The 72089-nt window shown below is 44.6% G+C and overlaps 1 protein-coding gene and 1 pseudogene across 3 annotated transcripts; one reads left to right on the forward strand and one right to left on the reverse strand.

Annotated features, from left to right (window-relative positions):
* The first annotated feature begins 29589 nt into the window (after positions 1-29589).
* On the forward strand, positions 29590-30277 carry LOC147985621 (putative B3 domain-containing protein Os03g0621600; annotated as a pseudogene).
* Positions 30278-31195: 918 nt separating this feature from the next.
* LOC125538196 (uncharacterized) lies at positions 31196-39976 on the reverse strand. 3 transcript variants are annotated; one of them, XM_048701478.2, is made up of 8 exons: positions 39830-39976; positions 33292-34458; positions 33014-33104; positions 32657-32814; positions 32530-32581; positions 32345-32424; positions 32161-32254; positions 31196-32041 (listed from the first exon to the last, which is right to left on the reverse strand). In XM_048701478.2, the coding sequence occupies exons 2-8, from the start codon at positions 34366-34368 to the stop codon at positions 31539-31541; spliced, it is 2055 nt and encodes a 684-aa protein (XP_048557435.1). In that variant the 5' UTR covers positions 34369-34458; positions 39830-39976; the 3' UTR covers positions 31196-31538. The 3 variants fall into 3 exon arrangements, with proteins under 3 accessions (XP_048557435.1, XP_048557433.1, XP_048557436.1); XM_048701476.2 differs by lacking the exon at positions 39830-39976 and adding an exon at positions 36359-36654; XM_048701479.2 differs by lacking the exon at positions 39830-39976 and adding an exon at positions 35390-36331.
* Positions 39977-72089: the final 32113 nt, after the last annotated feature.

A 72089-nucleotide genomic window follows, 5' to 3' on the forward strand; every position in this document is an offset into this window, starting at 1 on the left:
AGTGATTAGTTGTTTCATCTGTGCAAATGATTTTTGCTAGTAATCCGACTAGGGTTAGTGTTCGTGCTAATAATTGCTACCCAGGGCTTGACAATTGATTTTCAAATACCTACATATGTGTGTGCCATTATTTTCTTCTAGATTGGTCTGTACATAGACGACTGTGCTTAAAAATCGAACCATAATCTCTGGATATGTATAAATAAATAGCCATAAATTCCTAATCCTACTTCACGACATGTCATCATTGATTTGATGCCAAATTTGTTTTACTATTTGTATGGGCGTTGTCTGACGATGTGGACAACGAGGATGAAGATGTCTAGAGAAGGTACAACAAGCAAATCCTGAGGGAGCTTTATGCGAGAATGCATAACAGGCGTATTAGGACCTGGAACGGCGGCTATGGATGCCCATTTTGCAACCAGAAGCTTCATGACGCGTATCTAAGTGTTCTGGCGCATGCAAGAGAATGGGTCGTTGGCTCCTTCAAGCAGAAGTATTCTCGAGGGTTGTGCATGGTGCGTACGCCGAGTACCTGGAGAAGCTTCAGGATCGTGCCGTCCTATGAGATGAGATGTGGGATGGATCGAACTATATATGTACTATATATGTACGCTTGAGTATGCTTAATGCGGTTGATCTATGTACTACTTATGGTTGAACTATGCTTATGTACGTGTACGCTTATTATCTATGTTTGAGTATGTTAAATATTTCACCAAATTTTGGTAAAAATTACAACGGGGGACCAATAAACCAGGACGGAGGTAGTACGTCAATCACACACGGTTCCCAAAATTGGAACCGTGTGCAATGACTTTCATTTTGCCTGCCGCGTCGATCACACACGGTTCTCTCTAGCAAACCGTCGCCCCCCAAAATTCTTTGTGGGACAGAAAACCCTCACCACTCAATTCAAAAAACAAAAAAGAAAACTCTCACCATCTCCACGTCACAAAAACACTCACCCCGCCCGCCACCCCCTCGGCCCCTCCGGTACTCCTCCGCGTCTATGCCATGGCACCACATATCACGGCGGTAAACACTTAGCTCGACGCCTGCCGCCGCCGTCAGGCTGCCGGCAAAGCCCATCGCATTCCGCCACTTCTGCTTGCCGCCGCCTATCGCCATTGACTTTCTCGACGCTGCTCGCGGTCGACCCAGCTCCGCTCGGTTGGGGAATCTGTCGTACTGAGGGTTCTTTCTCATGGATGACAAGTAACTAATTTAATGAGATATTATCTCATCTCTTATCCTAGTTCATCTGCCTCCTTTAATCACCTGGCAGAAATCACCGTGAATTCATTTTTATTTGAGCTGATTCGAGGGTTTTCTTTCATTCATATAATGTACAGTGCGCCGACACTTCAGGACTTTGCAACCTTCGTCGGAGATTCCATCTCACCGTACTAGATAACTTGAGGACGAGCGCGGTATGTTCAATCTCACCCTAAATCGGTTGCCATGGCCTACTTTCCTGTACATATTCTAAATATTGCTACATTTGGATAAAAGGTGCCACATGCACCATATACGTCAAAGGGGATTTCCCCCCTCTTCTTTCTATGTTAGGAAAATTAATGATGTATTATTCTTTCGATTACTCTCATATTTCCATGACATCGTGTTTACCCTATCTGTTTAATTATAGATTTTTGTCTTTCGATTTCAACTGTTGTACAGTTTTTTCAATTTGGGCCCATATTTACATGTTACCATATTTTCTTTAACAATCCTACCATTTTCTGTAGAACATCCCTTGCTATGCAACAGATTATGTAGTGCACAATTTTTCCCTTTACATAGATGAAGGCTCCACGGATGTCATACTGCACACAAACCATGGATTTACAATCGTTGCTACGGTAAGACTTGATGAACATGGTGACTCCTACTTTGGCACTGGCTTTTGGAAAGAAATTGCAAAGTTTTATGTACTGAAAGCTAGCACTAAAATTGCACTGCACATAAAAGGGCCTGGTCATGAGATATATGCTAACTTCCCTGACAAAATCATCCGTGCAGACTTGATTCGAAGTAAGTTTTCTTTTCAACTATCTGCATGTTGACTTACCCAGCAATGTCAAATGAATTGTGTAGTATTTAAGCAACCAATTGTTATTCCCTTTTCTTACTATATTCCTACCTAATAACTTCTAGTTACCAATACACTTTTCTATTGCCCTGTTTTAACTAAATATTCCATGTACTCCCATTTCTATCAGAAAGCGCCGCTAACAAGGAGACTCCGGAGGTGGAGAACGGGGCTGCCAACAAGCGGAGGCGGGGCGAGCTAGAACCGCAAGCGACTCCAGCAGGCCTAGACTTCATCAGCAGTCTCCCCAATGATATGTTGAGAGTCATCATTTCCCTCCTCCCAATAAAATATGGCGCGAGAACAACCGTCCTTTCCCGGCGGTGGCGCCCCCTATGGAACTCCAGCCCTCTCGACCTCATCGACACCCACGAGCTCTGCCATGGCTATCGCAAAAGCTTGGATGCGTTCTCTGATACGTCTCCAACGTATCTATAATTTTTTATTGTTCCATGCTATTATATTACCCGTTTTGGATGTTTATGGGCTTTATTATACACTTTTATATTATTTTTGGGACTAACCTATTAACCGGAGGCCTAGCCCAAATTGTTGTTTTCTTGCCTATTTCAGTGTTTCGAAGAAAAGGAATATCAAACGGAGTCCAAACGGAATTAAACCTTCGGGAGAGTTATTTTTGGAACGGAAGCAATCCAGGAGACTTGGAGTAGACATCAGGGAAGCTTCGAGGAAGCCACGAGGCAGGGAGGCGTGCCCTACCCCCCGAGGCGCGCCCCCCACCCTCGTGGGCCCCTCGTGGCTCCCCTGACCGACTTCTTTTGCCTATATATATCCATATACCCAAAAAACATCAGGGAGCAGAATAGATCGGGAGTTCCGCTGCCAGAAGCCTCCGTAGCCACCGAAAACCAATCTAGACCCGTTCCGACACCCTGCCGGAGGGGGGAATCCCTCTCCAGTGGCCATCTTCATCATCATGGCGCTCTCCATGACGAGGAGGGAGTAGTCCACCCTCGGGGCTGAGGGTATGTACCAGTAGCTAGGTGTTTGATCTCTCTCTCTCTCTCGTGTTCTTGAGGTGGTACGATCTTGATGTATCGCGAGCTTTGCTATTATAGTTGGATCTTATGATGTTTCTCCCCCTCTACTCTCTTGTGATGAATTGAGTTTTCCCTTTGAAGTTATCTTATCAGATTGAGTCTTTAAGGATTTGAGAACACTTGATGTATGTCTTGCATGTGCTTATCTGTGGTGACAATGGGACATCACATGATCCACTTGATGTATGTTTTGGTGATCAACTTGCGAGTTCCGTGACCTCGTGAACTTATGCATAGGAGTTGGCACACGTTTTCATCTTGACTCTCTGGTAGAAAGTTTGGGGCACTCTTTGAAGTACTTTGTGTTGGTTAAATAGATGAATCTGAGATTGTTTGATGCATATCGTATAATCATACCCACGGATACTTGAGGTGACATTGGAGTATCTAGGTGAGATTAGGGTTTTCGTTGATATGTGTCTTAAGGTGTTATTCTAGTACGAACTCTTGAATAGATCGATCCGAAAGAATAACTTTGAGGTGGTTTCGTACCCTACAATAATCTCTTCGTTTGTTCTCCGCTATTAGTGACTTTGGAGTGACTCTTTGTTGCATGTTGAGGGATAGTTATATGATCCAATTATGTTATTATTGCTGAGAGAACTTGCACTAGTGAAAGTATGAACCCTAGGCCTTGTTTCCTAGCATTGCAATACTGTTTTCGCTCCCTTTTATCATTAGTTACCTTGCTGTTTTTATATTTTCAGATTACAAATACTCATATCTATCATCCATATTGCACTTGTATCACCATCTCTTCGCCGAACTAGTGCACCTATACAATTTACCATTGTATTGGGTGTGTTGGGGACACAAGAGACTCTGTTATTTGGTTGCAGGATTGTTTGAGAGAGACCATCTTCAACCTACGCCTCGCACGGATTGATAAACCTTAGGTCATCTACTTGAGGGAAATTTGCTACTGTCCTACAAACCTCTGCACTTGGAGGCCCAACAACGTCTACAAGAAGAAGGTTGCGTAGTAGACATCAAGCTCTTTTCTGGCGCCGTTGCCGGGGAGGTGAGTGCTTGAAGGTATATCTTTAGATCTTGCAATCGAATCTTTTTGTTTCTTGTTTTATCACTAGTTTATTTTATAAAAGAAAAAATGGAATTGAGTTTGCCTCATACGCTTCATCTTTTTAATATCTTTCATGAGAATGATGGAAAGGAAAATTGTGCTTAAGTGCTAGAAGAATAAGTCTCTAAAATGTTTGGCACTAAATCTTTGAATGATGAGCATGATTTCAATGTTGTTAGTATGAACTCCTTGAATATCCATAGTACTAATGATGATTCCACTAGTCATGATGAAAATGTCTCTTATAAGCATGTCAACTTTTGTGGAGTGCATAGAGTTTGCAACTACACACCAAATAGGGAAGATAGATTTTGCAAGAGGCATAAGTATTTAGAAACCAAATGGTGGCAAGAGAGGCTAGATGTTTGTGCTGAAAATTTAAAATTTCTTCGCCATACTTGTGAACTTTGCAATGAACATGGTCATTTAAATCTCCAATGCAAATTGTTTCATGATCGTAATGTCCAAAAATTGTGATGATTTGATTTCCCTTGCACATCATAATGAACTTAGTTTGCTTTGGGGTTATGAAGAAATGAAACGTATAACTAAGCATATTCCAGAATATAACCTTGAGAAATTCCTCAATATTAATCTAGAAGTTTCATTGAAAATCCTTATATTGCCAATTACATAAAGAAAATAAAACAAATAGAGGATGAAGAGAATACTAATGAAAGGGATGAGGCTTCCCAATATCCTCCTATTATTTCTTATGATGAATTAGGTAACGAGGAGGAGCTTTCTATTCAACCAATCTCATCAATAAGGAGCTCCAAAAAGAGGATTGAACCCACACATAATGTGAAGAAGAAAAAGAAAAGACGGAGAAGTAAAGGTGAAAAGGTATCCCTCCCAAATGATGTTGCCCCTATTACTCATTGTGATGATCATAATTGCTATACTATTGGTGCTATCCATACTATTAATGATGAGAGTGATTATGCTTATGATATGAAAAGGCCCAAGCTTGGGGATGCTATGTTTGATGAGAATGACATGTTTGAGAATGTATTTGATGCAATTAATGTTTGTCCCAAGCTTGGTGATGCTATGTTTCATGAAGATAATATTTTTAACCTCCCAGGTTTTGATATGCAAATTTATTATGATGATAGCGTGCCTCCTATTTATGATGATTATATTGATGTAAGTGGGTTTGGAAGAGTGTCAACTTTAGGAATTAATGATCCCACTATTTTGGAGGATGTTGAATCTTATTGTGAAAATTATGAAAGTGGATTTAGAGAGGTCATGACTTTATTTAGTAATGATTCCACTATCTTGGAAGAGGTTTCAATCGATTATGATGAGAACAAAGTTGCTACTTATGATAATTATTGTGACGATACATATGCTATAAAAAGTAGTGATGATTATATTAAAACTTGTCATGATTATGATTACCCTTTTTCTGAACATTACCCTTTTAATGTGGAAGCAATTTATAGTATTCGAGTTTCTTATGATACTCCCACTATTTCGAATGAGAAGAATCGTGCTTATGTGGAGAGTAATAAAAATTCTATTCTTGTAGATCATGGAAATAATGCTTTATGTGATGGTTATATTGTTGAATTCATTCATGATTCTACTGAAATTTATTATGAGGGAGGAATATATGCTTATAGGAATTGCAATAATATCAAGTTTTCTCTCTATGTGCTTAAAGTTTTAAAGTTATCCTTGTTTTACCTTCCTATGCAAGTTGATTCTTGTTCCCACAAGTTGTTTGCTCAAAAAATCCCTATGCATAGGAAGTGGGTTAGACTTAAATGTGCTAGTCATATTCTTCATGATTCTCTCTTTATATTTCAATTCTTATCTTTTATGTGAGCATCATTGAAATCATCATGCCTAGCTAGGGGCGTTAAACGATAGCGCTTGTTGGGAGGAAACCCAACTTCATTTTTGTTCCTTGATTTTTGTTCCCGTTTAGTAATAAATAATTCATATAGCCTCTGTTTATATGTGGTTTTATGTTTTAATTAGTGCTTGTGCCAAGTAGAACCTTTGGGAAGACTTGGGTGAAGTCTTTGCGATCTTTCTGTAAAAAACAGAAACTTTAGCGCTCACGAGATTTGCTGCCATTGTGTACTGGAGAGTGCGATTAGGTTGATTATTTTTGAAGATGATTAATAGACAAATTCCTCACGTCCAACAATTTATTTCAGAATTTTATGAGTTCCAGAAGTATATGTTTGATACAGATTACTACAGACTGTTCTGTTTTTGACAGATTCTGTTTTCTATGTGTTGTTTGCTTATTTCGATGAATCTATGAGTAGTATCGGAGGGTATGAACCATATAGAAGTTGGAATACAGTATATATTACACCAATATGAATTTATAATGAGTTCACAACAGTACCTAAGTGGTGATTTATTTTCTTATACTAACGGAGCTTATGAGTTTTCGGTTGAGTTTTGTGTTGTGAAGTTTTCAAGTTTTGGGTAAAGATTCGATGGACTATGGAATAAGGAGTGGAAAGAGCCTAATATTGGGGATTCCCAAGTCACCCCAAGGTAATATTGAAAGACAACCAAGAGCCTAAGCTTGGGGATGCCCCGAATGGCATCCCCTCTTTCGTCTTTGTTCATCGGTAACTTTACTTGGAGCTATATTTTTATTCACCACATGATATGTGTTTTGCTTGGAGCGTCATTTTATTTTATTTTATTTTGCTTACTATTTGAATAAAATACCAAGATCTAAAATTATTAAATGTTAGAGAGTCTTCATATAGTTACATAATTATTCGACTACTCATTGATCTTCACTTATATCTTTTGGAGTAGTTTGTCATTTGCTCTAGTGCTTCACGTATATCGTTTTAGAGCACGGCGGTGGTTTTATTTTGAAGAAATAGATGAACTCTCGTGCTTCACCTATATTATTTTGAGAGTCTTTATAACATCATGGTAATTTGCTTTGGTTATGAAACTAGTCCTAATATGATGGGCATCCAAGATGGGTATAATAAAAACTTTCATATAAAGTGCATTGAATACTATGAGAAGTTTGATACTTGATAATTGTTTTGAGATATGAAGATGGTGATATTAGAGTTATGCTAGTTTAGTAGTTGTGAATTTGAGAAATACTTGTGTTAAAGTTTGTGATTCCCGTAGCATGCACGTATGGTGAACCGTTATGTGATGAAGTCGGAGCATGATTTATTTACTGATTGTCTTCCTTATGAGTGGCGGTCGGGGACAAGCGATGGTCTTTTCCTACCAATCTATCCCCCTAGGAGCATGCATGTAGTACTTTGTTTCGATAACTAATAGATTTTTGCAATAAGTATGTGAGTTCTTTATGACTAATGTTGAGTCCATGGATTATACGCACTCTCACCCTTCCACCATTGCTAGCCTCTCTAGTACCGCGCAACTTTCGCCGGTACCATAAACACACCATTTACCTTCCTCCAAACAGCCACCATACCTACCTATTATGACATTTCCATAGCCATTCCGAGATATATTGCCATGCAACTTTCCAGCATTCCGTTTATTATGACACGCTTCATCATTGTCATATTGCTTTGCATGATCATGTAGTTGACATCGTATTTGTGGCAAAGCCACCATTCATAATCCTTTCATACATGTCACTCTTGATTCATTGCACATCCCGGTACACCGCCGGAGGCATTCACATAGAGCCATATTTTGTTCTAAGTATCGAGTTGTAAGTAAATAAAAGTGTGATGATCATCATTATTAGAGTATTGTCCTAGTGAGGAAAGGATGATGGAGACTATGATTCCCCCACAAGTCAAAATGAGACTCCAGACGAAAAAAAGAGGCCATAAAAAAGAGAAGGCCCAAAAAAACAAAGAAAAAATGAGAGAAAAAGAGAGAAGGGGCAATGCTACTATCCTTTTACCACACTTGTGCTTCAAAGTAGCACCATGATCTTCATGATTGAGAGTCTCCTATGTTGTCACTTCCATATACTAGTGGGAATCTTGCATTATATAACTTGGCTTGTATATTCCAATGATGGGCTTCCTCAGAATGCCTTAGGTCTTCGTGAGCAAGCGAGTTGGATGCACACCCACTTAGTTTCTTTTTGAGCTTTCATACACTTATAGCTCTAGTGCATCCGTTGCATGGAAATCCCTACTCACTCACATTGATATCTATTGATGGGCATCTCCATAGCATGTTGATACGCCTAGTTGATGTGAGACTATCTTCTCCTTTTTGTGTTCTCCACAACCACCATTCTATTCCACCTATAGTGCTATGTCCATGGCTCACGCTCATGTATTGCATGAAAGTTGAAAAGTTTGAGAACATCAAAAGTATGAAACAATTGCTTGGATTGTCATCGGGGTTGTGCATGATTTAAATATTTTGTGTGATGAAGATAGAGCATAGCCAGACTATATGATTTTGTAGGGATAGCTTTCTTTGGACATGTTATTTTGAGAAGACATAATTACTTTGTTAGTATGCTTGAAGTATTATTATTTTTATGTCAATATTAAACTTTTGTCTTGAATCTTATGGATCTGAATATTTTTGCCACAATAAAGAAGAATACATTGATAAAGAAGAAGACATGTTATTTTGATTGTTCCATACTATTATATTACCCGTTTTGGATGTTTATGGGCTTTATTATACACTTCTATATTATTTTTGGGACAAACCTATTAACCAGAGGCCCAGCCCAAATTGATGTTTTCTTGCCTATTTCAGTGTTTGGAAGAAAAGGAATATCGAACGGACTCCAAACGGAATGAAACCTTCGGGAGAGTTATTTTTGGAACAGAAGCAATCCAGAAGACTTGGAGTAGACGGCAGGGAAGCTTGGAGGAAGCCACGAGGCAGGGAGGCGCGCCCCCCACCCTCGTGGGCCCCTCGTGGCTCCCCTGGCCGACTTCTTTCGCCTATATATATCCATATACCCAAAAAACATCTGGGAGCATAATAGATCGGGAGTTCCATCGCCAGAAGCCTCCGTAGCCAACGAAAACCAATCTAGACCCGTTCCGGCATCCTGCCGGAGGGGGGAATCCCTCTCCGGTGGCCCTCTTCATCATCCCGGCGCTCTCCATGACGAGGAGGGAGTAGTCCACCCTCGGGGCTGAGGGTATGTACCAGTAGCTAGGTGTTTGATCTCTCTCTCTCTCTCGTGTTCTTGAGGTGGTACGATCTTGATGTATCGCAAGCTTTGCTATTATAGTTGGATCTTATGGTGTTTCTCCCCCTCTACTCTCTTGTGATGAATTGAGTTTTCCTTTTGAAGTTATCTTATCGGATTGATTCTTTAAGGATTTGAGAACACTTGATGTATGTCTTGCATGTGCTTATCTGTGGTGACAATGGGATATCACGTGATCCACTTGATGTATGTTTTGGTGATCAACTTGCGAGTTTCGTGACCTCGTGAACTTATGCATAGGGGTTGGCACACGTTTTCGTCTTGACTCTCTGGTAGAAACTTTGGGGCACTCTTTGAAGTACTTTGTGTTGGTTGAATAGATGAATCTGAGATTGTTTGATGCATATCGTATAATCATACCCACAGATACTTGAGGTGACATTTGAGTATCTAGGTGACATTAGGGTTTTCGTTGATATGTGTCTTAAGGTGTTATTCTAGTACGAACTCTTGAATAGATCGATCCGAAAGAATAACTTTGAGGTGGTTTCGTACCCTACAATAATCTCTTCGTTTGTTCTCCGCTATTAGTGACTTTGGAGTGACTCTTCATGTTGAGGGATAGTTATATGATCCAATTATGTTATTATTGTTGAGAGAACTTGCACTAGTGAAAGTATGAAACCTAGGCCTTGTTACCTAGCATTGCAATACCATTTTCGCTCACTTTTATCATTAGTTACCTTGCTGTTTTATATTTTCAGATTACAAATACTCATATCTGTCATACATATTGCACTTGTATCACCATCTCTTCGCCGAACTAGTGCACCTATACAATTTATGTTGGGGAACATAGTAATTTCAAAATTTTCCTACGCACACGCAAGATCATGGTGATGCATAGCAACGAGAGGGGAGAGTGTGATCTACGTACCCTTGTAGACCGACAGCGGAAGCGTTAGCACAACGCGGTTGATGTAGTCGTACGTCTTCACGGCCCGACCGATCAAGCACCGAAACTACGGCACCTCCGAGTTTTAGCACACGTTCAGCTCGATGACGATCCCCGGACTCCGATCCAGCAAAGTGTCGGGGAAGAGTTCCGTCAACACGACGGCGTGGTGATGATCTTGATGTACTACCGTCGCAGGGCTTCGCCTAAGCACCGCTACAATATTATCGAGGATTATGGTGGAAGGGGGCACCGCACACGGCTAAGAATATGATCACGTGGATCAACTTGTGTGTCTAGGGGTGCCCCCTGCCCCCGTATATAAAGGATCAAGGGGGGGGTGCGGCCGGCCAGGAGGAGGGCACGCCAGGAGGAGTCCTACTCCCACTGGGAGTAGGATTCCCCCCCCCTTTCCTAGTTGGAATAGGATTCGGGAAGGGGGAAAGAGGAGAGAGAGAAGGAAGGGGGGGCGCCACCCCCCTCTCCTCGTCCTATTCGGACTAGGGGGGAGGGGCGCGCGGCCCAGCCCTGGCCACCTCTCCTCTCTTCCACTAAAGCCCACTAAGGCCCATATACCTCCCGGGGGGTTCCGGTAACCTCCCGGTACTCCGGTAAAATCCCGATTTCACCCGGAACACTTCCGATATCCAAATATAGGCTTCCAATATATCAATCTTTATGTCTCGACCATTTCGAGACTCCTCGTCATGTCCGTGATCACATCCGGGACTCCGAACAAACTTCGGTACATCAAAATGCATAAACTCATAATATAACTGCCATCGAAACCTTAAGCGTGCGGACCCTACGGGTTCGAGAACAATGTAGACATGACCGAGACACGTCTCTGGTCAATAACCAATAGCGGAACCTGGATGCTCATATTGGCTCCTACATATTCTACGAAGATCTTTTATCGGTCAGACCGCATAACAACATACTTTGTTCCCTTTGTCATCGGTATGTTACTTGCCCGAGATTCGATCATCGGTATCTCAATACCTAGTTCAATCTCGTTACCGGCAAGTCTCTTTACTCGTTCCGTAATACATCATCTCACAACTAACTCATTAGTTGCAATGCTTGCAAGGCTTATGTGATGTGCATTACCGAGAGGGCCCAGAGATACCTCTCCGACAATCGGAGTGACAAATCCTAATCTCGAAATACGCCAACCCAACATGTACCTTTGGAGACACGTGTAGAGCACCTTTATAATCACCCATTTACGTTGTGACGTTTGGTAGCACACAAAGTGTTCCTCCGGCAAACGGGAGTTGCATAATCTCATAGTCATAGGAACATGTATAAGTCATGAAGAAAGCAATAGCAACATACTAAACGATCGGGTGCTAAGCTAATGGAATGGGTCATGTCAATCAGATCATTCACCTAATGATGTGATCCCGTTAATCAAATAACAACTCTTTTGTTTATGGTTAGGAAACATAACCATCTTCGATTAACGAGCTAGTCAAGTAGAGGCATACTAGTGACACTCTGTTTGTCTATGTATTCACACATGTATTATGTTTCCGGTTAATACAATTCTAGCATGAATAATAAACATTTATCATGATATAAGGAAATAAATAATAACTTTATTATTGCCTCTAGGGCATATTTCCTTCAGTCTCCCACTTGCACTAGAGTCAATAATCTAGTTCACATTGCCATGTGATTCAACACTAAGAGTTCACATCACCATGTGATTAACACCCATAGTTCACATCGTCATGTGACCTATACCCAAAGGGTTTACTAGAGTCAATAATCTAGTTCACATCATTTATGTGATTAACACCCAAAGAGTACTAAGGTGTGATCATGTTTTGCTTGTGAGATAATTTTAGTCAACGGGTCTGTCACATACAGATCCATAAGTATTTTGCGAATTCTATGTCTACAATGCTCTGCATGGAGCTACTCTAGCTAATTGCTCCCACTTTCAATATGTATCTAGATCGAGACTTAGAGTCATCCAGATCTGTGTCAAAACTTGCATCGACGTAACTTTTTACGACGAACCTTTTGTCACCTCCATAATCGAGAAATATTTCCTTATTCCACTAAGGATAATTTTGACCAATGTCCAGTGATCTACTCTTAGATCACTATTGTACTCCCTTGCTTAACACAGTGTAGGGTATACAATAGATCTGGTACACATCATGGCATACTTTATAGAACCTATGGCTGAGGCATAGGGAATGACTTTCATTCTCTTTCTATCTTCTGCCGTGGTCGGGCTTTGAGTCTTACTCAATTTCATACCTTGTAACACAGCCAAGAACTCTTTTTTTTGACTGTTCCATTTTTGAACTACTTCAAAATATTGTCAAGGTATGTACTCATTGAAAAAAACTTATCAAGCGTCTTGATCTATCTCTATAGATTTTGATGCTTAATATGTAAGCAGCTTCACCGAGGTCTTTCTTTGAAAAACTTCTTTAAAAACACTCCTTTATGCTTTGCAGAATAATTCTACATTATTTCCGATCAACAATATGTCATTCACATATACTCATCAGAAATGCTGTAGTGCTCCCACTCACTTTCTTGTAAATACAGGCTTCACCGTAAGTCTGTATAAAACTATATGCTTTGATCATACTATCAAAGCGTTTATTCCAACTCCGAGAGGCTTTCACCAGTCCATAAATGGATTGCTGGAGCTTGCACACTTTGTTAGCTCCTTTTGGATTGACAATACCTTCCGGCTGCATCATATACAACTCTTCTTCCAGAAATCCATTCAGGAATGCAGTTTTGACATCCATTTGCTGGATTTCATAAAATGCGGCAATTGCTAACATGATTCGGACAGACTTAAGCATAGATACGAGTGAGAAACTCTCATCATAGTCAACACCTTGAACTTGTCGAAAACCTTTTTGCGACAATTCTAGCTTTGTAGATAGTAACACTACTATCAGCGTCCGTCTTCCTCTTGAAGATCCATTTAATCTCAATGGCTCGCCGATCATTGGGCAAGTCAATCAAAGTCCATACTTTGTTCTCATACATGGATCTCATCTCAGATTTCATGGCCTCAAGCCATTTCGCGGAATCTAGGCTCATTATCGCTTCCTCATAGTTCGCAAGTTCGTCATGGTCTAGTAACATGACTTCCAAAACAGGATTATCGTACCACTTTGGTGCGGATCTCACTCTGGTTTACCTACGAGATTCGGTATTAACTTGATCTGAAGTTACATGATCATCATCATTAGTCTTCCTCACTAATTGGTGTAGTAGTCACAGGAACAGATTTCTTGTGATGAACTAATTTTCAATAAGGGAGAAGGTACAATTACCTTATCAAGTTCTACTTTCCTCCCACTCACTTCTTTCAAGAGAAACTCCTTCTCTAGAAAGGATCCATTCTTAGCAACGAATGTCTTGCCTTCGGATCTGTGATAGAAGGTGTACCCAATAGTCTCCTTTGGGTATCCTATGAAGACATATTTCTCCGATTTGGGTTTGAGCTTATCAGGATGAAACTTTTTCATATAAGCATCACAATCCCAAACTTTAAGAAACGACAACTTTGGTTTCTTGCCAAACCACAGTTCAGATTGTGTCGTCTCAACGGACTTAGATGGTGCCCTTTTAAACGTGAATGCAGCTGTCTTTAATGCATAACCCCAAAACGATAGTGGTAGATCGGTAAGAGACATCATAGATCGCACCATATCTAATAAAGTACGGTTATGATGTTCGGACACACCATTATGCTGTGGTGTTCCAGCTGGCGTGAGTAGTGAAACTATTTAACATTGTTTTAACTGAAGGCCAGACTCGTAACTCAAATATTTTACCTTTGCGATCATATCGTAGAAACTTTTATTTTCTTGTTACGATGATTCTCCACTTCACTCTGAAATTCTTTGAACTTTTCAAATATTTCAGACTTGTGTTTCATTAAGTAGATATACCCATATCTGCTCAAATCATCTGTGAAGGTCAGAAAATAATGATACCCGCCACGAGCCTTAACACTCATCGGATCTCATACATCAGTATGTATTATTTCCAATAAGTCAGTTGCTCGCTCCATAGTTCCGGAGAACGGCGCTTTAGTCATCTTGCCCATGAGGCATGGTTCGCAAGCATCAACTGATTCATAATCAAGTGATTCCAAAAACCCATTAGCATGGAGTTTCTTCATGCGCTTTACACCAATATGACCTAAACGGCAGTGCCACAAATAAGTTGCACTATCATTATTAACTTTGCATCTTTTGGTTTCAATATTATGATTATGTGTAACACTACGATCGAGATCCAACGAACTATTTTCATTGGGTGTGTAACCATATAAGGTTTTATTCATGTAAACAGAACAACAATTTATTCTCTTACTTAAATGAATAACTGTATTACAATAAACATGATCAAATCATATTCATGCTCAACGCAAACACCAAATAACACTTATTCAGGTTCAACACTAATCCCGAAAGTATAGGGAGTGTGCGATGATGATCATATCAATCTTGGAACCACTTCCAACACACATCGTCACTTCACCCTTAACTAGTCTCTGTTTATTGTGCAACTCCCGTTTCGAGTTACTAATCTTAGCAACTGAACTAGTATCAAATACTGAGGGGTTGCTATAAACACTAGTAAAGTACACGTCAATAACATGTATATCAAATATACTTATGTTCACTTTGCCATCCTTCTTATCTGCCAATCACTTGGGGTAGTTCTGCTTCCAGTGACCAGTCCCTTTGCAGTAGAAACACTTAGTCTCAGGCTTAGGACCAGACTTGGGCTTCTTCACTTGAGCAGCAACTTGCTTGCTGTTCTTCTTGAAGTTCCCCTTCTTCCCTCTGCCCTTTTCTTGAAACTAGTGGTCTTGTCTACCATCAACACTTGATGTTTTTCTCGATTTCTACCTTCGTCAATTTCCGCATTATGAAGAGCCTGGGAATCGTTTCCGTTATCCCTTGCATATCATAGTTCATCACGAAGTTCTACTAACTTGGTGATGGTGACTAGAGAATTCTGTCGATCACTATCTTATCTGGAAGATTAACTCCCACTTGATTCAAGCGATTGTAGTACTCAGACAATCCGAGCACATGCTCACTAGTTGAGCGATTCTCCTCCATCTTTTAGCTATAGAACTTGTTGGAGACTTCATATCTCTCAACTCGGGTATTTGCTTGAAATATTAACTTCAACTGCTGGAACATCTCATATGCTCCATGACATTCAAAACGTCTTTGAAGTCCCGATTCTAAGCCATTAAGCATGGTGCACTAAACTATCAAGTAGTCATCATATTGAGCTAGCCAAACGTTCATAACGTCTGCATATGCTCCTGCAATAGGTCCGTCACCTAGCGGTGCATCAAGGACATAATTCTTCTGTGCAGCAATGAGGATAAACCTCAGATCACGGATCCAATCCGCATCATTGCTACTAACATCTTTCAACACAATTTTCTCTAGGAACATATCAAAATAAACACAGGGAAGCAACAACGCGAGCTATTGATCTACAACATAATTTGCAAAACACTACCAGGACTAAGTTCATGATAAATTTAAGTTCAATTAATCATATTACTTAAGAACTCCCACTTAGATAGACATCCCTCTAATCCTCTAAGTGATTACGTGATCCAAATCAACTAAACCATGTCCGATCATCACGTGAGATGGAGTAGTTTCATTGGTGAACATCGCTATGTTGATCATATCTGCTATATGATTCACGCTCGACCTTTCGGTCTCCGTGTTCCGAGGCCATATCTGTATATGCTTGGCTCGTCGAGTATAACCTGAGTATTCTACGTGTGCAACTGTTTTGCACCCGTTGTATTTGAACGTAGAGCCTATCACACCCGATCATCACGTGGTGTCTCAGCACGAAGAACTTTCGCAACAGTGCATACTCAGGGAGAACACTTCTTGATAATTAGTGAGAGATCATCTTATAATGCTACCGTCAATCAAAGCAAGATAAGATGCATAAAAGATAAACATCACATGCAATCAATATAAGTGATATGATATGGCCACCATCATCTTGTGCTTGTGATCTCCATCTTCGAAGCACCGTCATGATCACCATCGTCACCGGCGCGACACCTTGATCTCCATCGTAGCATCGTTGTCGTCTCGCCAATCTTATGCTTCCACGACTATCGCTACCGCTTAGTGATAAAGTAAAGCATTACAGCGCGATTGCATACAATAAAGCGACAACCATATGGCTCCTGCCAGTTGCCGATAACTCGGTTACAAAACATGATCATCTCATACAATAAAATTTAGTATCATGTCTTGACAATATCACATCACAACATGCCCTGCAAAAACAAGTTAGACGTCCTCTACTTTGTTGTTGCAAGTTTTACGTGGCTGCTACGGGCTTAAGCAAGAACCAATCTTACCTACGCATCAAAACCACAACGATAGTTTGTCAAGTTGGTGCTGTTTTAACCTTTGCAAGGACCGGGCGTAGCCACACTCGGTTCAACTAAAGTTGGAGAAACTGTCACCCGCAAGCCACCTATGTGCAAAGCACGTCGGGAGAACCGGTCTCGCGTAAGCGTATGCATAATGTCGGTCCGGGCCGCTTCGTCCAACAATACCGCCGAACCAAAGTATGACATGCTGGTAAGCAGTATGACTTATATCGCCCATAACTCACTTGTGTTCTACTCGTGCAAATAACATCAACACATAAAACCTAGGCTCTGATACCACTGTTGGGGAACGTAGTAATTTCAAAATTTTCCTACGCACACGCAAGATCATGGTGATGCATAGCAACGAGAGGAGAGAGTGTGATCTACGTACCCTTGTAGACCGACAGCAGAAGCGTTAGCACAACGCGGTTGATGTAGTCGTACGTCTTCACGGCCCGACCGATCAAGCACCAAAACTACGGCACCTCCGAGTTTTAGCACACGTTCAGCTCGATGACGATCCCCGGCCTCCGATCCAGCAAAGTGTCGGGGAAGAGTTCCGTCGGCACGACGGCGTGGTGACGATCTTGATGTACTACCGTCGCAGGGCTTCTCCTAAGCACCGCTACAATATTATCAAGGATTATGGTGGAAGGGGGCACCGCACACGGCTAAGAATATGATCATGTGGATCAACTTGTGTGTCTAGGGGTGCCCCCTGCCCCCGTATATAAAGGATCAAGGGGGGGCGGCCGGCCAGGAGGAGGGCGCGCCAGGAGGAGTCCTACTCCCACTGGGAGTAGGATTCCCCCCTTTCCTAGTTGGAATAGGATTCGGGAAGGGGGGAAGAGGAGAGAGAGAAGGAGGGGGGGCGCCGCCCCCCTCTCCTTGTCCTATTCGGACTAGGGGGGGAGGGGCGCGCGGCCCAGCCCTGGCCACCTCTCCTCTCTTCCACTAAAGCCCACTAAGGCCCATATACCTCCCGGGGGGTTCCGGTAACCTCCCGGTACTCCGGTAAAATCCCAATTTCACCCGGAACACTTCCGATATCCAAATATAGGCTTCCAATATATCAATCTTTATGTCTCGACCATTTCGAGACTCCTCGTCATGTCCGTGATCACATCCGGGACTCCGAACAAACTTCGGTACATCAAAATGCATAAACTCATAATATAACTGTCATCGAAACCTTAAGCGTGCGGACCCTGCGGGTTCGAGAACAATGTAGACATGACCGAGACACGTCTCCGGTCAATAACCAATAGCATAACCTGGATGCTCATATTTGCTCCTACATATTCTACGAAGATCTTTTATCGGTCAGACCGCATAACAACATACTTTGTTCCCTTTGTCATCGGTATGTTACTTGCCCGAGATTCGATCGTCGGTATCTCAATACCTAGTTCAATCTCGTTACCGGCAAGTCTCTTTACTCGTTCCGTAATACATCATCTCACAACTAACTCATTAGTTGCAATGCTTGCAAGGCTTATGTGATGTGCATTACTGAGAGGGCCTAGAGATACCTCTCCGACAATCGGAGTGACAAATCCTAATCTCGAAATACGCCAACCCAACATGTACCTTTGGAGACACCTGTAGAGCACCTTTATAATCACCCATTTACATTGTGACGTTTGGTAGCACACAAAGTGTTCCTCCGGCAAACGGGAGTTGCATAATCTCATAGTCATAGGAACATGTATAAGTCATGAAGAAAGCAATAGCAACATACTAAACAATCGGGTGCTAAGCTAATGGAATGGGTCATGTCAATCAGATCATTCACCTAATGATGTGATCCCGTTAATCAAATAACAACTCTTTTGTTTATGGTTAGGAAACATAACCATCTTCGATTAACGAGCTAGTCAAGTAGAGGCATACTAGTGACACTCTGTTTGTCTATGTATTCACACATGTATTATGTTTCCGGTTAATACAATTCTAGCATGAATAATAAACATTTATCATGATATAAGGAAATAAATAATAACTTTATTATTGCCTCTAGGGCATATTTCCTTCAATTTACCATTGTATTGGGTGTGTTGGGGACACAAGAGACTCTTTGTTATTTGGTTGCAGGGTTGTTTGAGAGAGACCATCTTCAACCTACGCCTCCCACGGATTGATAAACCTTAGGTCATCCACTGGAGGGAAATTTTCTACTGTCCTACAAACCTGTGCACTTGGAGGCCCAACAACGTCTACAAGAAGAAAGGTTGCGTAGTAGACATCATTCTCCAAGATCCTCGGCAGTCACCTTGGCCCAACCAAAGGCCTTAGAATGGGCAAGTTCCATTCCAACGGCAAGGACCGAGCCAAGCTTGATGACTGGTTCTGATCCCCCACCCTAGATCAGCTCGAGGATCTCACTTTTGATGATGGGCATATGCGATCGCTGCCAACGTCCGCACTCCGCCTCGCGCCCATGCTGCGTGTCGCCAAGTTCAGGAACTGCCATCCCCCCTTAATGACGCACCCGCTCTTACTCTACCACGACTGAAGCACCTCGAGCTCCTCGCTGTCTGCCTCTCAAACAGTGACATGGAGCGCCTGCTCCTTGGATGTACTGCACTCGAGTACCTTCATCTTCAGGCGATCAATGGGTTGAGTACCTTCCAAATCACCTCCATGACTCTCCGGACTATTTATGTGTGTTGCTGGGGCGGCAGGAAGACATCACAAGATGTGTACCATGGTATGGTCATTGAGGACACACCTGCACTTGAGAGATTACTTGTAGTTGATCAAGAAGGTCCAACAAGAATCAATGTCATTTCTGTGCCGAAATTGACAGTGGTGGGCTACTCGTCTCACAAATACTCTGAACTTATTATTGGATCCACACCTGTTCAGGTACAATAGCTTCCTTCTACCTCTCCTTCTACAAATTAACATTATTTCTAATTTTGAAGATGTTTGTTCGTCTGTCATTCAGAAATTGATTCCGACAAGCTTGACCCCGAAACTGCGCACAGTGAAGGTCTTGGCACTAGAATCTATCGGCCCCAACCTGGAGCAAGCTGTCAGTTTCCTGAGATGTTTTTTGTGCCTGGAGAAGCTATATATCGAGGTGATGTTCCTTTCCTGTTAAATGTTAACCATAAGGGAGTTCAATTTTTCTTAGGGAACTTTTCATCCACTCCAACCTCTTGTGAAGAAGGCTACATTTTTCTAGAATGTAATCAAATGCCCATGTTAATCATGTCAGATCGAAGATGGCATGCTAGTGCATTTTACAAATCCTGCAAACCCAATAGGCATGTAGTAATGTTCAAAATTGCATGTAGGCACTAACATGTTTTATTCTTTTGCAGATAAGATTAGGCCCAGTGGTGGATATTGTGATACAATATAACAATCATGTCGAATGCCTAGATCTGCATCTCTCAGAAATTACTTTGAACTCCTACCGAGGAACCTTACAGGAGATTATATTCGCTAGGTTCTTTGTTCTGAGAGCAAGGGTGCTGAAGGAAATGAGGTTTCCCCTACATTTATTTCGCAAAAATGATTGGTTTGTTGATCAGCGCCGGCGCCTGCGGCAGAATGGAGTAGACTCCAAAAATGCTGAATTTCATTTCGGAATTTCAGATGACAGAGTAATCGGAAGTCATCATGTCAACCTCATACATGACTTCTCAGTGGCTGACCCCTTTGCAAAAATTGTGAGGTTTCGGAACCAGACTTAGAAGGGGCGATATTAGTTTGAACCTCTCTGATATCCATGTTCAGCGGATCAGCGCAAGCGTTTGTAGCTGATGAGCTGAATTTCATTTCTAATATCAGTTTGAACCTTGTAGCCTTCGAATTTGAGCCATATAACTCTAGAATTTGAACCTTGTAACATTTCGAGCTTTTGTGGTACAATTGTTGAAATGGCATCGTATGAGACTTGTATATTGCTAACACTATTTTGACCTTAATATGTAAAGGTCTTAGATTTCATTAACCATCTTGAATCAGTTTACCTTGTCGATCTCATAGCACACGATCTGTATAGCTAACTCAACTGCGATCTTCGACATTATTGCACATAGTTGGTTTCTTCCACCGTGTGCACTATAGAGCACATAATTACTTATCGCACTCAAGTGTCCATCATCACCCTTCTGTGTAACTTTGACCTCATCACCCACGGGTAACCTTATGATCGAAGTCATTCCACACACTTTGTTTTTACAAAGCTTTTTGCCAATAAACGCCCATGATTTGTCCCTCTTCTAGCCGGCGTGTGTCCAAACAAGCGGGGCGGGAAGCTTGCGCGGTAAACAGCGCGATAGCGTGTGAATAGGCTCACCGACGATACATTTGGCGCCTCTTTGAGCCCACGCGTGCAGGGCAGTGTTGCCAAGCGTGCACTGGAATCCTCCGCTATGAACACCGTGACAAGACGTGACGATTACAGGCCGGTCGGCCCCCATTTATTACAGCGGCCATTTAACCCTTGTGTCTCTTCAACTTTTCGATCGCGCCCCACCATTGCAAGAAGCACACCCTACACAAGAAATTCTTAGAGGGTATCCTGCGTGGCTTCAATGGCGCTCTGAGCGACTGCCGACGACGAGCAGCAGTTCACCATGCGTGATGTGGTGGACACCCACGGAAGGTTCATGGACCTCTCAGTGGTGTACACCAACGACCTGGTCTGGGTGGAGCACTCCATCCACATCACGGAGTTGTTGCTTGCCGCAGAGAAGTACAAGGTGGTCGGGTTCGACCTCGAGTACACCCGCGCTCGTGTCGGATGTCGTCCCAAGGTCGCCATCGCCCAGATGTTCGTGCACCACCACGTTCTCGTCTACCACTATTGCCTGGCCACAAGTCCTTGCAAGCATTTCGCCGGGTTTGTCAACAGCCCCCACTACATGTTCGCTACGGTGGACATCACCAACGATGTAAAGGCACTCGAGAATTCGGGCATCGCCTGCCAGAATCTTGTCGACATCCAGGGCCAATACAAGATTTGGGGGAGCAAGGAGCATGAGAAGGACTCACTGGTTCACTTCGTCGAGGCCATCATCGACCCCTACTACAGAGACATGAAGGATTCGTGCAACAAGGACAAGCATGCCCGGCACTCGGCCTGGATGGAGAAACTCGACAAAGCTCACGTCATGTACGTGGGCAAGGAGGTGTACACGAGCTACGACATGTACGGGCAGATCGTTGACATGAGGAAGTGCTCCCTTCCCCAAAACGGCCAGGGATCCAGCCGGAAGCAGAGCAATGGCAAGCGTCGTCACAACAATAAGTAGATGATTAGATCCTCGTTTCTCCTACTTTAGTATGCATGTAATTGCTTGCTTTGGTGTGTGGAAATGTTATGTGTGTAGTCACATGTGTAATTGTATGCTTAATTTGGTTATGCAATGTTGTCTTTTTAAGTATATATGTTGATGCTTTGTAGACAGAGCGTAGATGTTGTGCGGACAAAGAAAATCACATCGCACACGGACTAAACAATGTAACCCGTCGGTGATGTTTTCATCAATCACTCACAATTGTATACCAGCAATCGTTTGCTCACAACACACACGGCTTGTTAGTAGTAATCGTCTGTGTTGTTATCGGTCTTCGCACATGTTTCTGATTACACACCTGTCTGCCTCGTATCACACACATCTTGTTCATTTGAACCGTTTCCGCTCTCATGTCTCAACGCAAACGTTCATCTGAGTGAACCGCATGTCGTATATCGCACACACCTTTGATCTGGCTGACCGTTTCTTTTGTGTTGCCTAATCACAAACAATTCATCCGAGTGAACGGTATGTTGTACATCGCACACACCTTCATCTGGCTGCCCGTTTATTTTATTCCTCCTCATCGCAAACAGTTAATTTAGCTGAACCTTATGCCCTGCATCGCACACGCAATTAAAATCTGAACTGTGTTCGATGCATCCTCCATCGCAAACATTTTGCACCTTTTTTGACGTTTTTTTACACCACCGTTTGCAATTATGGCCTCGCACACAGTTTCGTCGAAGGGTCTCTGATCGTAGTGTCGCGTTAGCAGCAACCTGCAATAGTGTGTACCACACTCATTTAGCTATCCAACTGTACAATGGTACATCGGCTGACATGTAATATATCACCCCAATCGATCATTTAGGAACCAACGAAATACAATAGTCCTGATTGCCACTGTACAATCTGCATAAAGTAGAAGCAGTGATATGAAGAAAGTTCGTGAAACACAAACCTGATTGCCATTGTATCCCATGAAAATATACTTGTGATGAAAAGAAATATTTTCCATCATTATACCTGCCTCTCAAACAAAATATGATAAGTTCTAGGCCTCCTTTGGTTTGTAGGAATGTCATAGGATTTCTATAGGATAGGATTTGCATAGGAAAATTTCCTTTGAGGCCCTTTGGTTTGTAGGAATGGATTCCTATTCCTATGTAGGATAGGAATCAATCCTTCACATTTTGGAGGAAAAAAACATTAGCTAAGACTCAATGGAAAAATTCCTATCCTATGCATCAAATGACATCTTTTTCTCTATCGGAATTGAGATGCATGTCATCTCACTTCCTATGATTTTCCTATTCCTACAACATTTCTATCCTATGAACCAAAGGAGGCCTAATGAAAATGAAAGGAAGATGATATGCATACCCCACAGAGGAAAATCATCTTGATTGTAGATAAAAAGGGGAGCAACGTATTCAGCAAAATGACACAGTACAAATTAAGCCTATAAGATGAACTGAGTTTGGATCCACCATTACCGAGAGATGCATCCATCCCCATGACCCGAGTCGTAGACCAATACTTCTCTCCTTCCTCTCCTCTTTCGCCTGGATCCAAGCCGCAAAAAACAGATCCTACCAAGGCGACGGTGGCGTTTACCCGGATGGACTCGAGTTGGGATGTCTTGCACTGTGAGTCAGGGAGTCTGTAGGAAGTGGTGGCGGCGCCGCCGCAGCAATGCAGTCCTCGTCTCTAGGTCGTCGCATCCACGACATCCTCAATGCATGGAGAGGCAGCACCATCATGCATGTAGGAGCCCGTGGCGAGTAGGGAGGCCGCTAGCAGGGCGTCAAAATCGGGGGGAGAGGCCACCGACAGTGGGGTGCCAGTGGGGAGGCACGGATGCGTCGTCCTCCGAGGGTGGTGTGGCGATCCGATCATCGGCGGGCGCATGGAGGGCGCTAGGCATATCCATGAGGTGCTGGCAGCATTGGACGTGGTGACCCCGTGTCTCGAGCAGGCGGACACGGCCGAGGCCTAGGGTCCCTTCTTGATGGCCACGGATGCCATGGCGGCCATGGCAGCACACGAGCTCCATGCCCGAGCAGCTGCGATGGGTGATGGCGGCGGCATGCGAGAGGGGTGATGGTGACGGCAGCGTGCAAGCGGAATGGTGGTGGCGGCATATGAGCAGAATGGCGGCAACGGCGACGTGACCTAGGCCGTAGCAAATAGATCGAGCGGATCATTGTTGCCTGATTATTTTTTGCTACGAGTGAGGGGCCTCTTCGCCTGTTTTTTTGGGTATCCTGTGAGGTAAGCCGGCGTGGTAGATGGTGGTGGGAGGAGGGACAAAAAACTGATGAAGGTGGGAGGTTGAGATGAAAAAAACAGACGAAATGGAGACTACCAAGTTGTCCTTTAGGAGTAGAAATCAGCGCAGTTCAGATATATATGTAGTTCAAAACAGCAGCTCAGAAAATACACTTGAAGCATGTGATTTACATTTGAAAAAGAATGCAGTTGAGACACCATTGTCAATTACACCACTCTTAACTGCATCATCAGCTGCATTTTCTTTTCTTGAATACGCACAACATGCGGATCATATCATATATAGAGAAGCAACTGCATATTTATCAACTACGTTCTTGTCCATTGCATCTTTTTTGCTATCAGTTGTGTCGTTATTAACTGCATCCTTTACTCGATTTTTGCAGGATGGAAGTGTTCTCATTGGTAAAAACACCTATATGTATCTATGTCGGGCGGGGCTTTCTTATGTCTTGGTCTAAATGGTGCAACTACTAAAATAAATACAATTTCTTATTTCACCTAGTTTTCTAGTAAGTGCAAAATGCACTTTTCACTAAACAAAAAGTTGCGTTTCGACTTAGACATGAGGAAATTTCCTACGATCTTGGATTGGAAAAATCATTAGTCATATGCCTTGATTCTAAATCTCTTGGTACGACATTTTACGTTGTTATGTTGTGACTGCATCTAGGACCCGTTAGTGGGTCTTGATTATACATGACAACATGATTAAATGGACTAACATTCTACTTAAATTTTGATTACCTTTACTTTCAAAAGTATTTATTTTGGACAACACCCCCCCCTAATCTATGGAAAGGATCGATAAGGATACTTTTCCAGCTTTTGGTGCTCAACAATTAGTTTGAGTAGGTATGTTGATACTATCAAAAGGAAATTGCTACTTGTGAGCTGCGTTGGGATTTTTCCCTGAAGAGAAATGGTGAAGCAATATAGTAGCAGATAGTATTTCTCTCAGTAGAGAACCAAGGTTATCAAACCAATAGGAGTTTCACGCAAACAACTGTCGAGGGTACCTACACACACAAGAGCAAATACTTGCACCCAACACGTGCAAGGAGGTTGTCAATCCCCTTGTACTCATTAATTGTAAGGATCAGATCTGATAGTAGTAGATAGATAAATTGCAAAGTAAAATAAAAGTAAATAAATTGCAGCAAGGTATTTTTGGTTTTAGCAATATGACTAAAATAGATCCGGGGGCCATAGTTTTCACTGGAGGCACCTCTCTCATAAAAACAACATACATTGGGTAGACAAATTACTGTTGAGCAATTGATAGAAAAGTGCATAGTTATGACATTATTCATGGCATGATCATGTACATAGGCATTACATCTGTGAAAAGTAGACCGACTCCTGCTTGCATATACTACTATTACTCCACCAATCAACCACTATCCACCATGCATCTATGGTATTAAGTTCATAACAAACGAAGTAATGCTTTAAGCAAGATGACATAATGTACATAAAATAAAACCAAGCAATATGATTAAACCCCATCGTTTTTTCCTTAGTAGCAACAATACAAATACGTGTCTCACTACCCTCCTGTCACTGGGTGAGGACACCGCAAAATTGAACCTACCACTATGCACCACGTCCGCTGAAGATCGAAAAGTATTACATAGCTATAACAATCACACATAATAAAGTTAAGAAAAGACTCAATTACTTCCAATTAATAATAAATCATTTTAGGGATTTATTTACAGTCCATATTAAATCCATTTGCATAAAATGATTTTACAAACATGCATCTAATTTTTTTCCGTATGATCTCTAATAGCCCTACTACTTTTGTGCAAGTTTTAGGATTTTTAGGATTTGAATTGGTATTATTTGAACCGAGTTCAATTTCATATTCAAAACTAAAATAAGAAGAAAAGTAAAATGAATTAAAAAAAGCCAATTGGGCCGACACACTGAGCTAGCCAACCGGTCCAACCAACCAACGCACGCCACAATCCACCAAACCGCCCGAACCGGTACTAAGCCAGTGTTATAACACAACTGTCAGATCTACAAAGATCCAAGGACCAGCGTTGCACCCGCGACCTGCCACTTAGACATTGAAAGAGGGCCCACTTGTAAGGCTCGTCGCCCACCTTGCACATGAACGCGCACACGTCCACACCCACAATCGAGACCTCCTGGGCCTCTCCACGCACATAATGGCATGCAATGATATGCTTTCTCTCTCGCGCCCTCCACGGGAAGTTTCATTCTTCTCCAAGGTCGTCTAGTCTCCTGTAGCGGTTAGTTCTGGGCGGGGAAGCGCTACTGGTTTGGTGACACTGTATGTTTGCAACCTAGTAGAGAGATCGTACGCTCGATCTTCTGTTCGAGGGAGGAAAAATTCTCATGGCTGGGAGGTTGTAAATTTTAGCCGCGGGAATCTCCCGCAACGATCTTCGCCAACTCTACTTCCATTGCATTACGAGTTGGTGACAATCAGATCAAACCGTATATGCATCTTCATAGTGGTCCTGGGTGTGTAAGCAACGAAATTTTTCCCTTTTTTGTTGCTTTAGCCTACAGTGGTCGTGAAGACAAACAACTTGTCGGCGGAGCCCGACTCCATCCCGCCCTCACAGTGGATGGGCATCCCAAATTTGAGTTTCTTGCAAGTTTTCCCTGACGCGTCCATGATGTACGACTCACCATAGCTCCAAAGGCATTGGGCAACATCGGGCAATTCCGTCTCCGGGCATGCCCACACGCTGTTCGACAGGACGCTCCACCAAGACCTGGTACAATCTTTGTCCCTTTCAAACTTGCATCCGTTGATTTTTTTTGTACATACCATCATATCAAACTTGTAGGACGTTAGTTAAATTGTGATGCATATTATAGAAACAAATAATGCAAGAAATGATAAATGATGGTCAAGATTCTTTGTAATTTACCATGAAGGATACCAATTCGTCCTTGGTGTTTGAAGTTGGGAAAACATCACGCACTAAAAGAAGGTAGTGAAGCCAAGAGGTCCGGCATTCACATGGTTTGAGAGATGTTTTGTTGTGTGAGAATTGTAACACTAGCATGGGTCCACTATGTGGGACCGAGAAAAAGGGTGAGAAATATTGGGAAAACATTCACAAACTTTACCATGAGCAAAAACACTATGTGAAGCCATACCAATCTCTAACAACCATGTATCATGCTCTCTCCAACATAAATGGTCACTCATCCAAGAGGTCGTGAGCAAATTTGTTAGTTATCTCAAACAAGTTGTTGGCTAGAACCAAAGCAGCATCAGAGTTCGAACCCATGCAACTTTGGTGGAGGCTTTGTACCATCAAGTGGAGAAGAAGGCATTCACTTTTTCACTTTGTTGGATGAAATTGAATGGGAAACCCAAGTGGCAAGCCGTTCTTGAGGATATTAAAAAGTCCATGAAGAAGATGAAGAAAAATGATGTGTCTAGGTCCGCTCAATCAGTTGGATTGGATGAGGAAGAACAAGAAAATGGTGGGTTAGATATGCAAGAAACCGTGCCGAGGAGAAACCGGCAGGTGATAGGAAACAAGTGAGAGAAGGAGAGGGTAGCGGCGTGAAGGCGCGACAAACCAAATGTCCGTCACTTGGACGGGCATTTTTTCCGCCAAGGTGGTGAAGAGGAGGAAAGGTACAAGGTGTTCATCGATGTGCAAAGAGGGAAGATGGAGTTCGACCGGGAGAGTTTGACCTTGGAGAATAACAAATAGAATTGAAGAGGCAAGAGAAGGTTGCAAAATGGGAGATTGAACAAATGGCAACAATGCAAGGACTTGAGCTCAAGAGAGAGAAAGGCTTGAGAGAGAGGCGGATGAGTCGAGGATCATGTTCGAGAACATCAACCTCTTGGATGATGAAGAAAAAAAGTGGTTGGTCCGCATGAAGAAGAGGATCAATGACCGCGGCAACTAAAGTCGTTGATTCATTCGTGTATCGCTTATCTATGTATGAAACGTTGAATTATTTTGGCATGTGTTGAATTTATGATGAATTTGCGTTATGTGATGGACGTGCATGAACTTACATGAATTTAGGTATTGGGATATAAGGTTTGTTGTGAAGGAGGACAAATGACCCGCTGACCGCGGGCGTGTCCCGATGAGCCCACGAACGTATTGGGGCTCAGATATGCCAACTATGATTGTAGATGCTTTAAAAACCTTTATTCGGTCTTTTGGAGCTGTAAAACAGGATGGTGATTATCTAAGATGGAAGAAGCCCGTTGCAGCACATAAGTAGTTGCTGCAGCATTAAATCTCCACGAGGTGGGCTGCTCCTGGTGCGCTTGTCTTACTGTTCCCAGGTCTCAACCAAACAGCGAGTTAGCACCATGATTAACAGAAAAATAATCATCAGCACAGGCCCACAAACAGCTACACTGCCTGCAGACCGGTCACTCACTCTGTTGGCCCCCTGTGTTGTACGAGCGGAGCCTAGCAGCAAACATGTATATCATGAATGTGCAGACCGGTTCTGACTCCCGACACGCTCAAGGTCATCATCCGCAACCTCACCCGTAGCACTTCGGCAATGGCGGTAAGCACTATTTTCACCTCCTTACTTACTATTTCACATTTGATCCATGTTTAGATTCGATCTGCATTCTAGGGAAGTGGGGAATCGAGGTAAATCGCCATAGGACTGATCATAACATCATCATGAGTTCCTAGTAGCGATGGATTTTAGGGTTTTGATCAAGATTGAGTACAAGAATGGGGATTGGGGGTTGATCTTACCCAGTAGTTTAAAATCTTAGCCCCGATAACCCTGGAGGCGGTTGGAGCGGCGGGTGCCCATGGCCTTGTTCTTATCCTCTGGATGGACCACCATCTCGTCGTCCTCATTGGAGTCTAGATCAATTGGCAAAGTACGGTGGCCTAGCTCCAGCGCCCTGACAATCATCTCCACCACTTCTTCTTCCTCATCCGACGCCACCAAAGTCCCATTCCAGTACGTTGCGGCACGCTGGTCATGAGTCATGTACTCCCTATAGTTGGCCCACCTTGCCCTCTGTCTAGCATCACCGGAGTCGGCCTGATTCACGGCCCAGCGAAGGATGTCGACTGACATAGCACCCTTCACTGGGTCAGGAATCAGCATCTTCAACTCCTCCGTCGTCGCCTTCTTCACCACAACGCCCGCCTCCTTGTGCATGTCTTCGATGCTGCCAAAGTTCAAAGACACTTCCATGGTGTTCTCGAACTTGGTGCAATCACCGAGCAACCACCCTAGGAAGAAAGACTTCCATCCAATGCCCCAAGGGAAGGGTTGGGGTTGGGGTTGGAGTTCATGGCGATGGATAGGAGGAAGAGTGAGAGACAGAAAGGAGATAGGGTTATAAAGTGTGGTTGTGGGTTAGTAGTGATCGTCAGGGTGGGTAGATATAGGGGCTTTGGACGATCGGTTTTAGTGCTGATCAACCTTTGAACTTTGTGCTCTTCATAACGCCATGAACTTTGTGTTGTTCATAACTTAGATTGATACAGAGAAGGATGACAAGGGCAAGGAGGTGATGCCGCCCTTGGAGGTGGTGGCGCACACGGCTGAGGAGGTGCTTCCCACAGGCAACGAGGTCATCGTTGAGGAGTCCCCTGGCGGCAAGTGCCGGAACTACACGCACTACCATGAGGAGGGTGGGCCAACTCACTTCTGCAAGGTGATCCTTGCCCCGTAGCTCGAGTGCATACCAATGCCCCTAGACTTCACCTAGCACTTCTTGACCGTGCCGACGGAGTTCAAGCTGAAGACAAACACTGGCTCCTCGTGGAGGGTCACTGTGAGGTTGATGAACGGCAGGGCCACTCTCGATTAGGGTTGGGCCACCACCGCCGTCGTCCATCAGATCAAGATCGGGTACATGGTGACCTTCAAGTTGCTGACTCCCGACACGCTGAAGGTCATCGTCTTCAACGACGAAGGCATTGAAGTGGTGACAAAGTGCGGGAGGCACGACAACGCCTTCGGCGTAAATGTCTAGGACAACTCTCAGTTGCTCCAACTGGTTTAGTATCGACTATATCATACTGATTTGCTTCAAAACTGCTATGTTTAAGTGTGGTACTATGTTTAAAACTGCTTGCTATTGTTTTAAACTATGTTAATATGCTATTTTTTGTGTGTCTTTGGGTTGTCCTACAGGCCCATGTGTGCTGGTAACCTCACCACCTCACCAAAGAGGTTACAAGACAACAGATGTTGCATGAAACTAAACACCATGCCTTGTGTGTTTCGTCTAAACAAGCGGGCAACCAAACAGGCCACATTTCGTTACGCTCCATGCAAGCTAGAAGGTATGCAGCCAACCAAACTAGGTGCGGATGTTTTTTCACATGTTTTCCTCAGTCAGGCCCAATTGAAAATTGTATGCTATACAGGCAAAAGTTGCTACGAGAACCAGACACTCCCCTTGTAGCACCATGGTTAATAGAAGAAAGAAAAAAACATCAGCACAGGCCCACAAACAAATACACTGCCTGTAGACCCGTCACTCACTGTTGGCACCCTGTGTTGTACGTCAGTGTGGAGCCTAGCAGCAAACATGTATCTCGTGAACGTCGTCATCAGGAACGTGCAATGTTGCAACTTTAAAATGGGGCGGAGGCAGGCAACGGCTGCGAGCCGAACCGACCGAAACGTGCGGCTCCGCGTGACTAGGGTTGGAGCTTTTCCTGCCACCAACTCACCAAGTTGGCAAGTTGGAACATTCCAGTAGCGCTTTCTGTACCGAACGCGCATAGCCACAGCTCGGAGAATCTCAACAAGCACATGATCATGACTGCAAGTCTGGAAGCAACCGGTGGGAGACCTCACCTCACCAGTCACCAGCTTGACTGACAATAACTGAACTTAAATGCAGCCAAAACATCAGGACTTGCACTGTCTGGTCTTCCAAGAGTGAAATACACACAAGGATTTTTGCCCACCATCTTTGAAAACAGCTTCAACAGGGTTACATATGCTAGTCACCTCGTAGAGAGGACCTAGCAACAAAAAACCTAAGCAACAATTTTGAGGCCTTTTCATAAAGAAAAAAAGAGAGCTTGCAGACAAAAGCGAGCATCTCCACTGATTAATCTCCTTTTCAGAAGCTAGGGACCCCCGTGGTACAACATTCCCTCTTTTCTTGGTGCTATACCAAACCTCTCTTCCACCACTCCCCCAACACTTCCGGAGGAAGAACAAAAAAACAACTCAAGGTCGTCAGTAGAAGAAACTAGTAATAACCAAAGCTTACAACCTCACAACGTCACAGGCAAGCCGTAGTTGTGGAAGGACCGGATCACGCCGCCGTGGCTCGCCGTCACTATCACCATGTTCCAGGCAGCCGATATCGCCGAGAGACAGTCAGCCAGCCGGGGGCCATTGACAGGCTTCGCCGAAGTGAGCTTCTCCTCTGGCCACGTCACAGACCCCCTCATGCCGTCCGCGAAGAACCATGTCCCAGGGGAACGGCTTTCTCCTCCATGGCGGCGTAAAGCCGACGCGCTGGCAGATTTCTCGGGCAAGCGGGACGGCTTGACATGCCTGTCTTGGTGCACCCCCGGCCATGGCACCGCGGTTGTCACGTCCTTGGAGAAGAACATTTCGCACGATCGAACCGATTTGGCTTCACCTTTCTGTGAGGCGCTGCTTGAGTTGTCAAAATTCCATATGTAGACATTGGAGTCCATGCCGGTGGATATAAGATATCTGCCATCTGATGTTAGTGATGGCGATGAAAGAGCCTTCGACTTCCAAGGCCCTGCATCGTAAAGCACAAAGGATGGTGTTAGGATCACTGAGATCATGAAACGTAAACATGTGAAAACGGAAACGTTCTAAGCCAATGAAGGATGGAAACTTCTGCAAAAATATACGTGCCTTTAAACTTTTGGACGATATCAGCACCATCAGCAACTCGAATCTTGGAATCTGTTGATGTAACTAGGAATCTAGGGGAATCACTTGTACATAACTGCCAAGTGCCAATCACAAATTAGTTTATCGGCATAACAATTACTTCCAAATATACTACCAGTAGAGAATATCATGGCAGATATCACACCTGCAGACTCTTGATCCGATTGGCAGCAGATTTCTTTTTCCCTTGCATAAACAATTCTTTGTCTAGTTGGATGTCTTCACCTACAGAAACGAACTGCTCAGCTGAGAGTACTATAATATATCATTACTAAGAGACATGCAAAGTAACAAAAACCACATGGATGGTAAGTGTTGACTTCTATGTACCTGATTGATCGTAGAAGCGACAAACTCCTCCAGTCGTGCCAACAACAAAATTCTGATTTACAGAGAGCATGAATTAGTATTCAGTAATGCAAAATAATCTGCAATAACATTTTGATCAGATCCAAACCTTTCCATCTGGTTGGTAACTAACAGCAGATATAACATTCCTGGTATCAGCCCAGTTGACGACCCGCTTGTGTAGAACATCCCAAATGCGAACTTTACCATCTATTGAACCACTGATGAAGTATCTTTCGTCAGTAGGATTGAACTGAACACACGTCACTGTTGGCAATTTCAAAGGAAAGTTAAGTTCTTATTCATGGAAATATTGAAACTGCAATGGCTCAAAATTTGGAGTATACGATAAGACTCTTTGCCACTAAAACAACAAAACCAGTAGAACAATGTAAGAAATCAACAATGGGCAAGGCACTAGGCCATCAAAAGCACACAACAGTTGGTTTATGATATTTCTGCTTACCGTAGTCTTTGTGTCTGAATACTCCAAGACAAACATCTGAGCCAACTTTCCACAATCTGACTGTCTTATCTTTTGATGAGGTCAACAGACACTGCAGTCAAAACCAAGCCAATGAAGGTAAGCAATTAAGCAAATGTAACAAAAGATAATAATCTAAGAGTATGTTCATGATACATGAAAACATGTTAACAGACAATCATGGTATTTCAGGCCAAAATGTAGGTTGAGTATGAGCATAAGTAATGTGATAGCTCTAGAGAACCAAACGAGAAACTTACATCTGAATTCGACCATGTCATATCCAGGACATCACCTGTATGGCCATGTAATTCATGCAATGGGCTCTCTGTAATGTGAAAACCCTTGCTTGGCATAACTGCAAGTGCACGGCCCTGCCCCTCTTCTAGCTTCGGTTTTAGGATTTTAATTTTCTCTACATGTTCATGAGAGTGGTTCTCTCCCCCATACATTTTAGAATGTGCATCCACTTCTGTAATCTGCCAAATTCTCACAACACAGTCCTCACCACCACTTGCTAAATACCAGCCAGACGGACTAAACTTCATTACTCTAATTAAACCGTTGTGAGCCCGGATTTCTTGACCCATATAGACAGCAGAGAATTCCGCATTCTTCTTCTTTCGGTGCTGAACTTTTGTTCTGGATGGTATACTTGTCGTGCAGCTTTTTACATGGACATCAGTCTTGCACATTCCACCGAAACTCCTCTTCTTCATCAAGTTTTTGCACAAGCTTTTGATATCCTTTTTCTTTCCACCAATAGCCTCTTTTGCCTCTGTTGCCAGGGCAGGACTCTGGCAATATGCTCTTCGTAATAACTTTTGAACAGATCGAGAAACACCAACTAAGCTTTCAAACTCCAGAAGAGACAACACCTTATCTGTTGCAACATCCTTGAGAAAGCTAGTTAGTCCGTCATGCCCGCCATTATGAACTACATATCTCTTTCCACTATCCAGATCCCTAATGCAGCAGGCGGCATCAAATGCTGATTCATTCTCAGGTATAGATGAACCCAAAGAAGAGACGTCGCTCATAACAGTCCTTTCCTGCAAGTCAGCACAAGTGTCAGCACTTGTTATCTCTGCCTGACATTGAGGAAGATCCACTTTAGTGGAACCTAAGTCATCTAATCCCATTCCCTCCAGGAATCTTTGCCGCCTTTCTTTAACACTCATTGGCTCGTTTGCCCAAATGTCGTACTCAAATTCCCTTGGCGCCAATCCTTCGCCACTCGTACTACAATCATCTGATGATGAAGGCTCCCTTGCTGAACTAATATCATCAAATGCATCAAAGAAGATATCATCCCTGTCTGAGTTGGATCTTGGCATATCGCACTAAATTTCTTCTAGATTGAGAAAACAATCGGCACAGAGGTCTTGTCGACCAGTGTGAAAGGTGAGTAGTGATCAAAATGTCATCTGCAATTGACAACGCAAATGTCAGGCTGCCGACATGGAATAGAGCAGCCGAGAACATGAGAAAAACATGAAGTACAGTACAGTGGAAATGAACTGAACGCAAAAGAAACGATTGAGTACCCGATATGTCAAGTAATTATCCAGCGATGGCTGACCAACTTTATCAGTTCTATTCTAGCCCAACATCGCATGGTTTTATTTATTACATTAAACTTATGTGTGTACAATTAGATAACCAGTTAGATTATTACATGAAACTAGCGATGGTATAACAGCAACAATCATAATACTATCTACACTTGTTCAGGTACAAAGAAATGCTCATGGCAAGCACTGATATGCAAGTGGGGAAAGTAAGATTAAGGCGTGCAGCAGTCCTGGCCCTGCAGCCAGCAGAGGAGGAGCACAGAGATGCCCCACTCCCACATGATAATCCAACGAAACAAGAAGCGCCAAGGCCTTGGATGGACAAGACAACTCAAAATAAACGAATCACGCAGTTCATCAGCAAGCAGCATTGCAGATCAACTGGTCATCCATCAAGAAACTGCGTACGTACCATGCCAGGAAGCCTGATGCAAGGGGAAAACACAAGCACAGACGCACAGGCTCTCCTCCCTCTGACCTAGCAACTCCTAACCCAACTCCAAATTTAAAAATAAAATGGCAGAGCACCGGGGTCCTGCTCACCAACAAGGCAACAGCTCACCAACACAGCGCTGCCAAACCGTACCCACGTTGGGCATCCCGCCGCGCCGGCAGAGGAAGCAGGCGACCAACCCACACGGGCAGGCGGCGGCGGAGGCCACAAAGCAGCAGCGGCAGCGGCATGGCGCGCAGATCCCGAGGGGAAGCAAGCAAGCAAGCAAGCAACAGCTAGAAACAGCGCAGAAAGGCTAAAGAGACAAAAGTAAAAAAAGAAGGGCCATACGTATAGGAGAGGAGAGGAGGACGGCACGTAAAAACAGCTGCTACGCCGTAGCAGTAGTACTTTGGCTGCTGCGTCTGCGTGCCACCGGAGGGAGAAGCGCGGGCGGGGGGCCAGCGACGTGCGCTGCCGCCGCGCGCTGGCTGCTCTATTTTAACGCCTACCACTACCGCTACGCCGACGGCCGGACGGGCTCGGGCGTAGGCGCGTGGCTGGCCATTAAAGACGCGTCTTTACGCTGCTCCTCTCATCAATCAAAGGGAGAAAGATGCGGCAGCGATCTCTCGTTTTTGATTTGCGGTGCTTTTTTGGTTCCTGTGCACAAATGGCAGCGCTAACAAATGAAACGGATTTATTTTTCGGCGCCTCCCCTTCGTCTCAGATGAAAATGAGAATTTAACTGCATCGCCACAGATGAGTACAAAAAACTGCAAGCCATAGTAGTAAATGCGATGTGAATGAAAACGGATCGTCTGGTAGTTACTAGACAGAGTGATCTCGACAGAACGGCGCCATTCAACGGGGATAATCTGGTCGCACTGGTGTTCAATTCAGTTGTGTGCTACTACTAGAATGTGGGAAAAGCAACGCTCGTCCGTTTCAAAATGACAAAAACACAAAAAAGAAGTCCCTTTCCTGAAACAAACGTTCGAAGCTTCTGGTGATTACCGGCGCTCCGATCGCAACTCGATGGGCAAAATTTGCAGTTGAATCTCAGGCGGCGCAAGCAAAACGAAGGCGGGCTAAAATCCAAGGCTCGGAAGAAAAGAAAGCAAATACTACCGAGCCCCCCAAAATAACGAAGCATATCCCACTGCCCACGAACTGTTCCATTCAAACAGGAACGGCCACAGAGGAGGAGAAGGAGACACTCCGTATAGCAAATCACTGTGCCATTCCAGCAACCAAACCATACGGATCGACCCCCCAAAGAAAAGAAAAGAAGGACAGAAAGGAATCGAATCTCGTCACCTTCTCCGCGCGCGTGAGGACTCCGGACGAGGAGAATCGATCGGCTCTTCACGGCGTCGCCTCCGGCCGCCGTCAAGGCCTCCGGCGGCCAGGCAGCCGCGCGGTGCCTGGTGCTGCTGCTGCTCCCGGGGCGGCCGGCGGAGGGTTCGAGGGGGGACAGACAGAGGGGAGGGGAATGAGGACTCGTTCCGGTTGGAGCTTGGGATTGGGGTTCTTGGACTCTTCTTCCGCTCCTTCCGTGCGCTCCCTCCCTCCGTCTTTGTACGTACCTTGTGGCCTTGGTTTCCTAGGCGGTCGAGCTGTTCCCTTGTGTAAATAAATGGAGCTGTAACGCTAAATCGCGACGCGGTCCGCCTTTGATCGGTCGCATCGCATTCTCCGGCCCGGTGCTCGGCCGGTCTTTTCCCCCATCTTCTTCTGATTCTTGATTGGCTGCTGCTGCGTGTCCAACGGCATGGAAACCTACGGAATTTTCGCTGGGATTGCTGCTACCTTCCAAACAAAAGTTTAGAAATGTGAAGTGATTTTTGGGGTTTATTTTGGTCCCCTCGACTTTGAAATAGGAGTAACTTTAATTCTGGGTCCTTCTGACGACAGGTATGTTGTCGTGGAAGTGAGGCGTTTTTTATGTTGTCATACTACTACTTCCTCCGTCTAGGTGTGTAAGTCATCTTACGTTGTGCATCGCGATCAAGGCAGAGAGGAAAACGAGAAAACTTAATGTTTTTTTGCTAATTAATAGCATTGCATGCAATGAACTAATCACTGCATGTTATGTTTGGTAGTCTTAAGTCATTGAAAGCATGCACGGCCCACATATATTATTGGTTGATATGCCACAAGACAAGAAACAAGGGGGGAGTTAATGTACGGTGCCTAAGTGTTTTGGGATTATTTGGTTTTCGTAAGGTGACTTACACACCTAGACGGAGAGGGTACGTCTTTCTGTTTTCTTGAAATTGCTTCCTGCTTCCTCTGTTTTTCAAAATATAAGGCTGTTGATTTTTGTAAAAAAAAGTCAAAATTTTCCGTGTTTAATTGAGTTTATAGCAAAAATATATCGAAGTCTACAATATTATTGTGGTTGTTGATATTTTTCTCTATGAAATTGGCTAAAGTTAGAGAACTTGAACTTTTCAAAACATTAAGGCATCTTTTGGTTCATAGGATAGGATTATCATAGGAATAGGAATCTTGTAGGAAATGAAATGACATGTATCTCAAATCCTATGAGTAGGAATAGGAAACAAGATGTCATTTGGTTGCACCAAAGGAATTTTTCCATTGAGTCTAGGCTCTTTTTTATTTTCCTATGAAATGTGGAGAATAGGAACCAATCCTATGTAGGAATAGGAATCCATTCCTATGAACCAAAGGGCTCTAAAGGAAAAAATCCTATAGAAATCCTATCCTCTAGAATTCTTATGAAATTCCTCTAAACCAAAGGAGGCCTAATACACCTTTTATATTTTGAAACAGACGAAGTATATTCAGATGCAGTTTTGTTTTGTTTGTTTGTTTGGCGGGGAGATGCAGTTTAGTTTACGCATGAGCTACAGTACATTTGTTTGGTTTGGGGCAACCCGCAAGTTGACAATAAAGGAATGGTAAGGAAAAAAACTGACTTGAGGAGAAACATAAAAAATTCACTTCATTGGTGTCATCAATACTTTAGGTTTCAAGGAAACACATTGATATGGCATTAATATCGTTCTATCGATGTGCTATTCTGCCTTCAAATTTAAATCTCGAGATCAGAAATGAACTTGTGAAAAATCTAAATAACCGTAATGTGACTGTGGTAGGGAAAGATGACCAAATTGCTCATTTGTTATTATCTTACACATATCCGAGTAGCTAAAAAAGCTCAATAAAGCGACCATTCCTCGGAATGAATAAAGAGGCAAAAAAGAATTTAACCACATATATATTTTTACATAAATTCAGAATGTAGACTCAAAAGACAATAGTTGCCATTTTTCAGGAAATTACAAAATGGCCCCAGTCTCCTTGAACTCGAATTATTTTTGGAAATGATTACATACCCTTTAGAGCCGATTTTTTTTTCTTCCTAAATCAATAAACACACTCCCTAAAATAAAGAATATGGTTTTTCAATTATTTCGGAAAAATACTATGCTGTAAGAGACCCGGGGTGCACTTCATTATTTAGGCCATCCAACATATCTTCCACATGTGATCTCTCTATACACTATACATAGCATACATTAGAGAAAGAGATGGAGACCTACCTAATTGGCGGCACTTGTGGAACACATCCCGGTTCTTCGCACGCGTCTAGACAAACAACACAACCCTTTGATCGCTCTCATGCCAACAGTTGTTAACTTGCAACAAGTGCCATAGAACTATGGATAAAGGGGCAGCGGGACAGTGATGCATGTGAGTTGGGTTGGGGGGGTGATGGAGCCATGAGCTAGTGGCCTCGATTATTTTCAGCATCTATCGATCTCCCCCTCCAATTGGAGGCTTTTCTTCAGATAACCCACTCACCCCCATGCTTCTTTCCAACGGAAGCCTGATTCGACTTTTAGACCTTCCGATCGTAGAACAAGATGACACTTTGTGGACTGATCGTCCGCGTTCACATGTTGGGCTAGACTAGTACTACGCGCATCGCATGTACTGCTGCTAGTTCACGGGGATAAATAAATGGACGGTGTGCCTTGAAAAGAAGAAGGAAAATGGCCGGTGGCACAGCGTTTTCCTTTGCTGATATGATGTGGACCTAATGCTTGCACCGGGTATAATGATCTTAGTTGTTTTAGATAGATAGAAAAATGATTTAGCGGCGAAAATGTTCCAGCCTACAGGTTAGCGGATCTAATCTGTCAAACTTAGCTTGCATAATTTATACGCTGTATACTATGGGTCTATGGCTGTGTATCTGTGCTGGACGAGTTGCTCCTGTTTCTTGTACCATCGTTTCCGCGGGGCTACAGGTTGCCATATGGCTGTGCTGACGAGCACGTAGTAGGACTTGCAATTCTTTTTTCTTTTCGCGCTAGAAAGGTACTACTAGATGATATAATAACTGAAGAGAAAGCGCCAGATGCACGACTATTTTCCCAGAGAATGTATGAATGTTTCAGGCTGTCTGTCGAGTCTTGACAGAGAAATGCAGTCAAGGTGCCTCTGCTCCGCACATAACTGAACGCATCTCAGACCGGAGCGTCACAACGCAGATAATAGCTAATTAAGCGCTCAGAGAACAGAAAGAAAAGTAAGATATAATCATGGTATGCACGGCAGTTAGCTCTGAAGAAACTCTGAAACGAAGACATCGCTGAGCGAGAGTTTTCAGAATATGCATGCCAGAGGAGCAGACAGACACGGACAGGCAACGGGTAGAGTGCTGAAACAAGCAAGGAACAAACTTTGCAATGCACATGAGAATCAAACAAGCGCGGAATTTAAGGGCCTGTGCGTTGGTCAGGGATGGGCACGCACCTAATTAAGCTTCTGCAGGGGAGTTATTCCATCCAGAGTTGCCAGAGCAGAAGCGACGGGGCTGCAGTGATGTTTTGGGAGGTATGTTTCGGGTTCAGGAAGCAAGGCTAATGCTCATTAGTGGGAGCGGTTTGTCTGGGACGAAGGTGGTGAAGAAGAAGAAGCAGGCCCTAATGCGGCCATTTGTAGGCAGGGATTAGGCTAAGGGCGACAAACAGAAATATACTAGTACTCCCAAGTTGTAGCAGTGATACTGTTACCCATGAGCTGCCGCAATGTCAAACACTTTGGCGCATTCGCTCGCTGTGAAGTCAGACGAGACGCTGGATCAACTCCAAACAGCGGGGAGGGAGATTACACAAAGCGAAAGCATGTGGCTCTCAGCTCGCCCCGTCTAATCCCGGCTCGGGGTTAGTTAAGATTTCGAAAGCTTTGACGTGGATCCCCTCGCCCTCGCCCTCGCAATAATTTCCAAAAGTGCAGGTCGCCAGATGGACGCCGGCTTTGTTTATGCAGCCGCGTGCTGCCATGGTTATGCTCCACGTCCGGCTCCGCCGCTAACGTACTCCTACTATCACCTCGGGCGGCATGGGTTATTTACGTGCCCGCGCCCGTGTCCATGTGACCGGCGAGCTTTCCGGCGCCAACCATGAGCACGTCCGCCTTGTCTAGCGACATGTTTACGGTCGCGACTTGCAGGGTCGCAGCGCAGATGCCAATGCCAATGCAGAGTGGAGCAAGTGGGGCGTGCTCCGGCCTCCACGTCCACGGCCACCGCTGCGGCGCACATGGATGGATCGTTGGAGCTGGAGCTGGACAAGCGATCGCTTTTCGGGTACGTACGTGTGATCGCCGTGTCGCGTGAGACTGCGAGGCGAGGTCGTGGGGATGCGGCCCAGTGAGATGGCCACGATCAGAGTGTACTATCCCCATGCTATGCTATGCGCGTCCCGGCCTTTTCAGGGGAGGCGAGGCGAGGCGGGCAATGATAAATCTCCTGGATTAATCTGGCGCGATTCGGTATCTCTTTGGATTACCTAGTTAATTCGGATCGTAGGATTCGGAGACCGCCTGTCACTGTCAGGATCATTTGCAGCGAGATATCGATTGCATTATTTATTACTATTAACAAGTAGGAGTGCTCCTATATGCTCTACCAGTTCGTGGACGCACTGGTACGCGGCCGGGCATGCATGCGCCAGGCCACTATAAACTGTCCTTCTCATGATGCTTGTTTTTTAGGAAAAGAAAATCACTCTCATCATGCTTGGTACTACTATAATAATATAGTCGAATATTCTGGAGAACCGACGGAATGTGGACTGAGCTAAAGAAACCCAATAATGTCTCTTCCACTAAACGCACACAACAAACAGCGGCAAACAACGGAGGCTAGGCCCACGTCTTCCCAGTAGTAGGCCGGCCCAATAAGGTGGTTTACTGGTATTTTCATTTATTATTCATCACCTCCTGGATACACGAGAAAAACGGAGTGTTCTCGAAGCGTTCTGCATACTGGATATTGGTCACCACAAAACTGCGACGAAAAGCCTGGCTAGAAGGCAGAGCAGATGCATCCGATGCTGAAGGCGAGCAGAAATCTTGGAAGATAGATGTTCCTTCAAAGATCAAAATCTTCCTCTGGAGACTAGCCCAGCAGTATATCCCAACTACAGACCTCATTCACCGCCGTAACATGTCTACGGTGACAATATGCGGACTGTGTGGCAGCGAGGACTCCTGGCAACATTCTCTTCTACACCGCCATGCTGCTCGCTGTGTGTGGGCATTGCAGAATCCAGACTTGGTTGAGGCAATAAACAGTATCACGGAGCCTGATGATAAACGCTGGGTCAATCCCTCCCAGTGAATTCACTCAAGTTTTCGTCACCCTTTGGGCCATCTGGTTTGCAAGAAGGCAAGCATTGCACGAGAACATTTTTCAAGGCCCCCAAGCCACACATGCTTTTATCATGAAATACTTGCATGAGCTAGAGGCGTGCAAGCCAAAACAGGCTGCTGCTCCGTCACAGGTAACCCCAAACAGATCACGTCCAGTATGGATTCCTCCTCCCCAGGGTGTGGACAAGATTAGAGTGGACAACGCTGTCTCAAGGGCGGCCATCGAAGGCTCCGTCTGTGCGGTCTGTAGGGATTCGCAGGGACACTACTCATGCTCCTCAGCTATGAAGATCCCGGGGGGTGTACTGATGAGGACATCAATACCATTGTTACACCCACAACCCCTGCTGCTATACATACTGGACCAATTGCTAGAGCTCGCGCACACCAATTGAATTACCAGGCACTTTCGTTTCTTGGTAACGGTTCTAATGTTTATGAGAATATGATGCTGCCTAAATTGGATATGTTTGTTTTGCTTACAAATGAAGGGCCTAGCTTGGACAAGACAGATGAACCTTGGAGAAAGTTCAAGCATGGAGATGATGGCATGCGCAAGGGGAACAAGAACGGAGCTACAAGTGATGATTCCAGGACTTTGAAGCCGCCATAATGAGTGCATGAAGCCTTGGACGAAATATACAAGATGCCATTTCATAAGTTTCGTCCAGAGGCTATTCTAGGTGCTGCGTCGCCTTATTTTTGGGACAGCCCCATGTAATTTTGAAATACTTGATTATAGGCTGTTTTTAGAGTCTGTATGTGTGGGGAAATAAGAGTTAGGGTTGGTTTCGGACCCCTCCTCCAAGGGCCACGAAATTTCCCCCTCTCTCCTCCATATATACAGCCCTTAGGGCATCGTTTAGACTTTGGGTTTTGTTTAGATTAAAGTTCGCCATAGCTGCAACTTTGTGTTCTTCGTTTGTGTTCAACGACCAGACAAAGGTGTCACAGAACCCCACCTTGATCAATAAAGTTTTCCTCTTATATTCGCAATATCCAGATTGCAATCTTAGTTTCTTGCTTGTTCTTCGTTTGCCTGCAGGAAACATACCTTCGTGGTCAGGTTGATCGTGCCCCGGCATGGTCAATAACCTCTCGGAGTTGGTTTAGCGGTTGCTAAGGCGCGACGTCCTCGCACGTTCGTAGTCGTTTCGTCAAAGTCGACTTCCTCCAAAACGATAGCCACCATCTCATCGAAAGACGGGACACCTTTGCCTCTATCAAGTGGTATCAGATTTTTCCAGGTTGCTCGGTGAGATTTTACAGTTTCTTATAGTTTAGATCGAGTCTGTCTTCATACGTATAGTCCACGAAAAAGCCAAAAAAGTTAGGATTAGTTCATACTATCCGAACCAATCTGAGCCTTTGCATAATCTTTTCTGTATTTGCTTTGTTGAATTTGCGGTTGCATTGTCGTGTCAAGTTGCTGGTCTTAGCGTCTAGTTCTTTAAAGTTTCAAGTTCTATTCACAGGTTGTCACGTCGCCGCTGCCATATATCACCACCGCATCATCATCATTGCTGCTGCCATATACCACCACCACACCAACTTCATCGCCACTACCATATATCACCACCACATATTCACCACCAATCCGAGTCCATATACGCCACCACATATCCGCTGCCATCACGCCAATTCGAGTCCACCTGCAACATATATCCGCCACCAGTCCGAGTTCTACCAGATTCATCTCCGCCATCAGTCCGAGTTCCACTAGATTCATCTCCGCTACCAGTCCTAGTACGAGTCCAGTATTTTGTTACTCTGTTTTGGATTTCCAGATCACGCCATACTTCGAGTCGTGACAGAGTAGGACTCCCGAACTTCCGTGATACCCGCAGTAGAAAATAGTTCCAGTTTCAAAAAAACTAAGTCTAGAAAATTCTGGATAGGCACTTTAGACCATTCACTACAAAAAAATACACTTCCGTGATGATACGTGTTTGTCACAGTAGGTCATGTTTTTTGTCATGCATGTACATCCATGACGATTTTATGACAGAATCAAGATAGTCATACCTGTGTTGCCGTAGAAGTGTTCCATGACATTACCAAAATTATCATCACAGAAGTGTCCACTTCCATGACGATAAATCGCGCGTCACAGAAGTGCTTTCGTCAAGGGTGACCGACACATGGCATCCACCGTAAAGGAACGCCGTTAATCTATCGGGTTGGATTTTGGATCCGATAACCCGTTAACAGCCCTGACTAATGGGAAATTTCCACGTGTAAAATTCTGATTGGCCGAAGGAAACACCTGTCAGCTCGCCAGTGGGTCAGATGTCGCCCGTCCATTGGAGGAGACATGCCTATGATACGTAGACACGTGGCTGGGCCCAACAGAGGCACATATAGATTAAAAAGGCCGGCCCAGTCAAAGGCCCGTAGAACTTAATCAGGTACTAGTGGGCCAGCCCAATAACGACCTGCTTAATAAAGGCCCATTTACGGCTCGAAGCCAGATCTGGCCCGTTAATTGTTTGCCCAATATTTGGGCCCATTTACGGTCCGAAGCTAGATCTGGCCCGTTAATTGTTCGCCCAATATTTGGGCCCATTTGCAGCCCAAAGCTAGATCTGGCCCGTTAATTGTTCGTCGAATATTTGGGCCCAACTATAGCCCAGTGACTTTCGGCCTATTAGAGGCCTGATGTAGACATGGGCCCATTTCAGCCCGGTGTGACTTTCGGCCTGGGAATGGCCCGTGCTGCCCATGGGCCATATATGGTCCGACGGGACATCGGGCCCACTAACTACCCATGCTAAAGGTGGCAACAGTTAAGCCCAACGTGACTTTGGGCCTGTTAAAGGCATGTCGCGTAATTTGACCCGTTGATGCCTGTGCTAAGCTTTCGGCCTCTTAAAGGCCCATGATATCAGTGGGCCAACTAAGGCCCGAGATATGTTTTGGCCTGGTAACGGCCCGTGAGCTAACTGGGCCCAAAACGACCCGGTCTACATTTCGTCTTGCTGAAGGCCCGTCGACGACTAGTGAAAATTGAGGCCCAACATGCATTTTGGCCTGCTAAAGGCCCGTGGTTTCATCTTGGCCGTAACAGGCCAGTACAATATTCAGCCTGTTAATGGCCCAACGCTACCTGGGCCAAACTAAGCGCTGGGTCGACAAAAGGCCCAACTAACATATAGGCCTTTGTAAGTTTGGGCCTGGCGCAATGTGTGAAGGCCCCAATCATTCGGGCTCAAGAAAGACGCAGGCCGGCCCAATTGTGGCCCGCTAAAAACCTGGCCCGTTAGGGTCGAATGTTTCGGTCCGGTCGACTACATCTGATTTTTTTTAGATAGCGAATGATGGCAGTAACTAGTAGGAATTAAGAACAAACCTACTCTATACAATAAAGAAATTACGGCATAGTAACTAAGAATAAACCTACACTATACAATAAAAGATTTAAGGTATATTACATCCACTTGGAATCGAAGTTTGCCACCAGTGATCATAAAGCGCAACGAAGAAGCAGATTACAAAAACTGGGCACCATTGCAGCGTAACAAAATAATACTGAACCGAGACCACTTCCAAGACAGTTCAAGAAAGGTTAGCCTTGCGGGGGAACTGCTGCGCAAGCTACTGAGCAAGGCTGTGAGACCGGCCTAGCATGTCGGTTATAGCTTCCAGGTGTAGCTGTTTAGCGATGAGGTTCTCATTGGTGTTCTCCGCAATCTTTCTTAGAGATAGGACTTCAAGTCGAAGTTGAGTTGCAGAATGCCTTTCTGTTAGAACTTGGGACTGAAGAAGTCGAACTGATTCAGACAACAAATTCTGTGAGCTTGTCTGACTGTTAGTCTCAAGTAACTTGAACACTGCATCAAGACAAGACTTTGGGGTTGTCTCGCTATCTTCAAGATGTTTTGCCTTCTTTGCTGGAATATATGTTGGGTTTGTCTCACAGCCTTTAGCAGACTTGTGCATGCCATTAGGCATATCACCCTGAAACAAAGCAGAGAGATGACAGGTTTTGCACGTGTATAAACAAAGATGATAACTGTTCTGTCAATTCTATCCAATTTCAAATTAGAAAATAAAGAGTAAGTTCAAAATATCAATAGCATAATTTGGCATTGTTCATAATGCGGGGAGCTTCACCACACTACTGGATTACCATGTCAACATAACAAGCATAGATGAAGGGCAAAGAAAATCATTGTATCTATTTTGGATAATGTGCATGGCATGTTGTTCATATCATCAGCCACATCAGTAGGATAAAACAGGAGATGACAAGGTGCAAACGTGGGCTGCTTCACCACACACTGGATTATAGATCCACAAAAACAAGCATACATATAGGGAGTATTAAGTAATGTGCATGGTATGAATAAGGAATTTGATTTTACAAGTAAAACTTAGAACTTACGGTTCTTATGAACATGCATTTTGGTAGAAACAACAAACTAAACAGCAGTAAACGATAGGGAGTATGAGCAAATTGAACAGCAGTTGAGGATAAAGGCTTTAGAAGGACTGACTTACACTAACAGTTAACACCGGCTTTATAATGCCCTTCTCCATGTCAAGGGAAGGATAACTCAAGAATTTCAGCACAGAATCTTCTTCATAAGCATTGCCTGTACTCTACATTTTGTAGAGAGTAATTATAGATATGATAATACTGGAAGGGATAGAGGATAATGAAGATCAGATGCAGATTGATGCTACATAATCAACTACCAATCCCTGGAAGTACAAGTGTTACATGACAAAATGTACTGACAAGAGCAATGGGCTACACTTCTGCACTGGCATTGTCTGTGTATTCTACTTGTTGGTAAGATTAAATATAGATCTAATCTTTTTTAGTAAATGGTGGGCGAGGGAGATAAGATGCATAATGCTACAAAATGAACCAATCCCTCTTCCCATAATACAAGAGTGTTTTGAACACTGGTGTACTGTACAAAACGTTCTTATATTATGGGACGGAGGGAGTAGTTGTTAATGTAAGCACAGTGATAGACCACTGAAAGGATCGATATGGTTGACTAGAGGGGGGGGGTGAATAGGCAACTACCAATTTTTAGCTTTTCTTTACCAAATTAAACTTTGCATCAAAGTAGGTTGTCTAGATGTGCAACTAGGTGAGCAACCTATATGATGCAATAACAACAAGCATACAAGCAAGCAAGGGTAGAAACACTAAAGAGCTTGCACAAGTAAAGGTAACAGATAACCAAGAGTGGATCCGGTGAAGACGAGGATGTGTTACCGAAGTTCCTTCCTTTTGAGGGGAAGTACGTCTCCGTTGGAGCGGTGTGGAGGCACAATGCTCCCCAAGAATCCACTAGGGCCACCGTATTCTCCTCACGCCCTCACACAATGCGAGATGCCGTGATTCCACTATTGGTGCCCTTGAAGGCGGCGACCGAACCTTTACAAACAAGGTTGGGGCAATCTCCACAACTTAATCGAAGGCTCCCAACAAGACCACGAAGCTTCACCACAATGGAATATGGCTCCGAGGTGACCTCAACCGTCTAGGGTGCTCAAACACCCAAGAGTAACAAGATCTACTAGTGATGAGTGGGGGAATCGAAAATCCCTTGGTGGAAGTGTAGATCAGAGCCTTCTCAACCACTCCCGAGCAAATCAACAAGTTTGATTGGCTAGGGAGATAGATCGGGCAAAATGAAGCTTGGAGTATTTAATGGAGCTTGAGCAATAAATGGAGCTTGGGGGAGGAAGAGGTAGGTGATAAGGAAGAAGGGGACTCCCTTTTATAGTGGGGGCAACAATCCCGTTGCCCCCCACCAACCAGCCCCGCACAGGGCGGTACTACCGCTGAGAGGGGGCGGTACTACCGCCAGAACAGCGGTACTGCCGCGCCAGCCAGCGGTACTGCCGCGCTGAGCAGACTAGTAGGGAACAGATCCAACTGCGGTACTACCGCAGTGGTAGGGCGGTACTACCGCTCCAAGAACGGTACTACCGCCACTATAACCGTGACTAGTGCCGCAAAACCCGACACGAGAAAAAGACCTCTCGAATCAAGGCGGTAGGAGCCAAACTGCCCAACGGTACTACAGCAGTGGGGTCAAGGGCGGTAGTACCGCTATGGAGCGGTACTGCCGCTTGTGACCCTTCGCCCGTAGTACCGCAGGCAGTGCGGTACTACCACTGGGGTGAGAGAGAGAGAGGGAGAAGGGATCTCTCAAAGAAGCTGAGGACCAGGCGGAGGTGCCAGGCCCCCAGCGGTACTACTGCTGTGGCGCCACGGCGGTACTACCGCTGCGGAGCGGTACTGCCGCCCGTGGCTTCTCATCGGTACTACCGCTGGGTGCACGGTACTGCCGCTTAGACCCAGATAGGACAAGGAAGAGAGGAGAGATCTCTTCAATGGACAGGAAAAGCTCGGAGGGTGAGAAGCTGATGTGTACGTGATGATTCCACCCATGCAAAACCCCAGCGGCCCCCCTCTTGATAGTACGGTGCCCTCTACGCAACTAGTCTACCGAGAAAGAAACGAAAGAGCTACACCGTCTTGAAATACACTCCGAGGGAAAGAAGGCATCTCGTGCCAGGGGAGAATCTGTGAATTATTCAAAGCACAAGATTAGTCCGCAAACATGTTGTCATCAATCACCAAAACTACCTTGAGAGAGATATGCCGTAACAATCTCCCCCTTTTTGGTGGATTGATGACAACTAGGGATTTGCGCAAGGAAAAGAAATGAAACGAAGAAAACTAAGAACTACAAAATATAGACGGGCTCCCCTAGAATGTGTGCACCTAGAGATGGCATGACACACACATTCGGATCAAAACTCCCCCTATATTTTATAGTCCAACAATACTAAGCATAATATATATGAGAGAAGTGAGTAAATAGGACAAGCATGCATCTCACAATAAACTGCAGTACTCTGAAATGACATAAGTAATAAGGTAGCGATAGGGAGCATATGTCTTACACCATATGACTAGAACTTAGGTCTCACACCAAACCAAACCAAAGAAGGAACACACAACAAAACACAAGACGACTCAAAGCACGACACAAGAAGCAAATCTCCCTACACTCTCTCCCCCTTTGGCAGCGAGACACCAAAAAGGGCATAGAGTGACACTACGACTCCAGGTGATGGGAGACGGAAGAGCTCGAACATCACATCTCTGCATCTTCATCGTGGGTCGAAAACTGCTTGGCATCGGAGTCGGTCCAGTGGCAATTCTGATGAATCCAGTCCTCCTCTTCAATGATCTGACCCTCAGACCCACTGGCAACAGTTGCTCCCATCTGACGCATGAGCTCCTTGTGGCGCGTCCTGGCATGCTTCTCCGCCACATGAGTCATGTACTGACCATGAGACTCCATGCAGAAAAGCTTCTTCATCCTGCGCTTAAGCTTCTGTGCCCACGACGGTTCTGCACTAGAGGAGCCAAAGTTCTCCTCATGATCATCAGTAGCAGCCTCACCCTCGGTCCCCATGATAGCAGCAGCAGCAGCATCAGCAGACGGACCCCCTGTGGCAGCAGTAGCAGATGGACCCCCTGTGTGAGGCGCTGTCCAGTTGTCCTTCTTCCTCAGACGCTTGATCTCATGAGACACCAAGTCTCCAGTCTCTAGCAACACTCTGGGATAAGTCTGTGCCCAGGCCCTCTCAATGAGCCTCATGATGAATGGACCATAGATAGGACACTTGCGCTCAGACACGGTAGATAGAAGTTCAGACCACATGACATGAGAGATATCCAGGCTCTCTCCAGTGCTTGCGTCCTTCTCATGCTAACAGAAAAGGAGCATGTCCACGAGGTAAGAGTGGACAATATCCAGATTCCCGATCCGAGGGAAGAGAGTCTCACGGAATATGCGATGAAGAATGTCCAGATACGGAGACAGCTCATAGGTCTTCTTCTCAGTTACTGGGTGAACCTTCACAGTGCAGTAGGGCCAAAGGGCTTGCTTGTGGGTGGATGTAGCATTGCGATGAGGACGGAAACCGACAGGAGTCTCAAGCCCAGTATCCACCACATCAAGTAACTCCATGAAAGCCTTCCACTTGACAGAAAGCAGCTTGCCATTGGTCATCCATGTCAGAGTCCTGTCGACATCCGTCCCAAGATGGACGGTGGCATAGAATTGAGCTACCAAATCCGCATCAAAATCCTTGTTGAATTGCATGATCCTGAGAATGTTCAGCTGAGTGCACATCTGAAGAGCTTCGCCAAAGTACTCTGGGTCCTTCTCCATAGCATCAGTATCAATGGAGCGAACATCAACAAAAAGATTCTTCTTGGCCTTGATCACATCAAAGTAGATGACAAACTAAAAAGGGTTCCAGAACGGGCGGTTGACCAAAGAGGGTTCTTGGGCCACCGCATAGGGGTTGCGGCGACGCTTCTCCCAAAACTCCTTGTTGGTCATCTCAGTCACAGTCTTCCCTTTGGGTTTGTGGGCGGCCCGCTTCGATTGCTGAGGAGGTGGAGGAACACTTGCAGATGCACTTGCCGGAGGCGGTTGGGTGCTCGAGGAACCACCGACTGGCTCAGAGGTACGGTAGCATTTTGATGTGGCACGCCCGGGGTTGATACGGCAACCTTGCTGCTCGGAAGGGTCATCACATGGAGCCAAACACAAGAACACGCAAAACAACTAGAAAGAACGAGCATAAGCCAACAAACTCAACAAAAGATCAAGGTAAGGCAGGAAAATGATGGAAGTTGGCATGCAGCGGTAGTACCGTGACCTGCCCGCGGTAGTACCGCTCCACAGCGGTACTACCGCCCTTGACCCCACTGCTGTAGTACCGTTGGGCAGTCTGGCTCCTACCGCCTCGATTCGAGAGGTCTTTTTCTCGTGTCGGGTTTTGCGGCACTAGTCACGGTTGTAGTGGGGTAGTACCGTTCCTGGAGCGGTAGTACCGCCCTACCACCGCGGTAGTACCACAATTGGATCTATTCCCTACTAGTCTGCTCAGCGCGGCAGTACCGCTAGCTGGCGCGATAGTACCACTATTCTGGCGGTAGTACCGCCCCCTCTCAGCGATAGTACCGCCTGTGCGGGGCTGGTTGGTGGGGGCAACGGGATTGTTGCCCCTACTATAAAAGGGAGTCCCCTTCTTCCTTATCACCTACCTCTTCCTCCCCCAAGCTCCATTTATTGCTCAAGCTCCATTAAATACTCCAAGATTCATTTTGCCTGATCTATCTCCCTAGCCAATCAAACTTGTTGATTTGCTCGGGAGTGGTTGAGAAGGCTCCGATCTACACTTCCACCAAGGGATTTTCGATTCCCCCACTCATCCCTAGCAGATCTTGTTACTCTTGGGTGTTTGAGCACCCTAGACGGTTGAGGTCACCTCGGAGCCATATTCCATTGTGGTGAAGCTTCGTGGTCTTGTTGGGAGCCTCCGATTAAGTTGTGGAGATTGCCCCAACCTTGTTTGTAAAGGTTCGGCCGCCGCCTTCAAGGGCACCAATAGTGGAATCACGGCATCTCGCATTGTGTGAGGGCGTGAGGAGAATACGGTGGCCCTAGTGGCTTCTTGGGGAGCATTGTGCCTCCACACCGCTCCAACGGAGACGTACTTCCCCTCAAAAGGAAGGAACTTCGGTAACACATCCTCGTATTCACCGGATCCACTCTTGGTTATCTGTTACCTTTACTTGTGCAAGCTCTTTAGTGTTTCTACCCTTGCTTGCTTGTATGCTTGTTGTTATTGCATCATATAGGTTGCTCACCTAGTTGCACATCTAGACAACCTACTTTGATGCAAAGTTTAATTTGGTAAAGAAAAGCTAAAAATTGGTAGTTGCCTATTCACCCCCCCTCTATTCAACCATATCGATCCTTTCAATTGGTATCAGAGCCTCGTCTCTTTATTAAGGACTTTACCGTCCAAAGAGTATGGTTGATACCGTAGACGGTGTGGAGGAACACTCCGGTGTGAATCCGATCTCGTCTACGGGAGATGGGGGAACTTCGGTCTCTCATGAGGAGTTCAATGTGGCCTTGGAGACATTGAAAACCTCCATGACGACCGAAGTTGAAAGCATGTTTACTAAATTTCTTGAGGGGCTTAAACTATCCACCGCACCGTTGAAAGTGGGTGATCCCGCCAACAAGGTGTCGGATGCTATCCCCGACAAGGGGGAAGCTAGTAGTGAAAAGGCTCCTTCTCCTAGTGGCAAGAATGGCACCGGCATCTTTGCCCATGTGGAACCACCACTTGTTTATGGTGGACCGGTTCCCTCCACTCATTTGAATCATGCCGGTCCTCCCCCTAAGATTGTGAAAAATGAGGATTTTGATTCTTGGGTTTACCGCTTTAAACGTCATCTAAATCATGTGAACTCTAACCTTTGGAGAATCATTGAAGAAGGTTTCTATCCACATGATCCAAGCAACTTCACTCCTCGAGAAGCCGCGGACAATCAATTCAATGAGAATGCTCTCTTCATCATTCAAGATGCAATTCCACCCGAAGACCTACCTCATCTTCGTCCCTTCGCCTTGGCCAAAGATGCATGGCATTGTGTCGTGTCTCTCTACCGAGGAAGCGCAAGCATTCAACGCTCCAACTATGAAGTGGTACAAGATGAGGCCGATGAGTTTGCAATGAAGGAAGATGAAGAACCTCGTGAGCTTTATCGGAGAGTAACCAAACTCGCGGTCTCACTACGAGATCACGGGAGCAAGGACACGGATGACAATTGGATCAAGCGCAAATTCCTCAAGGCAATGATTCCCTACCACAAGGCCATGTCCTCCGTCATTCGTCAAAGACTGGACTTCCACACTTTGACCTCAAGCGAAGTGTTGAATGAGTTTGTGGCCATGAACATTTTGGACAAGACCGCCGACAATGCGGTGCTCCGTTCTCAATGGGCAAAGAAGCCTAACCTTGCTTTGAAGGCCAAGCTCACCGTGGAAGAAGAAGAAGAGGAAGAAGAGGAGAGCAACCCCGAAGATACGAAGTATGCATATCATGAACACATGGCACTTGCTTCAAGGCAATTTTGGAGCAAGAAAAACTCGAGGCCCAACTTTAGCAAAAACAACTCGAGTGGCACAAGGGGCAAGCAACGTGTAAGGACTTGCTACAACTGCGGCAACGTGAGTCATTTCGTTGCGGAATGCTCGTATGAGAAGAGGGAAGACAATGGTGGCAAACTCATCCGAAAGGACAAGGTCAAGTCGTTCCCCAACAAGAACAACTTCACCAAGAAGACTCCTCCCAAGGCTTTGGTTGTGCAAGAAGAGTACAATGAGGATGATGATGATGATGAAGATGATGAGTCGGTTGCCATGGCCTCTGTTGCCATTGCAACAACGTCACGGGTGTCTCTCTTCGACTCACCCAACGAGAGCATCACCGCCAAGTGCCTCATGGCTAAAGCCACCAACAAGGTAACCTCCAACATCAAAACTACCATCATTAATCATCCTTCCCAAAGGATAGCATTAATGAACTTGAGGGAGCTAATGTGGAGGCTAACGAGTTTGAGGCCTTTATGGGCAAACTCAAGGGAAAATCCAAGAAGCACTTTGTTGCTCTCTTGGAACAACTTGGTGAGGCCAATGACTTGATCGAGGCTCACGAAGACACCATCTCTAAGATGGAAGGGCATAGTCGTGACTATGCCGATGAGATTTCGGATCTTTCCAATGCTCTTGAGGAAGAGCGTGGTCTTCGTTTGGCTCTTGAGGAGTCACACAACGTTGATCATGCTAAGTTAAAGAAAGATTATGATCATGCCCTCATGGTTTCTCGTATGCTAAATTCCGACAAGGCCAAACTCGGAGTTGATCTTGCTAGACTCAAAGAGGAGTTTGATATACTTGACAAGGCCCACAAGGCCTTGAAGGGTATTCACGCTAGTCTCAAGGAGTCTCATGATCAACTTCAAGTGAAGCTAACTAAGGAGAAAGCAACTTTTCCTCATATGGTTTTAATTGATAATGCAAATGCTACTAACCCATGTTGTGAGCATATACATCTTGTTGAGTAAAATGCTAAGTTGAAAAAGCAACTTGAGAGAGGTATTGTGACTTGCATACAGGGCAAGAAGAACCTCAACGATCTCTTGATCAACCAAAAAGGAGGTGTGGCCAAGGAAGGGGTTGGGTACGTGCCCGACTCCAAGAACAAGAAGAAGAATGACAAGACCAAACGACCTCCTACCCTCATGCAAACCTTTGTGAGGGAGGGAGAGAGTGTCCCCGAGGAGAAGAGGAAGAACATTGTCAAGGAGGGCCCAACAAAGCCGGCGATTTTAATCCTTCTTATGTGTTATGTCGTGCTAGTGATGGGCATGTTTATGCCAAATTTGTTGGTTCTCTTCATGAGTATATTGAATGGTCTATTTGGGTTCCTAAGACCCTTGTTACTAACATCAAAAGACCCATCACAAAATGGGTACCTAAAACCAAGTATTGATCTCTTGTAGGTGTTTGCTTCCGGTGGTGGATCATGGTTGCTCGATAGAGGAGCTACAAATCATATGACCGGAAGCAAGGACTTGGTGGTGGACGTGCACAAAGTTCCATCTATGCCCACCAATGTCGAGTGGGGTGACGCCTCATCCTCTAAGGTATTGGGACTTGGCAAGGTGGTCATCTCTCATGATCTCACGATCGAGAAGGTCATGCTTGTTGAGTCCCTTGCATACAATTTACTTTTCGTTCGTCAACTTGCAATCATGGGCTTTGCCACTTTCTTTGATATCGATACCGTGGCCCTCTTGTGGAGCAAGACTCTTAAAGTAGCTTTTGTTGGGCATGTCGAGAATGGTCTATATGTGATTAACTTTTCGGAGCGACCCACTAAGACCGCGACATGCCTAATGGCTAAAGTTGATGTGGGATGGCTTTGGCATCGCCGTTTAGCCCATGTCAATATGAGATCTTTGCAAAGTCTTCTCAAGGGGGACCATGTCCGTGGACTAACGAATGTTAGTTTTGTTAAAGATCGTGCTTGCAGTGCCTGTATCGAAGGAAAGCTACATCAGAAGGCTCACCCTCCCACGACTATCATTTATTCAAAGAGGCCCTTGGAGCTCCTTCACATGGATATTTTTGGGCCCCCATCCTTCGATAGTCTTGGAGGTAGGAAGTATTGCTTGGTGATTGTGGATGACTACTCAAGATACACATGGGTGTATTTATTCAAGAGGAAGAGTGAGACCCAACAAACCGTCATTGACTTTGCAAATGAAGCACAACGTCAACACAATGCAAAGATCTTGACAATAAGAAGTGACAACGGCACCGAGTTCAAGAACTACACCTTGGATGAATTTCTTAGTGATGAGGGAATCAAGCATCAATGTTCCGCACCATACACCCTTCAACAAAACGGTGTTGCGGAGAGGAAGAACCGGATGTTGATGGATGCGGCAAGGACCATGATGGCGGAGTTCAAGTCTCCATACAACTTTTGGGCCGAAGCCATCAACACCGCGTGTCATGCATCCAATCGGCTCTACCTCTGCAAGGGCTTGAACAAGACCCCATATGAGATACTCACCGGTAACAAGCCCAACCTCAAGTACTTCCGGGTATTCGGGTGTAAGTGTTTCATTCTCAAGAAAGGTGTTCGGTTGTCTAAATTTGAGGCTAGAGCTTATGAGGGCATATTTGTTGGTTATGCTACAAACTCTCATGCTTACCATGTCCTCAATAAATCCACGGGACTTATTGAGGAGACGTGTAACGTGGAGTTTGATGAGAATAACGGCTCCCAAGTGGAGCAAAGTGGCACTTGTGATGTAGGTGATGAAATTCGTCCTCAAGCCATAAGAAGAATGGGTGTTGGTTTCATCCTACCCATTGAGGAACCCCTTGTGGACGAAGGAGAAGGACAATGCTCCACTCAAGTGGAGCCATCACCAACCCAAGGCCCACACGCTTCCGAAGAACAAAGTGAAGGCCCTCAACCTCATGAACAAGACCAAGGGCAATATCATACTCAAGACAGTGGTGACACACCAAGTGATGCCCAAGGTCAAGTTCTCTCCCCCGAGCAAGTTCAAGATCAAGAACAAGTTCATGACGGCGCTCAAGATGATCAAGTAACCGCTCCTCAACTCACCACCGAGGAGGAATTAGAGCGTCGTGCCGCCAAGGTTGCTTCCAAGCTCTCCACCAAGGATCATCTCATGATGAATGTGCTTGGAAGCTTAAGAAAGGGGGTAAGCACTCGTAGACAATTAGCAAATTATTGTGAGAATCACGCGTTTGTCTCTTGTGTGGAACCCCACAAGGTCTATGAGGCGCTAGAAGATCCGGATTGGATCAATGCCATGCACGAAGAACTCAACAACTTCGAGCGCAACAAAGTGTGGAGATTTGTGCCAAGGCCAATGGGGAACCATAATGTCATTGGAACCAAGTGGATATTCAAGAACAAGTAAGATGCCCATGGGATTATCATTCGCAACAAGGCTCGTGTGGTAGCACAAGGCTACTCCCAAGTAGAGGGTATCGACTACGGTGAAACCTTTGCTCCTGTTGCTCGTCTTGAATCCATTCGCATGTTGATTGCATATGCTTCTCATCATAACTTTAAGTTACAACAAATGGATGTGAAGAGTGCTATTCTTAATGGTCCCATTAATGAATTGGTTTACGTCAAGCAACCCCCCGGGTTCGAGGATCCCTACTTTCCCGATCATGTGTATCAACTCGATAAGGCACTCTATGGCCTTAAACAAGCCCCACGTGCGTGGTATGACCACCTTACCGAGTTGTTACAAGACCGTGGTTTTGAAGTTGGGCTAATCGACCCCACTCTTTTTACTAAGAAGGTCAAAGGGGAGTTGTTTGTGTGCCAATTATATGTTGATGATATTATCTTTGGTTCTCCTAACAAAGCTTTCAATGAGGAATTTGCCGCTCTCATGACCTCAAAGTTCAAGATGTCCTCCATGGGAGAGTTGAAGTTCTTTCTAGGGTTCGAAGTGAAGCAAAGAAGGCGTCTCGTGCCAGGGGAGAATCTGTGAATTATTCAAAGCACAAGATTAGTCCACAAACATGTTGTCATCAATCACCAAAACTACCTTGAGAGAGATATGCCGTAACAATCTCCCCCTTTTTGGTGGATTGATGACAACTAGGGATTTGCGCAAGGAAAAGAAATGAAACGAAGAAAACTAAGAACTACAAAATATAGACGGGCTCCCCTAGAATGTGTGCACCTAGAGATGGCATGACACACACATTCGGATCAAAACTCCCCCTATATTTTATAGTCCAACAATACTAAGCATAATATATATGAGAGAAGTGAGTAAATAGGACAAGCATGCATCTCACAATAAACTGCAGTACTCTGAAATGACATAAGTAATAAGGTAGCGATAGGGAGCATATGTCTTACACCATATGACTAGAACTTAGGTCTCACACCAAACCAAACCAAAGAAGGAACACACAACAAAACACAAGACGACTCAAAGCACGACACAAGAAGCAAATCTCCCTACACTCTCTCCCCCTTTGGCAGCGAGACACCAAAAAGGGCATAGAGTGACACTACGACTCCAGGTGATGGGAGACGAAAGAGCTCGAACATCACATCTCTGCATCTTCATCGTGGGTCAAAAACTGCTTGGCATCGGAGTCGGTCCAGTGGCAATTCTGATGAATCCAGTCCTCCTCTTCAATGATCTGACCCTCAGACCCACTGGCAACAGTTGCTCCCATCTGACGCATGAGCTCCTTGTGGCGCGTCCTGGCATGCTTCTCCGCCACATGAGTCATGTACTGACCATGAGACTCCATGCAGAAAAGCTTCTTCATCCTGCGCTTAAGCTTCTGTGCCCACGACGGTTCTGCACTAGAGGAGCCAAAGTTCTCCTCATGATCATCAGTAGCAGCCTCACCCTCGGTCCCCATGATAGCAGCAGCAGCAGCATCAGCAGACGGACCCCCTGTGGCAGCAGTAGCAGATGGACCCCCTGTGTGAGGCGCTGTCCAGTTGTCCTTCTTCCTCAGACGCTTGATCTCATGAGACACCAAGTCTCCAGTCTCTAGCAACACTCTGGGATAAGTCTGTGCCCAGGCCCTCTCAATGAGCCTCATGATGAATGGACCATAGATAGGACACTTGCGCTCAGACACGGTAGATAGAAGTTCAGACCACATGACATGAGAGATATCCAGGCTCTCTCCAGTGCTTGCGTCCTTCTCATGCTAACAGAAAAGGAGCATGTCCACGAGGTAAGAGTGGACCATATCCAGATTCCCGATCCGAGGGAAGAGAGTCTCACGGAATATGCGATGAAGAATGTCTAGATACGGAGACAGCTCATAGGTCTTCTTCTCAGTTACTGGGTGAACCTTCACAGTGCAGTAGGGCCAAAGGGCTTGCTTGTGGGTGGATGTAGCATTGCGATGAGGACGGAAACCGACAGGAGTCTCAAGCCCGGTATCCACCACATCAAGTAACTCCATGAAAGCCTTCCACTTGACAGAAAGCAGCTTGCCATTGGTCATCCATGTCAGAGTCCTGTCGACATCCGTCCCAAGATGGACGGTGGCATAGAATTGAGCTACCAAATCCGCATCAAAATCCTTGTTGAATTGCATGATCCTGAGAATGTTCAGCTGAGTGCACATCTGAAGAGCTTCGCCAAAGTACTCTGGGTCCTTCTCCATAGCATCAGTATCAATGGAGCGAACATCAACAAAAAGATTCTTCTTGGCCTTGATCACATCAAAGTAGATGACAAACTAAAAAGGGTTCCAGAACGGGCGGTTGACCAAAGAGGGTTCTTGGGCCACCGCATAGGGGTTGCGGCGACGCTTCTCCCAAAACTCCTTGTTGGTCATCTCAGTCACAGTCTTCCCTTTGGGTTTGTGGGCGGCCCGCTTCGATTGCTGAGGAGGTGGAGGAACACTTGCAGATGCACTTGCCGGAGGCGGTTGGGTGCTCGAGGAACCACCGACTGGCTCAGAGGTACGGTAGCATTTTGATGTGGCACGCCCGGGGTTGATACGGCAACCTTGCTGCTCGGAAGGGTCATCACATGGAGCCAAACACAAGAACACGCAAAACAACTAGAAAGAACGAGCATAAGCCAACAAACTCAACAAAAGATCAAGGTAAGGCAGGAAAATGATGGAAGTTGGCATGCAGCGGTAGTACCGTGACCTGCCCGCGGTAGTACCGCTCCACAGCGGTACTACCGCCCTTGACCCCACTGCTGTAGTACCGTTGGGCAGTCTGGCTCCTACCGCCTCGATTTGAGAGGTCTTTTTCTCGTGTCGGGTTTTGCGGCACTAGTCACGGTTGTAGTGGGGTAGTACCGTTCCTGGAGCGGTAGTACCGCCCTACCACCGCGGTAGTACCACAATTGGATCTGTTCCCTACTAGTCTGCTCAGCGCGGCAGTACCGCTAGCTGGCGCGGTAGTACCGCTGTTCTGGCAGTAGTACCGCCCCCTCTCAGCGGTAGTACCGCCTGTGCGGGGCTGGTTGGTGGGGGCAACGGGATTGTTGCCCCTACTATAAAAGGGAGTCCCCTTCTTCCTTATCACCTACCTCTTCCTCCCCCAAGCTCCATTTATTGCTCAAGCTCCATTAAATACTCCAAGCTTCATTTTGCCTGATCTATCTCCCTAGCCAATCAAACTTGTTGATTTGCTCGGGAGTGGTTGAGAAGGCTCCGATCTACACTTCCACCAAGGGATTTTCGATTCCCCCACTCATCCCTAGCAGATCTTGTTACTCTTGGGTGTTTGAGCACCCTAGACGGTTGAGGTCACCTCGGAGCCATATTCCATTGTGGTGAAGCTTCGTGGTCTTGTTGGGAGCCTCCGATTAAGTTGTGGAGATTGCCCCAACCTTGTTTGTAAAGGTTCGGCCGCCGCCTTCAAGGGCACCAATAGTGGAATCACGGCATCTCGCATTGTGTGAGGGCGTGAGGAGAATACGGTGGCCCTAGTGGCTTCTTGGGGAGCATTGTGCCTCCACACCGCTCCAACGGAGACGTACTTCCCCTCAAAAGGAAGGAACTTCGGTAACACATCCTCGTATTCACCGGATCCACTCTTGGTTATCTGTTACCTTTACTTGTGCAAGCTCTTTAGTGTTTCTACCCTTGCTTGCTTGTATGCTTGTTGTTATTGCATCATATAGGTTGCTCACCTAGTTGCACATCTAGACAACCTACTTTGATGCAAAGTTTAATTTGGTAAAGAAAAGCTAAAAATTGGTAGTTGCCTATTCACCCCCCCTCTATTCAACCATATCGATCCTTTCAATTGGTATCAGAGCCTCGTCTCTTTATTAAGGACTTTACCGTCCAAAGAGTATGGTTGATACCGTAGACGGTGTGGAGGAACACTCCGGTGTGAATCCGATCTCGTCTACGGGAGATGGGGGAACACCCCAGAATGTGTGCACCTAGAGATGGCATGACACACACATTCGGATCAAAACTCCCCCTATATTTTATAGTCCAACAATACTAAGCATAATATATATGAGAGAAGTGAGTAAATAGGACAAGCATGCATCTCACAATAAACTGCAGTACTCTGAAATGACATAAGTAATAAGGTAGCGATAGGGAGCATATGTCTTACACCATATGACTAGAACTTAGTTCTCACACCAAACCAAACCAAAGAAGGAACACACAACAAAACACAAGACGACTCAAAGCACGACACAAGAAGCAAATCTCCCTACACTCTCGTTCAGTCCTTACAAGAGGACTGCAGAGCTAAACCTCTTCAAAAGCATTGGGTTGATTCTAAATTTATGTAAGAGTCCATACGGATCTTATAATGTCCACCAAATAGACGATTACAAGGCTAATATGTGCAGTGATGCTACATAATCAAACAGCTATGAAAGTAAGTATGGTCATACATGGCAAGAGGTACTCACAAGAGCAATGCAGTGTGCAGTATAGTTGCGAGATTCTGTGGTCCCTTGAGAACGAATGTTCTTCTGCTAACAGTTTTCGTACAAGTGAGACATTAAGGCAAATGCAGAAATGTAGTTCAAATTCTGATGTGATATCATAGACAGTACCTTACGCTGCAGCCAAGACCAATGTGTAACAAGATTATTCCAGTCACCATCGGATAAATGTAGCACCGGAGACTTTACAGAAATTTCGTTCAGAGGCTTGCCATCGAAGTGCACTTGCGTCAGGTAGGAATGATACTTCATCAACGAGTTCTTGAAAAGCGCAACCAACCCTTGCTCGTCATCACAATCCAGTTTGCTCCTCGCCTATTTAAAAGAATGAAATCTTGTGTCTTGTGTCAGCAAAACCATATGCAGTAATGACCATGAATAACATTAGTACATTACTTACGCATAAGTTGCGGAGGAAGACTGGAAATTGTTCTGTGTCTGCGGTATAATCTTTCCATGAAGGAAAGATGCGCACAAAGTTCCTGACAACAACATAAGCTTCGTCTTCTAAAGTGGGAAGAAATGGAACAGGGGTCCTATTTGCTGCAATTGGGGCTCTCTCTGGTTCGAAAAGGGATTTGGCAACTGGATTTGGTGTACTCTTTGCTGGAATGGGGGTTTTGCGTCGTACAGTTGGTGCTATGTCAACTGGCATAATCATACTGTTTGCTGCAGTTGGGTCTGCTGAGTTGGGGCATCACAAATGACCAGTGTAGTAGGGCTAGAGTCTGCTAGAGTTGGGGTATTTTGTGGTTCAGGTGATATTGCAACTACACCTAATGGGCTATTTGATTTATCAGGTGCCACTACCTTTTCCAAATACTTTGCTTGTGCTCCTCCACGATCAGCAATCACCCTCTTCCTTTTGAACGTCTGATACACAAGAACAACATTTGAATGGATAAATATGGTATGATGACAAATAGAATATGTACTGAAAATGGATAGGCAGGGCGTATTCACATACACGATGTGTAAACTAAGCTAATGGCAGTTCAACAAAGTAGAAGCAATGCAAAGCATCAGTTGCAAGATATGTGCGAGCAATGTAACCTTGGAAAGTTAGAGCAAGTACCTTGATGGGTGAATAAGATAGGTCATCTTCCTCTGACTCCTCCACTAGGGAGCTACATTGACTTAGGTCTCCCTCTAGCTCAGAATCACTATTAGGATCATATTCTGAGCATGAATCTGTAGGTGGAGAGCGTTTGCATTGCATTGCATCCAAACTTGATTTCAGTCCCTTAATGCCAAGTTTGACAGCCATGTCATTGTTCTGCTTTATTCTTTTCATGCGCGCAAGCTCATAATCATTATGATGATGTTCAAAATCTGAGATTCATGAAAACATAAAAAGTAGTCAGATTATCTATGGAATGCATTGCGGATTCAACTCGGAGAGTGTCTCCCTATAAACCCCTGCATATGCAAAGTTCACCTCCCCAACCGTGCTGACCAGGCCACACACAAAAATACAAACCCCTTATGTCTCTATAACAGGCAGACAGACATTTCAAAACTGAAGTAGAAACATTAGAATCATATGAAATTTGTATTTGAATAAATAAACTAAGCAATTATGAGTGGCGTAATGTTTAGCTTCAAGGGTGGAGTGTTGGTAGTGCGACACAAAGCAAGTAGGCAGATTGTATTCCATGTAAAAGATCGAAACCTATGTAAAAGCTGGAAATGACACTTTCTTTCTATACAATGCAGTATTCGTTACCCACACATGATGGAAGAGATCACATAGAGAAATACTATTCACTCATGTCTACAGTTCTAGTATTTAGAAACAGGGTGGTCCACCCTAAAAGAATATTGACAACAAATATGACAAGGCAAGCATAGATGTAGTGAATCAATCATTTACTTGTGAGCTTATTAGGACAAGTATGCAGAATTGTAACTGCAGTAAGAGACCGTCCAAAATCTGAATGAAGAAGTTTGTCTAGCACTTATTGTTTGCAACTAATCAACGTGAATAATTGGATATTATATCGAATGAGTAAGAAAGACAAGTAAAATTGTCAACAAACCTGGCTTGTAGTAGTAATCTGGGTCAATGTCACTACGACCAACAATCCAAAATGACTAGTTTCTGTTCCGAGGGCCGGAATTTTGAAAACCCTGTGAACTTTAGAGGTACTAAAGATTACTGAAATACATCTGAACCATTAAGTGTAGGTAGCACTGAGCACACAACAAACCCTAATGACAGTCCTACCTAATGAGTAATGAATCAATTAGAAAATGGGTGATGAGGAGTGGCTGCTGAGTGTTGAGGACGTATCTCAGGATAAATCGGGTTGGCTTGGTGGGTGCTGCACGCCTGAGCCCTGAACGGACTGGGAAGGTAGGCACGGCGGCGTGCCCGGGCAGCGGTGACGCTGTTGGGCGAGCGGCTCCTGGCCTCCTGTTAGTCCAGCGTCTCCTCCTAGAGTCATGCCGTCCGGGGACGGCAAGTCGCCGGCAAGGCAGGCGGCTGGGGGCGAGTAGAGATCGGAAGCGCGTAGCAGAACAGAGGGGAATCGGGGCCTGGGACGACCCAAAATCCCAGGGTGGGCCGGCCCACCGTGGGCACCCTGTAGAGATACACACCCGAGCGGCGAACATGCATTTTCGAAACTAATTTAGGAACATTTAGCTGACCAATTAAACAAATCTGTTTTAATAATATCAGATTCGTATTTGAACAACTAAGCTTGTTTAGCTTGATGGGTGGAGCAGTGTTATTATGACACGAAGCACGTATTCTGATCGTATAGTGATCATAAAAGGGGGAAACTCTAAGCATATTTTTTAGCAAAAGAGGGTTTCCCCTCCGATTTCTATTAAAGAAACCACCATGGAACCAACATGATCAATTAAACCCTAAGCATGATCAATTAAATCGTATTATGGCTGTGCCATGGCAGATTTGAAGCTGCAAACCGGAGAAATGATATTTAGCATCCATTGTTTGCTTCGAACTAAGAACTAAATTCTAAGAGCTGAAAAGAAAGTAGAGTAACCAAGTTAAGATCTATTTTCTGGTTGAGATCAAAAAGTTGAGGAGATATGAAGTACCACCTCTCTTGCAGCGTCGTGTAGGCATCGGGGGTGCGATGGCTATCGGTGGCGTTGAAGCAGATCTGCGACGGTAGACGGGTGCATCGGGGGATAAGTCCCGTTGCGGTGGAAGAGAAGGTTGTGTGAGCGGCCTCGGCAAAGAGGACGACGGCGCCGATGAAGCGAGAGAACGCGATGCAAGGCTATTGGCCCGACGCCGTGGATGAGAAACGTCCATCTCTAGCAGTGGACGACGCGGTCTTAGTAGGCGCTCCGGCATGATGGAGGACGGTGGCGATGGATATGGTGGAGGACGGCGGCGATGGATGGGGTGGCGGACGGAGGCTGGTGTGGGGATGGGGTGTTCTAGCGCGGACGGTGTATGAATGGGAAAATGGAGGGAGAGGTACGGGGAACCATGTTTTTGGGACGGGCCTGTCTGAAATATGGGAAAGTTACGAACTTAGCCCCCATTTAAAATTTGGACGTCTCGTCGGTTGGGGATAGGACGGTAATCTCGCATCTCGCCAATATTTGCCCAGAGCGATTTCGGGCAAGGAGGGGGTGGTTGGCGCCCATGGTTGGTGCCCACGGTGTATGAACGGGGCTGACAGGTAGGGCGGTTGTGTCATGTCTGAGTGAAGTTACAAACCTGCCCCTATTGAAAATATTTGCCTACATCGATTTCGGCCAAGTCGAGTTTGTTTTGCCACCCACCGTGTATGAATGGGGAATGTAGGGAGAAACAGAGGTCTTTCGTATGAGCTTGAATCAAATGAGTTTTGCCGCCCATGTTTGAAGCCTACCATGTCGGAATGGGCTCAGAGGCGGTCGTGTCACATCTAATTGAAGTTACTAACCTACCCCTATTTAGAACAGTGTAAATCGGACCGATGGATTGTCCGTGTAATGGGTAGACAGTAATTTCCATCTCCCAAACACTTGGCTTCGGGCAGCCGACGTGGGAGTGGACATTTTGCTGCTTCTTTCGAATTTTGGGACAATAAGCATCCACGTTTACCCTGGGAACTAAATTCGAATCCATTTTGTATTCCTATATGAATCTTTATTAATCATTCTATGTGTTTTTATATATCTTCAGAAGGACGACAAATATGTATTCCACTGTCATATATGAATATGGTTTACAAATGCCGATACTCAAATTCAGAAACTAGAATCCAGTTTAAGGTGAATTCGAATATTTGGAACACTCCATGTCCAACTCAAATGTCACACGCATCATAATGTGTACTCCCATTTAGATATGTACACAAGCGATGTATCAAGATTCAAATACCGAGTCAATCAACCAAGAATGTACATAACTAACAGACATATAAACACTTATAGAGTATATGGATCAATAATATCAACTAACATACATAAGTGATACGTCTCCAACGTATCTATAATTTTTTATTGCTCCATGATATATTATCTGTTGGGGAACGTTGCATAAAACAAAAATTTTCCTATGGTTTCACCAAGATCCATCTAGGAGTTCATCTAGCAACGAGTGATCGGATTGCATCTACATACCTTTGTAGATCACGCGCGGAAGCGTTCAAAGAACGGGGATGAGGAAGGCGTACTCGACATGATCCAAATCACCGGAGATCCTAGCGCCGAACGGACGGCACCTCCGCGTTAAACACATGTACGGTCAGCGTAACGTCTCCTCCTTCTTGATCCAGCAAGGGGGAGAAGAGGTTGAGGAAGATGGCTCCAGCAGCAGCACGACGGCGTGGTGGTGATGGAACTGCAGTACTCCGGCAGGGCTTCGCCAAGCTCTATGTAGGAGGAGGATGTGTTGGAGAGGGAGAGGGAGGCACCAAAGGCGTGGTGTGAGAGGCCCTCCTTCCCCCACTATATATAGGGAGCCTAGGGGGGGCGCCGGCCCTAGGAGATGCTATCTCCTAGGGGGCGGCGGCCAAGGGAGGAATCCCTCCTCCCCAAGGCACCTAGGAGGTGCCTTCCCCTTTTAGGACTCTTCCTTTCTTGATCTCCCGGCGCATGGGCCTCTTGGGGCTGGTGCCCTTGGCCCATATAGGCCAAGGCGCACACCCCTACAGCCCATGTGGCCCCCCGGGGTAGGTGGCCCCACCCGGTGGACCCCCGGGACCCTTCCGGTGGTCCCGGTACAATACCGGTGACCCCGAAACTTGTCCCGACGGTCGAAATAGCACTTCCTATATATAATTCTTTACCTCCGGACCATTCCGGAACTCCTCGTGATGTCCGGGATCTAATCTGGGACTCCGAACAACATTCGGGTTACTGCATATACATATCCCTACAACCCTAGCATCACCGAACCTTAAGTGTGTAGACCCTACGGGTTCGGGAGACATGTAGACATGACCGAGATCGCTCTCCGGTCAATAACCAACAGCGGGATCTGGATACCCATGTTGGCTCCCACATGCTCCTCGATGATCTCATCGGATGAACCACGATGTCGAGGATTCAAGCAACCCCGTATACAATTCCCTTTGTCAATCGGTATGCTACTTGCCCGAGATTCGATCGTCGGTATCCCAATACCTTGTTCAATCTCGTTACCGGCAAGTCACTTTACTCGTACCGTAATGCATGATCCCGTGACCAGACACTTGGTCACTTTGAGCTCATAATGATGATGTATTACCGAGTGGGCCCAGTGATACCTCTCCGTCATACGGAGTGGCAAATCCCAGTCTTGATCCGTGTCAACCCAACAGACACTTTCGGAGATACCCGTAGTATACCTTTATAGTCACCCAGTTATGTTGTGACGTTTGGTACACCCAAAGCACTCCTACGGTATCCGGGAGTTACACGATCTCATGGTCTAAGGAAAAGATACTTGACATTGGAAAACTCTAGCAAACGAACTATACGATCTTGTGCTATGTTTAGGATTGGGTCTTGTCCATCACATCATTCTCCTAATGATGTGATCTCGTTATCAATGACATCCAATGTCCATAGTCAGGAAACCATGACTATCTGTTGATCAACGAGCTAGTCAACTAGAGGCTTACTAGGGACATGTTGGTGTCTATTATTCACACATGTATTACGATTTCCGGATAACACAATTATAGCATGAATAAAGACAATAATCATGAACAAGGAAATATAATAATAATGCTTTTATTATTGCCTCTAGGGCATATTTCCATCATTATCTACTGTTTTGGACATTACTGGGATTTATTATCCACTTTTATATTATTTTTGGGACTAACCTATTAACCGGAGGCCCAACCCAGAATTGTTGTTTTTGCCTGTTTTAGGGTTTCGAAGAAAAGGAATATCAAACGGAGTCCAAACGGAATGAAACCTTCAGGAACATGATTTTCTCATCGAATACAACTCAGGAGACTTGGACCCTATGTCAAGACACGTAACAGGAGGCCACGAGGTAGGGGGCGCGCCTACCCCCCCAGGCGCGCCCTCCACCCTCGTGGGCCCCCTGTTGCTCCACCGACGTACTTCTTCCTCCTATATATATCCATGTACCCCCAAACGATCAGAACATGATCCAAAACCCTAATTCCACCGCCATAACTTTCTGTATCCACGAGATCCCATCTTGGGGCCTGTTCCGGAGCTCCGCCGGAGGGGGCATCGATCACGGAGGGCTTCTACATCAACACCATAGCCCCTCCGATGAAGTGTGAGTAGTTTACCTTAGACCTACGGGTCCATAGTTAGTAGCTAGATGGCTTCTTCTCTCTTTTTGGATCTCAATACAATGTTCCCCCCCTCTCTTGTGGAGATCTATTCGATGTAATCTTCTTTTTGCGGTGTGTTTGTTGAGACCGATGAATTGTGGGTTTATGATCAAGTCTATCTATGAATAATATTTGAATCTTCTCTGAATTCTTTTATGTATGATTGGTTATCTTTGCAAGTCTCTTCGAATTATCAGTTTGGTTTGGCCTACTAGATTGATCTTTCTTGCAATGGGAGAAGTGCTTAGCTTTGGGTTCAATCTTGCGGTGTCCTTTCCCGGTGACAGTAAGGGCAGCAAGGCACATATTGTATTGTTGCCATCGAGGATAACAAGATGGGTTTTTCTTCATATTGCATGAGTCTATCCCTCTACATCATGTCATCTTGCTTAAGGCGTTACTCTATTTTTAACTTAATACTCTAGATGCATGCTGGATAGCGGTCGATGAGTGGAGTAATAGTAGTAGATGCAGGCAGGAGTCGGTCTACTTGTCTCAAACGTGATGCCTATATACATGATCATACCTAGATATTCTCATAACTATGCTCAATTCTGTCAATTGCTCAACAATAATTTGTTCACCCATCGTAGAATACTTATGCTCTCGAGAGAAGCCACTAGTGAAACCTATGGCCCCCGGGTCTATCTTTATCATATCAATCTCCTACTACTTAGTTATTTACTTTGCTATTTTACTTTGCCTTTATTTTACTTTGCATCTTTATCATAAAAATACCAAAAATATTATCTTATCATACCTATCAGATCTCACTCTCGTAAGTGTCCCTATAGGGATTGACAACCCCTATTTGCGTTGGTTGCGAGGATTTATTTGTTTTGTGCAGGTGCGAGGGACTCGCGCGTAGCCTCCTACTAGATTGATACCTTGGTTCTCAAAAACTGAGGCAAATACTTACGCTACTTTGCTGCATCATCCCTTCCTCTTCGGGGAAAACCAACGCAGTGCTAAAAGAGGTAGCAAGAAGGATTTCTGGCGCCGTTGCCGGGGAGGTCTACGCAAAATTCAACATACCAAGTAGCCATCACATACCCTTATCTCCCGCATTACATTATTTGCCATTTGCCTCTCGTTTTCCTCTCCCCCACTTCACCCTTGCCGTTTTATTTGCCCTCTCTCTATCCTTCCTCTATTTGCCTCTTTTTTCCCGCTTGCTTTTTGTTTGCTTCTGTGTTAGTTTGCTTGCTTGTCACGATGGCTCTACCTAAAGTTGGTGACCTTCACCTTAAGAGGTTAGAAGAAATCGAAAATAATGTTAGGAGTTTCATGGTTTTGCAATTTGAACATAATAGTTTCTTCAGAAACAAGCTTAAAGAACAGAAAAGTTTTATGGGTTTTATGAATAAAGAGCTTGATGATATGTCTAAAGAATTCGATGGTTTAAGATCCCAACTTGCTCATCTTGAGAAAGTAACTGCTGAAATTTCAGATAAACAGGCTACCCTAGTTAATAAGATGGCCGCTAAACCGAGTTGCTATGAAAATAATGATGAAGATCTAAAAGTTATTGATGTGTCCCCTATTAAATCTTTGTTTTGCAATATGAATCTTGATAATGATGGGACTGAATATGATCCACCTTTACCTAGAAGGAGTTCCAAGAATTCTGAATCTTTTGATCTTGATGCTAAATTTGATAAAAGTGGGATTGAAGAAATTAAAAACCTAGATGTTGCTAAACCCACTATTATGGATTTCAAGGAATTTAACTATGAAAATTGCTCTTTGATTGATTGTATCTCCTTGTTGCAATCCGTGCTAAATTCTCCTCACGCTTATAGTCAAAATAAAGCGTTTACTAAACATATCGTTGATGCCTTGATGCAATCTTATGAAGAAAAACTTGAATTGGAAGTTTCTATCCCTAGAAAACTTTATGATGAGTGGGAACCAACTATTAAAATTAAAATTAAATATCATGAATGCTATGCTTTATGTGATTTGGGTCCTAGTGTTTCCACGATTCCAAAGACTTTGTGTGATTTGTTAGGTTTCCGTGATTTTGATGATTGCTCTCTAAACTTGCACCTTGCAGATTCCACTATTAAGAAACCTATGGGAAGAATTAATGATGTTCTTATTGTTGTAAATAGGAATTATGTTCCCGTAGATTTTATCGTTCTTGACATATATTGCAATCCTTGATGTCCTATTATTCTTGGTAGACCTTTCCTTAGAACGATTGGTGCAATTATTGATATGAAGGAAGGAAATATTAGATTTCAATTTCCATTAAGGAAAGGCATGGAAAAGTTTCTAGAAAGAAAATTAAATTATCTTAGGAATCTATTATGAGAGCCACTTATGGATTGCCTACCAAAGATGGCAATACCTAGATCTATTCTTGCTTGTTATGCCTAGCTAGGGGCGTTAAACGATAGCGCTTGTTGGGAGGCAACCCAATTTTATTTTTATTCCTTGCCTTTTGCTCCTGTTTAGTAATAAATAAATTATCTAGACTCTTTTTTGGTTGTGTTTTTTGTGTTTAATTAGTGTTCGTGCCAAGTAGAACCGTTGGGAAGACTTGGGGAAAGTCTTGTTGGACTTGCTGTAAAAAAACAGAAACTTTAGCGCTCAAGAGAACTGCTGTAATTTTTATTTGGAAAGTGATATTTAGTTAATTCTTTTTGCAGATGATTAATAGATAAATTCCTCACGTCCAGAAATTTATTTTAGAATTTTTGGGGTTCCAGATCTTGCGCTAGCTACAGATTACTATAGACTGTTCTGTTTTTGACAGATTCTGTTTTTTGTGTGTTGTTTGCTTATTTTGATTAATCTATGGCTAGTAAAATAGTTTATAAACCATAGAGAAGTTATAATACAGTAGTTATAACACCCACATAAATAAAGATTGAGTTCATTACAGTACCTTGAAGTGATCTTTTGTTTTCTTTCGCTAACGGAGCTCACGAGTTTTTCTACTTTAAGTTTTGTGTTGTGAAGTTTTCAAGTTTTGGGTAAAGATTTGATGGATTATGGAACAAGGAGTGGCAAGAGCCTAAGATTGGGGATTCCCATGGCACCCACAAGATAATCTAAGGACACCTAAAAGCCAAAGCTTGGGGATGCCCCGGAAGGCATCCCCTCTTTCGTCTACTTCTATCGGTAACTTTACTTGGAGCTATATTTTTATTCGCCACATGATATGTGTTTTGCTTGGAGCGTCTTGTATAATTTGAGTCTTTGCTTGTTAGTTTACCACAATCATCCTTGCTGTACACACCTTTTGAGAGAGCCATACATGATTTGGAATTTTTAGAATACTCTATGTGCTTCGCTTATATCTTTTGGGTTATATAATTTTGCTCTAGTGCTTCACTTATATCTTTAAGAGCATGGTGGTGGATTTGTTTTATAGAAACTATTGATATCTCATGCTTCACTTAGATTATTTTTAGAGTCTTAATAACATGGTAATTTGCTTAAAATCCTAATATGCTTGGTGTGTGAGATGAATAATAAAAACTTTCTTATGAGTGTGTTGAATACTAAGAGAAGTTTGATGCTTGATGATTGTTTTGAGACATGGAGGTAATAATATCAAAGTCGTGCTAGTTGAGTAGTTGTGAAATTGAGAAATACTTGTGCTGAGGTTTGCAAGTCCCATAGCATGCACGTATGGTAAACGTTATGCAACAAATTTGAAACATGAGGTGTTATTTGATTGTCCTCCTTATGAGTGGCGGTCGGGGACGAGCGATGGTCTTTTCCTACCAATCTATCCCCTAGGAGCATGCGTGTAGTGCCGAGGTTTTTGATGACTTGTAGATTTTTGCAATAAGTATGTGAGTTCTTTATGACTAATGTTGAGTCCATGGATTATACGCACTCTCACCCTTCCATCCTTGCTAGCCGAGGTACCGTGCATTGCCCTTTCTCACATTGAGAGTTGTTGCAAACTTCGCCGGTGCATCCAAACCCCGTGATATGATACGCTCTGTCACACATAAACCTCCTTATATCTTCCTCAAAACAGCCACCATACCTACCTATTATGGCATTTCCATAGCCATTCCGAGATATATTGCCATGCAACTTTCCATCATTCCGTTCATCATGACACATTCATCATTGTCATATTGCTTAGCATGGACATGTAGTTGACATAGTATTTGTGGCAAAGCCACTGTTCATAATTCTTTCATACATGTCACTCTTGGTCCATTGCATATCCCGGCACACCGCCGGAGGCATTCATATAGAGTCATCTTTGTTCTAGTATTGAGTTGTAAATAAATAGAAGTGTGATGATCATCATTTTCTAGAGCATTGTCCCAAGTGAGGAATAAAAAAAGAGAAAGGCCATAAAAAAAGAGAAGGCCCAAAAAAGAGAAAGGCCATAAAAAAAGAGAAAAGGCCCAAAAAATGAGAGAAAAAGAGAGAAGGGACAATGTTACTATCCTTTGCCACACTTGTGCTTCAAAGTAGCACCATGATCTTCATAGTAGAGAGTCTCTCATGTTATCACTTTCATATACTAGTGGGAAATTTTCATTATAGAACCTGGCTTGTATATTCCAACAATGGGCCTCCTCAAGTGCCCTAGGTCTTTGTGAGCAAGCAAGTTGGATGCATACCCACTAGTTTCTTTTGTTGAGCTTTCATACATTTATAGCTCTAGTGCATCCGTTGCATGGCAATCCCTACTCCTTGCTTTAACATC

This window comes from Triticum urartu, chromosome 2A, assembly GCF_056163025.1.
Source record: "Triticum urartu cultivar PI428250 chromosome 2A, HENAU_Tu73, whole genome shotgun sequence".
In the NCBI taxonomy this organism is placed as follows: domain Eukaryota; kingdom Viridiplantae; phylum Streptophyta; class Magnoliopsida; order Poales; family Poaceae; genus Triticum; species Triticum urartu.

What these genes read in the sequence shown, in the direction of transcription:
- LOC125538196 (XM_048701478.2), bottom strand. Translation starts at nt 34,368, where the DNA reads ATGCCAAGATCCAACTCAGACAGGGATGATATCTTCTTTGATGCATTT. An exon ending in TCGCTTCTACGATCAATCAG is followed by an intron (nt 32,425 to 32,529) that starts GTACATAGAAGT and finishes TCGTTTCTGTAG; the next exon opens with GTGAAGACATCCAACTAGAC. An exon ending in TATCGTCCAAAAGTTTAAAG is followed by an intron (nt 32,042 to 32,160) that starts GCACGTATATTT and finishes TTTACGATGCAG; the next exon opens with GGCCTTGGAAGTCGAAGGCT.